This window comes from Phocoena sinus, chromosome 14 (genome assembly GCF_008692025.1).
Source record: "Phocoena sinus isolate mPhoSin1 chromosome 14, mPhoSin1.pri, whole genome shotgun sequence".
NCBI lineage: Eukaryota > Metazoa > Chordata > Mammalia > Artiodactyla > Phocoenidae > Phocoena > Phocoena sinus.
This window is the reverse complement of record NC_045776.1, coordinates 45,791,667-45,863,755: the sequence shown is the minus strand read 5'-3', so window position 1 is coordinate 45,863,755 and position 72,089 is coordinate 45,791,667.

Genomic DNA, 72,089 nt, shown 5'->3' with positions numbered 1-72,089 from the left:
AGCAATCAGAAGGAAAAATATAATGAAGATAAAAATAGAAATCAATAAAACTTAAAACAGAAGAATAACAGAGAAAATCTATGAAATAAATAGCTGGTTCTTTGAAAAGATGAATTGACAAACTTCCAACAAGACTGACAAAGAAAAAGGGAGAAAAGACACAACTACCAGGAATGAAATAGTGATATCACTACAGAAATGATAGATAATAAGGGGATGTTATGAGCAACTCCATAAATATAAATTTGACCACTTCGATGAAACGGACAATTTCTTTGACAATCACAAACTACCACAGCTCACACAATATGAAATAGGTCATTTAAATAGTAATATAATTTTTAAGGTGATTGAATTCATAATTTTAAAACTCCCAACTCCATAGTAAGGTCTAGATGGTTTCACTGTTAATTCTAAGGAATGTGTAAAAAAATGTAGCATCAATTTTACAGTTTCTCTCAGAAATTAGAAAAGGAGGGAACACTTCCCAATTTGTTTTATGAAGCTAGCATTACCTTGATACCAAACCAGACAAAGTTAGAGAGAGAGAGAACTACAGACCAATAACCATAATGAATATAGATGCAAAAATTCTTAACAAAATATTACTGAATAGAATTCAACAATTTATAAAATAATTATACACCATTACCAAGTGGGTTCTTTTCCAGGTATGCAAGACTGGTTAAATCAATGTAACCCACCATAATAGACTAAGGAAGAAAAAATACATGCTCATATTAATAGATGCAGAAAAGCATTTGTCAAAACTTGATACCACTTCATAATTAACAATAAGAATATAGAAGAATTTCAGTTTGATAAAGAGCATCTACAAAAAACTACAGGTGATGTTGTACATAATGATGAAAGACTGAATGTTTTGCCCAGGAGATCAGGAACAAGGTAAAGTTGTCATCTTGGACTTGAAAAATAGAACCCATAAGAGAAAAAATGATAAATTTAATCTCATTAAAATTAAAACATTTGCTCTGAGAAAGACACTGTTAAGAGGATGAAAAGATAAGCTACAGAGTTGGAGAAAATATTTTCAATCCACATATCCAGCAAAGGACTAGTATCTAGAATATATATAAAGAAATCTCAAAACTGAGAAGTAGAAAAACAAAGAATCCAATTAGAAAATGGGTGAAAAACACAAAGAATTTCATGAAAAAGGATCTAAGGGTGGCAAATAAACACATGAAAAGTGATTCAGTATCACTAGCTATCAAGAAATGCAAATTAAAACCACATTGAGATATTACAACTTACCTATCATTATGGCGAAAATTTTTTTAAAAAGTGACAACACCAAATGCTGATGATGATATGTGCTGCTTGTGGCAATGTAAGGTGGCACGACCACACTGGAAAACAGTTGACAGTTAAAAAAAAAAGCCAAACTAAACATGCAACCACTATCTGACCCATCAGTTGCATTCTTGGTGATTTATCCTAAGCAATGAAACCTTAAGTTTATTCAAAAATCTGTTTACAGTCATTTATAACAGCTTTCTTTGTAATAGCCCCAAACTTGAAACCAAATGTCAACTCCAAAAGATTAAGTACTTTAATTTATTACATAATATTAATTTATATATTAATGTAATTTACATAATATTCTTGAAATAACAGAATATAGAACTGACCAGTGCAAAGGGTTAAGGATTGGGTGCAGGTGGAAGGGAAGTTGTTGTTGCAGGTTGTGAGTATAAAAGGGCAACCTGAGGGATCCTTGTGGTGATGGAAAAGTTCTGTACTATGATTGTACCAGTGCTAATATCCTGGTTGTGATATTGTACTGTAGTTTTGAAAGACTTAACTGTTGAGGGAAATTGGGTGAAGCACGCACAGAATCTCTCATTATTTCTCACAATTGTATATTGAAGGGGAAAAACCCCCACAGTCTTTCTGTGAGTCTTTCTTTACTCTCACACAAAACACCTCAGTTTGACACTTCTGGGAACCAAATATCTGGGTTTTTTCTCCCACCAAGCAATACTCTTTGATACCAACCAGGTATCCTACATTTTAACTCTGTGATAATACTATCTGCCTGGAGATAGTGTCAGATCCCACTGGTTAATGGCTCAGTCCTCTGAGACTGCCCCGCCTCCAGTTTCAGATGCCAGGTTGTCACCTGTGCTTCTGATCAATTTCAGAGGCTCTAATGACCCCTTCCTTGGGTTTGATTCATTTGTTAGAGCTGCTCACAGAACTCAGGAAAACAATTTACTAATGTTTACCAGTTTATTCTAAATGGATATAATAAATGATACAGACACACATCCAGATGGAAGAGATGCATAGGGCAAGGTACATGAGAAGAGGCGTGGAGCTTCCCTGCACTCTCTGGGTGTGCCACTCTCCCAGCACCAACTCTCTGAACCCTGGACTTTTGGGAGGCTTCATCACATAGACATGATCAACCATTGACTCCATTTTCAGCCCTTCCCCAAGAGGATGGGGGAATTGGGATAAAATTTCCAAGCTTCTGGTCATGGCTTTGTCATTCTGGTGACTAGCCTTCATACAGGAGCGATCCAGGAGCTCACCCAGAGTCACCTCCTTAGGACAAAATACACTCCTGTCACCCAGGAAATTACAAAGGTTTAAGGAGCCCTGTGTTAGGAATGCGGGTCAAAGACCAAATATTAGAACAAAAGGTGTTCCTTGTGTTTTTATCACTTAGGAAATCACAAGGGTTTCAGGAGCTCTGTGCCAGAAGCCGTGGGCAGATATTAATATATTTTTTCCATCATCTCAAGCATATGATTCTATCATTCTCTCAAATAAACAGTTTAATTAAAATGATTTTAAGTGGCTTATATATGTATGTACCTCTAGATACATGTTATTAATATGATTTATATTATATCTTTGTTTACTAACATAGGTACTCCTTGTTTCCTGAAAGTTTTGTGTAACAATTAGTTTTAGGAAGGGGGAAAGTTAACATTAAAAAAAAGATCTGGGGCTTCCCTGGTGGCGCAGTGGTTGAGAGTCCGCTTGCCGATGCAGGGGACGTGGGTTCGTGCCCCGGTCCTGGAAGATCCCGCATGCCGCGGAGCGGCTGGGCCCGTGAGCCATGGCCGCTGAACCTGTGTGTCCGGAGCCTGTGCTCCACAGCGGGAGAGACCACAACAGTGAGAGGCCCGCGTACCACAAAAAAAAAAAAAAAAAAAAAAAGATCTAAGAATTCAAGATTCAAGTCAGTATTCAAATTCTAATGAATACAATCATGTAATTGTTACTATTTAAGATTTCAGACACAAGTGAAGCAGGTATCTTTAAGTCAAGCCAGAACTATGTAGGATTATGTGTCCTTAGGTAACTCCTTTTACATTTTGGTGGAACATTGTTAAGTATCTATAATAACACATTGCATTGTTATTCCAATTTGACAGGTTATAAGAGTCTCTCAATTCCATTCTCTTTTTATTTTCACAAGAATTACAGGTAGTTGGTAGGACATAAATTATTACCCTCAGTTTTTTTTCCAAGAAATAAAATGGTAAGAGTGTTTAAATGAACTTGCCCACGTAGCTGTGGTTAATAAGAACAGGAACTTGAATTTTATCTTTGAAGAAGTTCTTTCTGCATGACACTGCATCAAAATTTTAACTGCCTTTTGTTCTTATCTCCTGACACATAATAGTAATTTTTTTAGACTGGAAAAAGTGTGAATATGTTCTTTCCTGAGAGGTGCCACTTTTAATGTAGTAGCATTCTCCTTTCTTTAAGCATTATAAGGTCTGCTCTGACTACCTATAAATTTTCTTCAATCTTAGTTCATGAGATATGGTGAATCAGTTCTTCCCAACCAAGGGCATTTAAAACATCCAGTGAGTTCTATTAAAGAAATCAGAACCAGAGGAGTCATGTAGTCTTATTTAACACACTTTTTAGATAGCAGTTAGTATTTCTGAGGGAAAAAGTGAGTCTAATTTTGAACTAAATGGATTACATTGAAAGAAACATAACATTGCCCCTCACAAACAAGATGACCAATTTTACTCAAAACTTTGAACCAGAAGTCTTTTCCCCCATCATGGAAGGGGGAAATTTTATTTTTATTTTATTCCCCCATAAATAAAACAATAAAGAACTGTTGGTACCAACGGACACAACTGGACAAAATACCTACTAACTTAACTTGACCAAACTCAGATTAAGCTTCTCACCTTCCCGCAAGCCTCTTAACTTTCACTCACACTCAGCCTGAGCCAGAGCAGGAATGTGGAACAACTCCCACTTAACACTTTTAAATTGTTGCCAGGAAAGATATTTCCTGCTCGACTCTTTGGTCATACCACTGGCTCATCCCATGCCCCCATATCACGTTCTTTCAAGCCTAGTTTACCCCTTAGCATAAAAAACAACTTCCGGGCTTCCCTGGTGGCACAGTGGTTGAGAGTCCGCCTGCCAATGCAGGGGACACGGGTTCGATCCCTGGTCCGGGAGGGTCCCACATGCTGCAGAGCAACTGAGCCCGTGTGCCACAATTACTGAGCCTGTGCTCTAGAGACAGCGAACCACAACTACTGAGCCTGCGAGCCACAACTACTGAGCCCGCATGACACAACTGTTGAAGCCTACATGCCTAGAGCCCATGCTCTGCAACAGGAGAAGTCACTGCGATGAGAAGCCCACTTACCGCAATGAAGACCCAACGCAGCCAAAAATAAATAAATAAAATAAATAAATTTATTAAAAAACCCCAAAAAACAAACAAAAAACAACTTCCTTCTGCCTGACCTCGGGGATTCTTGCAGCTCCTACAATCAAAGCATTATCTTTATTGTAATAGTCTCCTTCCCCTATAGCAATAAACTTTTGTAATAAAGTCTCTCCTTATCTAAATCCAGATTTGTTTTTATTGTACAGTGGACAGTGGTAAGGGAAAAAACAAAGAATGTTGAGACACCCAGGGATGATGAAGGATGGGCAGCCATTAACATTCCTAGGCCGGAAGGGGCAGGGTGAGGAAACTGGAACCTGCTTGAGAGCTACTGATGTGGAAGGGGATGTGATGATGTGATTTCTTTTATGTTAGAAATCCTACTCATCTTGTGTGAAACTTACAGAATGTACGCTATGTTAAGTAGTTCAAAATGGAGTCACAGTGGCCAATATGAACTTCCATATTAGTTGTTTTGAGACACCTCCTGTAGGACTGTAAGAGTCTTAGAGGGATAAACTAAGAGTGTTACCTTAGATTTTAGGAATTTGATGGGCAGCTTTTATCACTGGAACAGAAAGAGCAACTGATAGAGCCAAGACCCCCTCCCTTGGGGTAACTGTTACTCCTTGAAAAGAGACCACTAAGCGGAGTGACTTAAAGACTCTTCGCTGGAGGAACCATCTCTGAGCTGCTAAGAGCTGGTCCAGATTGTTGCTGCTGGAGGCCCTGTAGGAGTAGGGGCCGACTTCCCACTCACGCTTGTTGGGAGACCAGTTGCTGAACTGAAGACCCCTGCCCTGCTGAGATGCCTCTTTCCCAGACTTCTCCTTGGAGTGGTTCATTACCCCCTTTCCCTACTTTGACTAATCTGTGTTGTGTGCTGACTGTGTACAGTAAACAGAGTGATTTGTGAATTGAATATAGGCTATGTTTTGTATTTCTCCAATCCCTTGATTCTTACCTACCCTTCCTGCTGGACCCTGCGACAAACAGGCAGCCACTCCACAAGGGTTTTGCTAGAGAAGGATGCAATTCTGTCAAATCCACAGAGTGGCACGGAGGGAGAGGAAGCAGTAAATACCTCATTCTCTTCCATCCTCCTACTTCTCGATGGTGCTCCCAGCCTAAAACAGGCAAAAGCTAAAGAACAATGGGCTGAATGACGTAGTTCTAGAGGTTAACTAGGACTATGGAAGGTGCTCTATTCTCTTTTTCAGTGTCTGTAAGAAATTTCAGGCAAGTTTATGTGAATATCCCTCTGGCAGAAATGATCAAAACTTGGAGGATGGATCTATATACCTCGTTCATGCTAAGTTGGTTATTTTTGTTTTGTTTTGTTTTGCTTGAAGAACACATCCATGTTATGAGTGATGAATAAAACATGAAAATATTTTGAATATAATGAGGAGAGACTTGAAATATTAGAGAGATGGTCTTCATAATTATTTTCTCCTAATCAAATCTCATAAGCATTTCTTCCAAATAAACCACTTTTCAGGTTAATAATATGGTTCATTTAGAACAAAAGCGTACATTAGGAAGAGTTTCAGATGGTTTCTTGAAAAAAACTTCCGTATGAAATCTGGTAAAGATAGTATGAGAAACAAAACCCATAGCTTGATCTGACTCGTAAAATAGATGCAAAAGTTGTAAATTAAATATTTGTGAGTAGAATCTAGCAGTGTATCAAAAGACCATGACCAAGTAGGATTTATTTTAGAAATTCAGTTATCGAGTAAAACATCAGTATACTTCATTTCAATAAAAATACTAGTAGAGAAAATTATATAATCATGACAGTTGTAATAAAGCATTTAATAGCAATCAGCAACCATTCTTAATGAAATCTCCAAGAAAAGTAGAAAGAGAAGTAAACTTGTAAAATAGAACATATATTATTATATTTTAGATATATAAGAAGATTCCTATAGTAAACATCACTCTTTTTTTTGGCCACGTGGCATGCGGGATTCTAGTTCCTCAACCAGAGATCAAACCCATGCCCCCTGCATTGGAAGCATGGAGTCCCAACCACTGGACCGCCAGGGAAGTCCTGCAAATATCATTCTTAAATGCTAAGGCCATTCCATTAAAATCTGAAAAAGGATATGGATGCTATCACTAATACCATTCAACACTGTTTGGGGTGTTTGAAACAGTTGATATAAACAAGGAGGAAGTGTTCCAATCGTTTTACTTTCTTTTTTGGTTGATATAATTGTACACTCAAAAAATCCAATAGAATCTAGCCAGAATTATCTAGAATTATCAAAGGAATTTGGGGAAACTGATGGACACACGATCAATATGAAAATCAAGAGCATTCTCTATATTATCAATAACCAATAACAGAAAGGGGACAGTTATTTCACCCACAATAACAATGACTGCTATAAGATACATATGAATAAATTTGAAAAGAATGGTACCATATAAATATGAAGAGAGTCTATGCATCCTATTGAAGTACACGAAGTAAAATAATAGTAGCAAACACAGAGAGCTTCTTATGAACCAGCTTTACCCTTATTTTTCAATACCCAGACTCCTATGAAGCAGATGATGTTATTATTCCTATTTTAAAGAAGAGAAAATAAAAATACAGAGAGGCAGCATATCTTGCTCAGGGTCACACAGCTAAGTGTCAGAGTCAGAAATTGAATCCAGAGGGACTGATCCAAGATTCATGCCCTTAATCATTAAACAACACTGCCTCTGTCTGGCTTAAGGGGACATATCATCTTGAATGGGAAGTCAACATTATCATGGTATCAAATCTTAAATTCACATGTACATAGAATATTTCTTGAATAGGGTGACTTAATAAGATAACAAATCAATTCTCAAAGTTTATGTGTAAATGTAAGGTATGGAATCTTTGGAGGGAGGCACGTTGGATAAAATGATTGTAAATTCATATGGAAAAAAAATCTAAGAGCCAATAAAAGGTTGTTTTGTTTTTAAGGAAGAGTGAAGATGCCTGAAAACAGATACTAAACTATGCTTGTAGGCGCTCACACAAGCTTCCTGCTAACCTTCAAGAACAGGCAAAGGGATTCTTCCTTAACTGGTGCAACACAGAGGGAATGGAGTTTTTTATGTGTTAGGTATTGGGCTGCTGGGCTTGTCAGATTCTTATTCCAAATTGTATCAAAGGTGAAAGTGCCACTATAATATTTCTGGAAAAATGTGTGTCTTGAAAAACACACCTCAGTGAAAAATATTTGAACATCTCTTGTGTTAATTGGCAAGACCTGTCTACATATACAGACAGAAAACGTGAAGTTTTGTTCTAAATTGCCTCTGGCCTTTGTAGTGTGGACTCATGATTAGGGTCTTGCAAATCCTTATTCATCGTCCCTTAGGTATGGATACTTGATTAGGGTACTTCAAATGTTAACTAAAAGCCCCTAGGGTGTAGATTAAATTAATACATATTTATATTATGCTGTCTACACTGAGGTATTTTAAAGTAAGTTACAGACAATGAGACTAGACAGCTATTATAAGAAATTGTAAGAAATAATCTATATGTTCACTTTATTTTATATATTTTTAAAATAAATTTATTTATTTTATTTATTTTGGGCTGTATTGGGTCTTCATTGCTGTACGTGGGATTTCCCTAGTTGCGGCACGCAGGCTTATTGTGGTGGCTTCTCTTATTGTGGAGCACGGGGTCTAGGCGCACAGGCTTCAGTAGTTGTGGCATGTGGGCTCCGTAGTTGTGGCTTGTGGGCTCTAGAGCGCAGGCTCAGTAGTTGTGGTGTACGGGCTTAGTTGCTCCACATCATGTGGGATATTCTCCAACCAGTGCTCGAACCCGTGTCCCCTTCATTGGCAGGCAGATTCTTAACCACTGCACCACCAGGGAAGCCCTGCATGTTCACTTTATATATGCCTTATAGTGAGTTCTTAGTTAAATAGCATTAATTAGTTAATTAAAATATTCAGGTATGTGTCTAAAATTCTAATATAAAGTAACGTTACAGTGTGATATGCTGTGAACTACCAATAGATCCTCTCTAGAGTATTGGTGAAAACATCTACCAACAAGTGAGATACCTTGGTCTTGGTTATACACTTAGTCCTTTGGTTCAGTCCTCCTGTGCCTCCAAATTATGTACTGATTGTCTTATTCTCCAGGTCACATTGTCACAGCTTAATCTTTCTGGAATACAGACTGAGACAGATTAATGTACAGGGCATTTATTAGAAAGAGCTCTTGGGATCAGTACTGGTGGAAGGGAAGAGAAGGATGCAGAATCTGTTAGAAAGAGAAGTGGAACCGTAGCTGAGTCAATGGGGAGCTTTGGAACTGAGATGGCCCAAGAGTTGTCTTGAGTTGATGTTAGGGGACTGGTGATTGGACGGAGCTGCCTCTGGAAGAAGAATAGACCTTGATCAAAGCATTTTTCTTCATCTGAAGCAGTCCCCAAAGAGGGCTGACAGCTGAGACATGCCTTCTGACAACAGTCCCAGCAGCTGGGGGACACACTGACCAACATGAACTGTTATTAATATTAGGGTTGAGTACTAATTCTAGACTACTATCAGTCTCTGTTTATAGTTCCCTACTGTTCAGACTTGAAGGTAGAAATTCAATGGGAAGCATAGTCATGAACTCTGTGTTCCTATGTGAAAGGGAAGAGATCCATCCTAGTTCTGGTACATAGGCCCATCATTTCTGAAAATTTGCCTTTGGATCCTTCCTGGGTCAGCCTAGGAATTGCTTCCCTATGGAAAGTTGAAGACAGTTCTTTGACAAATATAATAACTCTCAGTCTGTTTAGTCTCTGCTGCCCAGAAGCTCACTTCACTGCCCAGAAGCTCGCAATGATTATTTCCAATAGTAGGTACTTTTCAGAAAGAGTAGGTACTTTTCTTGCTATTTCTCTGGGATTTTGCTGTTAAATTATTTAAACCACACTAGATGTAGGCTCACTTTACAATTGTAACACTAATATGAGTATACAGTTTCAAAGTTTTGCTTTCAAATATTGGCCAGGAAGAATGTAAAAAAAAATTTCTTTTCTGAATTTCCAAGGCCATTAGTCAACTAGCCCAAAATAAATTTGCCAGATGACCTCTCTGCCAAATTATTTTGAAGTGGATTCACTTAAATCTCAGGACCAGTCATTTAAGTCACAATCTGTGTGTGTCCAAGTTGCGGGGCTGGAGGTGAATTGGGCCCAGGAGTAGAGTTGCCAGTTAAAATACAGGATGCCCAGTTAAATTTGAATTTCAGATAAACCACACTACAATTTTTTTTCTTTCTTTTTAGTTTAAGTATGCTTCACACAATATTTGGGGCATACTTATAGTAAAAAGAAAAGTCCTTTATCTGATATTTAAATTCAACAGTGCTTTCTGTATTTTTTACTTGTAAAATCTAGCGACACTACTCGGAAGTCTTCTACAAGGCAGTTCCTTGCTCTTGAACCTGGCTTCTGTCTTTGCAATGCTCTCTGAATTATACCTTGTTCTGTATTCATAAAGTACAGGGAAAGTGTCTCAACAAGATGTTGGCCTCTGTGATTCGGCTTTTGTCTAAATTTCCAGCCCATCTTTAGCAGCCTTTCAGCTGAGACCATAACCCTTTCCATGACCTTCCTTGCCAATTTTTTTTTTTTTTTTTTTTTTTTTGCGGTACACGGGCCTCTCACTGTTGTGGCCTCTCCCGTTGCGGAGCACAGGCTTTGGACACACAGGCTCAGCGGAGCACAGGCTTCGGACACACAGGCTCAGCGGCCATGGCTCACGGGCAGAGCCACTCCACGGCATGTGGGATCTTCCCGGACCGGGGCACGAACCCACATCCCCTGCATTGGCAGGCGGACTCTCAACCACTGCGCCACCAGGAAAGCCCCCTTGCCAATTTTTAAATAAAATATATAGTTATCAAAAATGCTTTGTATAATTGACTTTCTTTTGACAATAAGTAAAGACATAGGATTTTATGTTTGACCTAACCAGGTTAAACTGCAGACAGCCCTTGTGGGTACTGCAGTCAAAGGCACTAGGAAACCTGAGGATGTAAATCACGAGGTGGTCATGGAAAGTTTGGTGAGGATTTTGATTTCTCCAGTCAATTGACATCAGTTACTCTATAAACCAAAGCATAGGTAGGGCCTCCACTGACTTTCTGGTTAAATTTTAGCACAATACATAATCCATGAATGGACTCATACTAGTGAGTGTAATCTTGCCTGTGACCCCTAAATCCTCCATTACTATGTAGATTACTAATGAGATCAAGGCACCTCTTAATATTTTACCAGCAAGGAGGCCTGTGGAACTAAATAGCTCATTGTAAATGAAGTTGGAAAATTATCTACAGTGTGATGTAGTTGTCAAGCTATATTTTTAAACATTTTCCCTCAGATAAATAGTGAGAAAAATTCTAGACTGTGAAAATATTTCTACATTGCAAGTTATTTGAAGTATAAAATAAAAAGAAAGCTATTTGTAAATATTTTCAAATGAAATATGCATTTCCAAATGCTAACATGATGATCAAAAAAATCTCAGAATGTTTCACAGATATTTTGAAAATCCTTCATGTACAGAAAAAGGGTCTATTTGTGTCTATTTATGCATGGATAGATATATATGATTTATTTTTATCCCTATCTATCTATCTATCTACCTATCTATCTATCCATCCATCCATCCATCCATCATCTATCTCTATATAGTTACTTATCTTCACTTAGAAAAAAGCTAGAAAAAGATCAGACAAGAAGTATATTTCTGAAATTAGGGGAAATTCGTATTCTCTTCTTTACAATTGTGTCTATTTTCTACCTTTTCTAGAATAAACCTATTTTAGTTGTCTGGTTATAAAAAGATAATCAATATTCACCAGACTAAACTAGACTAAGAAGTATATTTTTATTAGGAGCATTTTATATTCTAACACTGTTCAATGTCATCAAAAATATTTGCTCAACTAACACTCATTCCTTCGTTTAGTCATCCAATAAAGATTTTTAATATGACAACTATATGCTAAGTATGTTGCTAGGTAAAGTTGATAAAAGATGGGTAAGATATCATTCCTACTTTCAAAGACATATCTAGAACAAGGGAGGTTAGTCATGCAAAGGGAAAAACTATCATACTACACACTGAGTGCCAACATTTGGACAGAATTAGATGAATATTAAAGAAGTTTCAACCAAGCCAACTGAGAGTAACTGGGAAGGTTTCTATGAGGAGGAGACACTCAAGTGAGGCCCGGAGAACATTCTAGGCCTCACATCTGGAGGACAGACATTTTAGGAAGAGAGATGTATGATTGTTAAGGCTTGGAATTAGTTGTTTATTCAGTGTCCTTTTGGACAATTAGGCATTTCTATACTTCACTACTTTAAATGTCATGATGAATATCTTCAAAGCTAAATCTTTGTGCACATCTATGCTTATTTCTTGGTAGAAGGAGAATTCTAGAAGTAAAATTGCACAATTAATTGTTTCTGAATATTCTTAAGGCCTCAAATACAATTTGCCAAATTACAGTTACAACGATTGTATTGATTCACACTCCCAGCTACAAGGAATGAAAAAATAACTAAGCATAAAATTCAAGGAGAGAGTAAAATAAAATAAGCCAAAAGAAATTAGTAGGATAAAATTCATAGCATAATATTAACTTAAGATAGATGAAAATCGTGAAGAAGAAAGTGGGAAAAGCAAATATATAAAAGTATTGAAGTGACGACAGATCTAGCCAAAAAAATAAAGAGGAAAATAATACACCAGTTTCGTAACATTTAGGTTTTATATAGGCTGTGGTGCTATCCACTTGTTCTCTTTTATGACCTAGCCCCTACATAGTTTTTACATTTAAGACTATTTTAGGGGCTTCCCTGGTGGCGCAGTGGTTGAGAGTCCGCCTGCCGATGCAGGGGACACGGGTTCGTGCCCCGGTCCGGGAGATCCCACATGCCGCGGAGCGGCTGGGCCCGTGAGCCATGGCCGCTGAGCCTGCGCATCCGGAGCCTGTGCTCCACAATGGGAGAGGCCACAGCAGTGAGAGGCCCACGTACCGCAAAAAAAAAAAAAAAAAAAAAAAAAAAAAAAAAAAGACTATTTTATTTTTTTAGGGCAGTTTTAAATTCACAGCAGAGTTAAAAAGGAAGGTACAGAAATTTCCCATCTACCCCTGCCCCACAGGTGTGCAGCCTGCCATTATCAACATCCCCCGCCAGGGTGGTACATTTGTTACAACTGATGACCCTACATTAACACAGTCACAATCATCACAAGTCTATAGCTTATGTCATGGTTCACTCTCAGTGTTGTACATACCATTGGTTTGAACAAATGTATAATGACATGCATCCATCTTTATAGTAGCATGCAGAGTATTTTTACTGCTCTGAAAATCCCCTGAGTTCTACCTATTCATCCTTCATAAACATGTTTTTTTGAGGTTGTCTTTTTGACTCTGAAATCCTTCAGAACTTAACTTGGGTCGTGAATGCTCAATGTCCCCAAAACATTTGTTGATTGATTCATATTGATGACATATTCATAAGTAATTTTACAGCTCGTCACCTTCCACTCAACTTCTTTTTCCCAATTGTGACTTCATATGTAAGATCTCCCACTTATCATACCTTCTATTAACCAGGACCCTCTGTGCTTGGTTTAATATAATAAGTAGCACAAGAGGGAGTGAAACAGGAGAGTGTAATTATTATGATGATGAAATCTGATGACAGAATTAGTTTGAGTCCAAGTTATGCCACTTACAAATAGTGTGGCTTGGCTAAGATACTGAAACTCTCAATTGTAAATAAGATCTAATTTTAATACCCACCACATTGCTTTGTTATGTGGAACATATTAGGTAATGTATGTTAAGCAGTGCTTCACATATATAACATGCTTAATGAATGTTAGCAATTACTCTTATCTACCAGATTCTCCAAAGCCATAATAGAACCTCTTTGCCTTCCCATCACTTTCCATTCCCATGTCAAGAATATTAGCCCCTTCTGGTCACTGTAATTAATGCATTATTGCTGTTACTGTATCTCAATTCCTTGAACAGCTGTTGCAAATAACCTCTGCCTCAAGCCTCCAAATTCTGTTTACTCAGGGGTTTAATTTTCTCCCCATTTTACAGAAAATCAGGGCTAGCTGGTGTGAATTTCCTTATTTATTCTGGTTTTCACCTTAACATATGTCAAGTGTGATATCTTAAGAAATGATCTTTCACCATCTTGTGACTCAGTTTTCATATACATACTTATTTTTATAAAGCAAGTGCAGCAGTGAGTTTTGTTTCGACTCAGTCAGTAAATGAGAGACAACCATGAGGAAAGATGTCTTCTCAAGGTGAGCCTTTAGAGTGACCACAAAAGATACAAAGAGATTTTTACCTTTGGCATTCAGTATAGTCAGGCTAGCTCCACACTAGAAGTGAAAAATGGTCTCATGCTGTTGTGTTTTTAGAGGCTGTAAAACATACCACTTTACTCAAAATAACTCCTATTCTGCACACGATGGTCTGAAATTCCTATCGTCCTAAAGGGGATTAAATCACAGTGTTGGGGATAATTTTTAATAGAGTCATCTCTAAAAGATAATTACATTGAATAGGCATCGGAAGCGTTAGTTTATTGGGTTTGCTAGCTGATTATTTCAATCCTTTATCAAGCTGAGTCTAAGAGTAAGAGAAAGGGGTAGATCACTCTTGGGGTAAATATGTACAATATTGAGAGACAAGCAGACATATGGAAAAAGAGACAGGTGGTCCCAAATTTTCATGGCTTTGCTACTTGCCTGTGCAATGTCTGGAATATAGATTTATAACAACCACAAACACAACATCAAAATTATCCAACACATTTAGAATTTAAAAGGTTTCTTTGAGAACCTCATCAATTTTGTTCATTGACTCTTCTTGAAAGACTGCAAGGACGATGTTTGTCTTGTTCAGTGCAATATTTCCACTAATTTTTGACATATAGAAAATCTCAATAGATATTTATTGACTAATAGGAGTGAGATGAAATGAGAAATGCTATTTTTCCTCCTTTTTCATTTGTGATAATTTTCCCATAATAACCTAACTTTGTGAACAAATCCAGTTATTTTCTGCCAGCTGATGTTCCCTATCTCCTTGATTATTGCTCCAGTGAACCCAAGGAAGCATTCACACTGACATAGTAGCTGTCTGATTTCCATGGTCACTCAGGGCTTCTCTCCTACTATAGTACTCACACTACACTGGTCTCTTGCTAGTCTGCTCTCTCTCCCATTCCAGATTCTCCTTGAAACTTCAAATCAGATCATTTTTATTCTCCTGATTAAAACAATTATTTGCTTTTAAGATTATTCACCATAATGTGAAAGCTGCTTAACTTGGCACTTAACAAATTTCATGTGTGTGATATCATGTAATCTTACATATATATTCTTTATTCCAGTTACATTGAACCCTAAACTTCACACAATCTGCTCATTTTCTGCGATTCCCACTTTCCTCCTGGATTTTACCCTACTTAATTCTATTCATTCTTTTAAACTCAGTTTGACTTATGTTGGTAATAATATATGTATTGTTATTTGGAATCTGTATCTATTGTAAAATAGAATAGAGCAAGTTATCTTGAACATTATTTTGGGGGACCAAGATTTTCAGTATAAGACCAAAGTCATACAAGTATAAAAAAAAAATCAAAGAATTTAAGTAAAAACTGCAATTTTAAATTAGAATTGGAAAGATTAGTATAAATTTATGATACATTTCCCTCCTTTGAAAAACATATATTTTCTAATTTTATCTAGTGAAAACATCTGGAAGCAATGACAACTCAGTAGCCATGAGTATTCATAAATAAAAGGAAACTAAGATCCTTGTATAAATGCCTGATTCTAGCTGAGATGGAATTTCAGTGAATCTAAAAAGCTTGAGCTGCAGTACTTTTCTCTTGCCTGAGCCCTTTTCAAGTCCTTGGAAGGCGCCCTTGTAATGAGCGCTCGTGGTCATACTTTGTTTTTAATTGCAAAATGCTCAAAAATAAGATACTTTAAATTGCAATTAGTTCCACTCTGATTTTCCGTTTGTCATAAGTTTTCTTGTGTTGGATTGGTGGCTTTGGATTGGCCGTGGGCATTTTGGAGATCATGCTAACAGAAATTTGAGTAGAGATATATTCAGTGGAAACTTACGTAGTTTATAGTCCCTTCCAAATATACTGACATTATTGTTAACTGTCTTGAGGCGGGATATACTTGTCCCCACCCCCAATATTCAGAGAAGGTGAAAGACTGAGGTCATGAGGATATGAGCATGTTCTAGTGCCCATGACACCATGTGAATAGTGAGGAGAAGCAAAATTGGAGATGGACAGAGTCAGAAACTAACTGTGGAAATTCCAAATATTACAGTGTAATTTTGAATGAAACTTGATGGTAGTTTCCCCCAATTTAATAGCAATCCTTAATCACCATCATCATCCTCATATTTTATTCAACCACTATAGAGGAAAGACGGGATTAACTTTCCATACTCATGTCAGAAAATTGTTGAAGAATTCAGGCAAAATGTAGGAAAAAGTATTACAGAGGTGTTGGGATAATTAATCAAAATATCTTTTTACTGGATTTTGCAACATGTGTAAGGTGTCTACTTTTAGAACATTGTAGTTTGCTGTGATTTGTTTTGTCATTCTAAACATTTATTTTTGTACTTCGTTTTGTATTAATAATTTTGCATTTTTTTCTTAAATTGCATATAATCTGCCTCTCAAAATCTGGGTCCACATGATAGCAGATCTGAAGCAGGAAATATACAAAGTAATCCCAGGACAGATTGTTGTGCTAGAGAACACGTAAGCAATCCAACACTGACACTGCAACCTGCTTGAAGAGCTCCTGCTGACCTAGGTGGGATCATAGTCAAAATGACTTCAGCTGATTAAAGCACGTTGTATACATATATATAAAATAATGATAGAAAATAAGAGAGACACACACAACACAACACTTATTGGACACTTACTGGACCAACTACTTACTAAGAAAATTGATGCTAAGAGGTGTAGGGAAGGAAAAAGTTTTCCTCAACTTTCTTGGGGTCCCTGGCTGAGTCTGAAAATTAAACTGACAGAACAGATCAACGCCAGAAAAGCATATAAATTTGTTTAATATGAGTTTTATGTGACATGGGAGCCTTCATAAGGAAATGAGGGGCAGAAGAAACAGACCTGAGGGTTTTAGATGCTGGATTTGGTGAAGAGTGGGCAGTCATGGAGGAATATGATAGGTTAAGGGTTATGAAGTAAGTGTAGTAAAATGGGGGGAAACTTAGCAAGTCCTGTTAATTAGGATTCCTTTTGGCATCCCTTTCTCTTTGGAGATAAGGATGCTCCTTTTCTCTGGGAATAGGGAGGAAACCTGTCACATGAGGCTTCTATGTCCTGTCTCAGGGGAGACAGGCAGGAGGAACGTCAAAGTGACCTTCCTGTTTCTGCCATTTTCTCAAACTCCTTCAGTGGAAAATGTTCAATATCCAAGATGCCATATTTGGGGTTAGTATGCCCTGAACCCCATCACAGGAAATCCTTAAGCGTTGATTTTGCCTTTCCTGTGTGAAAATTATTTCAGAGATAACGATAGTGTAAGGGAAAGTCCTACACAGAAAAATCGCATCTACTAACAGTAGAAGGAATAATAGGATGAGAAAAATTGCCATTTTGTATTTGTATTGAAATAAGTAATCCATTCAGTGGCGGTCATCATTTGATAATAAAGAAAATTGGTGAAAGTTGATGAGGGACTTTTCAATTTGGGAGATGTTAGCACCGTTGTGACACGGTGCCCTTTCCTCACATGTCAGCAATGTGCTTTTCTCAGAAAGGGGTTTTATTAAGCTCAGGCTTCCTTCAAGCTGTTCCCATTTCTACTGCATCTTGTATGACTGGATCAGAGTTTCTTAGTTTTCTGAGTCTATGAAGGGTTCCCTATTTTCTTTTCCTCTCTCTTTTTTTTGGTCATTTCAGTTGATAGGAACATGGATGAAAATAAGAGTTTTATAAATGTTTAAGTCAAAATCAGATGTGAAATTAAATTTAATATCTTTTCACTTTTAAAAACCTGTTAGCAGTGCTAATTTATCAGCTAGAAGTAGTCTTAAATACACTCTCTTTTAATTCGTAATTGCACATATATATCTATACTATTTTTTCTCTTACACGTATTTCCAGTTTTCTTTAAATCACATTTTATGATTCATAACCTGTGAATCAAAATAAAGAAGTTGTATTATGCTTACTATCCTATTACTTGAAACAAACAAACATAGATGTCTATAAGGAGACTATGTGTTTTTTTCAACATGACAGTATTTGTTAAAATATAACAGTTTTAAATGCTGTTCATTTCCTCCATTAATTTTCCACAATTAGTTGAGCTAACTTACCTTTGCCATGAAGAATCATGTGTTACTAGCTGGCTCAATTCCTTTAAGGAATTTCATAGAAGGTCCCTCTGAACATAACAATCTCAAGAGAATTGTTTAAGAATAGGAAGGCTCCATTTCCATACTGAGGGTCTCACTTAGCCTAGTCTAGCCGTGGCCTCATAGCAATGTTATTCCTTTTTCTCCCGAAGGACAGTCACTCCACTAACTTTGAATTCAGGCTTTTAGAGATAATTATAGCCTAGAGCAAATAAAAGTCTTTGAGAGAACTACTGGAATAACTGGGCAATCTCAGACACAACTTGTGGGTTCTTGCTAGGGAATAACCAAACATAAGGCAAAGGAAGTGGTCACGTATGGTTTATTGGTTTATGCTTTGGGAGTGGGTCTCAAGTTAACTACTTTTTGATAAAAACTAGAAACTTTTTGGTATTTGACAGAAAAGCAAAACAACACACACACACACACACACACACACACACACAACCTCATACAAACTTTAAAATCTACCATATATACCCCTGTAAAACAAATTTAATGAGTAAAAATCAAGCCATGCTGCCCCGGTTAAGAGTATACACTAAGGCATGAGATAAACTCAGTTTCAAGGCTCATTTCTACCACTAATATGGCAAGTTCTGTTTACTCATGTAAGCTCCGTTTCCTTATTTTTGAGATATGGATGATAATATTGATTACTCCATAGAGGTAGTGGGATGTGCCAATGAGATAATGCATACTTGGTTACATAGTCAGCACCCAATAAAGGGTAGCTATCATTTTTATTATTATTTTCATGGTAAAACAGCATAAGTCACTAGCAACTTCCTGCTAATAAGGGGAAGAACATTTTGGATGGGCTTCCACAGTATTTGCCAGTTTGCCTGATTATACAGTTGCTTGGGATGTTTATTCAAAGTACAGATTCCTGACCACACACTGGACCCCTTGAATCTAAGTAATTAGGAAACTGGCAAGAGTATTTTGAATATGTATTTAACAAACACATTGGGTGGTTCTTACTGTCAGAATGTCTTTGGAAGTAGTACTAGTGTATATAGACTGGAAATTGATTGACTAGTGATTATCTACTTCCTATACTTTGTTAAAAACAACTTTCGGCCTTAAAACAAATCACAGACCATGACCACATTCTATGAATTCCAACTTATTTCCGTTCCCACATTTTGGACACATATTTTCTTCAAAGTTTTATTTCTCAATTTGAGAGAAACTATTGGTAGAATTACAGGGGAGAAGGAAAGAAAAGTGAAGGGAATTCAGGAATCAAAGACAGAAAAATGCAGAGGGTCAGAAAAGTGACAGTTTTGACATAAAATATATTTATTATCCTTTATTCTCTAGTCCAATTCAAATTTCATGACTCCCTCCACATGGCTAACTATTTTTATGTGTTTAATTTGTCTTTATTACGTGTGTTCTTGCAAAATGTTCATTGTTTTATGTGCAAGCTTTGTGTAAGTAGTGTTGTGATACACATTTTCTTCTGTCTTACATTTTTCGCTAAAATAATGTGTTCTTAAGATTCATCTGCCTGCCACGTGTGCATCAACTTTTCTTATAATTGAAACGTAATGCATTCTGTTTGCTCATCCACTTAATGTTATACATCCAGGTTACTCCAGATTCCTTCCCAGCACAAACAGTGCTATGTATACCTCTGAGTGGCCTGTGGTGTAAATTTGGGATACGAATGTACCTTATGAATGTTAGGTCATAAGGATTGGTGTGTATTGTCTTAAACCATGTGCCAGCTTGCTGTCTGGCGTGACTGCCCCAGCCTACACTTCCAGCAGGGCAGGATACCTCCTATAACTGCAAACTCCAATCAACACTTATTTTCCATTTTTTTTGAATATTTGCCAGTGATATCTTGTTGTTGTCTTAATTTGCATTTTCCTGAGTATTACTGACTCCCTTTATGCGACGGTTAGTTTTTAGTAGTTTTGTTTCAGAAAGTGCATGTTGATATCCTTTTGCTGAGTAATTTACACTGGAATCTGATAGCAACGTCTTGCTTTCAAAGAAGGTGCGGTGGGCATTTCTTTTTGATAAATTTACTTATATTATTTATTTTTGGCTGTGTTGGGTCTTTGTTGCTGTGCGCTTGCTTTCTCTAGTTGCGGTGAGCAGGGGCTACTCTTCACTGTGGTGCGCAGGCTTCTCATTGCGGGGGCTTCTCTTGTTGTGGAGCATCGGCTCTAGGTGCGCGGGCTTCAACAGTTGTGGCACGTGGGCTCAGTAGTTGTGGCTCACAGGCTCTAGAGCGCAGGCTCAGTAGTTGTGGCGCATGGACTTAGTTGCTTTGCGGCACGTGGGATCTTCCCGGACCGGGGCTCAAACTCATGTCTCCTGCACTGGCAGACGGATTCTTAACCACTGCGCCACCAGGGAAGCCCACGGTGAACATTTTTAAAGACTGTTTTCACAAGGTGCAGTATCTCTTTTTCCTATTGACATTTACATCTGAGATAGTCTTATATAACCTAGTTTGTAAAAGTTCTTTCTCAGAGAGATGTAAAGTTGAATGAAGAGATTGTATGAGTATAGAAAGTGCTTCAGGCATATTTTCTCCTGGAAAAAATAATGAAGAATGGAAGGGAATGTATAAGTTAGGGTCCCATTAGAGATGGTAAAGCCAGGGGAGAGTAAAAGTTTTTTAACTACATTGGATCACCCCTAGGACGCCTAGCAGCGTGAATGACTTGTGCTATCACAGGAACAGGATTAAGTATGAAAGTGCAAGAAAAAAATGCACTCTTCCATGGTGACCCCACTCCTGTCAACTTTTAAAAGTGTTTTTGGAGTTTCCCGTTAAGTAAGAAATAACTTTTAAAATGATTGAAAAGGGCTTCAAAATGGTTTTGGGGGGATTATAAATAACTAAAATTGATCTCAGCATATCTTTCCAGCCTGTTCTGTAGTCTACTGACCAAGAAAGGACACTAATCCACTGTTTTGTCAACTTTCTTGCTTTCATCCATCTGTTGTCTTATATGGATTCCCTGTGCATATTTATTCATTTACCAAGCATTGCCGATTTTACAACCCTACACGTTTTCCAATTTGACTTCTCCTCTCTATTTGTGCCGCCGTTGCTCCCGTTCAGGACCTTATTTTATCCCTTGTCTGAAATAGCTTCTGCTTCAGGTTCCAAACCCTGTCTCCAGTCCCGTCTCCCTCACATATACTCCAGAATGTTGCCACTGGGTGGCAGCTAGAATGCAAGCATGTTGCTTTCTTCTCAAAACTTTTAAAATGGACGCTTGTTCTCAGCATATGGCACAGACACCCTCAAGTGAAAGATGGACCTTCCGAGTCGTCACCTCCTTCCTCCTCGCCACTGTACCTCTCACTGTACGCTGACATAGCTCAGCTGACTTCGGCTCCCTGGAAACACCAGACTGTCTCTTGCTCCTGAGTCTTTGCTCACCCTGTGCTCTCTGCCTTGCTGGCCCTCTTGCCTCCTCTTAATCTCAACTGAGACTCACTTGTGGTTGATTAGTTGTTGGTCCTTCTTCCCTCTCAGGCTGAGCTAAGTATTCTTCTATGGTATTCTCAAAACACCCATGAAAATTTCACTTACTCCACTGGTCAGATTAGGTTCAAACTAATCTATCTGATGCTCTGGTGTAAGTGTTCTTGAATAAGGGAAATATGATTATTTACCAGTAACCATATTTGGACATTTTTTTTTTTACCATCAACAAAATCTTTATTAACATTTTGAACAGGTTCAGCTATTACTGAAACTATCTTAAATTGGGGCAAATAGCTAGAGTGCAGAGTGATGCCATCATTGGACATATGATGCCCAAGTATTCTTGAGCAAGGGAAATATGATTTATTTCTCTTTAAGTAGGGAGTAAAAATACTATTTTAAGGACAGGTGGCAGAATTCCTCTGAGGAAGAGAGTGGTTTTGGATGAATAAAACACCTTGATGGTTGACAGGATGTGAAGAACAGGAATGCCTAGTATTCAGTTTTACATCTTTTATTGTACTGTCCAGCAATAATTGCCTTGTGTTGTTTTAGATCTTCAGTAAAGCATACTAATCACACAATCTTGAACTGGTAAACTTTGTGAAATAAATTTAGTAGAGGGCGTTCAGAGCAATATTATGTGGAAAGGAGGATGTGCCCGAGAGTGGCAAAATGCAGAGAACATATCAAGAATTCACTGGAAGCAGTAACTGGTTGTCCTGGAGAAAGATAAACTCTAAGAATTTCCAGAAATATAGAGAGCATTTGTTAGATTTCTTACTTGTAAGTAATTTGATGTCTGAGCCAATTTTAGCTTAAGAGGCAAGGAAAAGGATGGCCAACTGGGAGACTTGGACAAACTATATTTAATAATATGGGAAAGTAAAACATTAAATGGAAAATAGCAGAAAACAGAACAGAATAGGTAGGATGTCCTAAAAGTCTACATCTATGCATCAAGAAGGAATATAACAAAATATTAACCGCATGTGTCTCTGGTTGCTATATTTTATTTACTTTTTTATGCTTTTCTATAGTTGTCTCATTTAATAAAATGACTAAATACTGTTTTTCATTATGAGGGAAAATTTTTGAGTAAAAATTATACTGTCATTGATGGTTTGACATCCAAAAATCACATGTCAAGTACCAATTGTTGGTGTTTGTCTGCCCTATTTTTTTTTTGCACTTGGAAAAATGTTTTTGCTTAATCAAAATATTGGGCAAAGTTTAGGGAGCATTACCGTTCTACTTCTTCCAAATTGGCCTTTTGCCCTTGTCGAAATCTGACTTTAGGCAAGCTAGGAGAAGGATTTCTTAGGTGCTGTTCTCAATCCTCTTTTTGAAATCTGTCTCCTTCATTTCAAAATCCCGTCAAGTGCCTTGAGTCTCCATACTGGTTTCTCCGATTCCTCTCCTGTGGTGTCCAGTGGCATTTCTTATTCTCCGTTACAATGACTTTGCTCCTATTTGCCTCTAGGGAAAAAATTATTAGCCTCTCATTCCCTTAGCATTTTGTGCTGCTGGAGACAAAGTAATTTGGACAAATAAATCCTTGATAACCTGTTACTTCTCTTCTTTAAGTCATCTTTCAATGGAGTCCTCTTCTATCTCACCATCTCCGCGTGAGATTATCTCTCAAACCTGTGGCCTGTGCTCTAGGCACTGCATTCAGGGTCTTATTATCGTTTCCTTTAGCTCTTCCAAAGCCTGCTAGCTGGTCTCCTTGTCTTGAAATGTTTTCCTTCTATTTTCATTATCCAAGTAGCCCCTAGAATTATCTTTATGCAGTACAGATAAGATTATCACATCCCCTTTCTCTAAAAAAAAATAAACTTTGATGATGGCAATGGTATGTTCAGAAATATTGTTCTTGAATATAGTTCAAACCTCTTAGCATGTCACATAAGACTTTTTTGATTTGTTCCAGGTGTACTTCCCTGGTATCAGCTTTTGCCATTCTCTCTTACTCTCTATGACTCCCCAGACATTTTGTTTTCCCCATCCACCGTATGTGCTATCCATCTGCTTGTCCTTCTGCCAGGTATGACTCACCGCTGCACCTTCCTGCATAATTCCTGTTCATTCTTCAAAACCCAGGCCGTCTAGTGTGTTGCCTGTGTGCAGTTCTCTCTCGCCCACCGCTCTGTCTGCCATGTGAACACAGCACTTTCCCCTTAATCTCTGACTGTACCCAGAGCATGGCATCGCAATTGTTTACTAATGTATCTGTCTCACCATTTCCTGAGGTCATGGAAGATCTACGTCTTGTCACCTTGTGAGTTACAGAGCCAACGTAGAGTAGTTTCCAAATAAATGGTTGAGGCATGAGATAACATAAACGAAATCGAGTTAAAGTGCAGAATTCTTTAGGAAGATTCTTCTCAGACTAATCGAATGCGGCAATACTGTTCTTTTTTCCCGAGAATTTAAGACTATGACAGCAGGGAAGACTCTCTGGTACCTAAGCCCTCCTTTGGGGATGGTTGCCCATTCTATTAACGTGTTAAGTTTTTCCTCCTTATGCCCTGATCCTGAGTTTCCCCTGAAGCTTTAGCCTAGAGGGTGAGCAAACTTTTTCTGTAAAATACCGAACAGTAAATACCTTAGGCTTTGCAGGCTACCGCAGCAACTTGACTCTGCTGTGGTAGCCAGGAAGCAGCCATAGACAACATGGAAGTGAACGTGTATATGTTCCGATAATACTTTACGAAAACAGGCAGTAGTCCAAATGTGGGCTATAGGCTGTAGTTTACTGATCTGTGGTCCAGATTGAGGTTTAGGTTAACACATCTAGACCCCTGGACCAGATTATGGTGGGTTCAGTTTTAATACATCTGAGAAGGGTTGAAGTAGTTCTGAGCTGTGATATTTCAGGCTTTTTATGATAAATGGTCAATATGTACAGTCAAATCCAAGATCCTTGCTACCATCTGTTTACCGATAGAACTCCTTAGGAGGTCTTACCACGGTTAAGCTCATTAGGGTTCAGGTGATCAATCATCTAAGTAAAGTTTCCAGGGTGGTCACAAACCAGAGATGGTGCCCTGAAATCTTCTGTATCATATCGTCACCTCTGGAGCAAGTCCTCAACTGCTCCACTGTCTCCAGCAAGAAAGGCCCAGCCTCTCAGAAGCCACGCTTGCAAAAGCTCGTCCCAAGGGTCCTGGGACTTAGGATAGCCTAGATTCCCTGACAATACTTTTGAATCCTTGCTTGGAGAAGTAGACTGTCGTTAGTTACCTCCACAGTCAGGACAGCACAGCAGGCGGCAGCAGCAGTTTTGCTCATGTGTTCCAAGCTCTTGTGACAGTGCTTTTCTCCCAATTCCACTCATCTCAAGGTTTAAAAACCAGTTTACAGAAAGTCTGCACAATTTCTGGAATAATATGTAGAGAGGATTCCAAAAAAAAGAGGAAACAAAAACTGACATATATTAAGTACCTCAGAGGCATGAACTATTTCATATTACATTAAAACATGTGTTTTGTTTGATGAAATGCAGACCATCCCTTCCTTCTGTGATGCCTTGCTTATAGCATGCTCTTTGTACTGTAATGATGTGACCCAAACAACTAGTTATTTTGAGAATAATAATGACTCCACTGAGTAAGTGGCAAAAAACAGCCTACTGTTAAAGAAGAGCATTTTTCTTTAATAGGAGACGGTGCCCTTAAATAATCAAAAGGAATATTCTTGAATTTTCACAAGAAATTTTGAAAAATATTTTAAGATAGGGGTATGGGATTAAGATACAAACTACTATGTATTGATATAAAATAGATAAGCAACAAAGATATACAGTATACCACATGGAAATATAGTTATTATTTTGTAATAACTTTAAATGGTGTATAACCTATAAAAATATTGGATCACTGTATTGTATACCTGAAACTAATATAATATTATAAATCAACTATACTTCAGTTTTTAAAAATGTAGGGAAAAATAAAAAAATGAAGATAGGAACCCAGCTTTGTTCAATAATTCTATGTGCTCGCCTATGTATGATCAAGGTATAATATCTTGCTTAAATTAACAACTCATTAATCTTAACGTCAGAGTGGCAATAGAATACATTTAATACTTTGTTGATTCTTCACTCTGTAAACACTGGATGTTTTTTAGTTTTCTGCAGTGTATGTGTTCACTTGCACAATTATATAATAAAGATTTAGACTTTTTTTTTTTTTTTTTTTGCGGTACGTGGGCCTCTCACTGTTGTGGCCTCTCCCGTTGCGGAGCACAGGCTCCGGACGCGCAGGCTCAGCGGCCATGGCTCACGGGCCATGTGGGATCCTCCCGGAGAGGGGCACGAACCCGTGTCCCCTGCATCGGCAGGCGGACTCCCAACCACTGCGCCACCAGGGAAGCCCCTAGACATATTTTTTAAATAATTAAAAAATATCTTTTCCTAAAAAACTTTGAGAGTAGAGTGGAACAATGCCTGTGTCAAGTTCACACATGAGGAAACTGAAGTAAGAAAAACTCAAGCAACTCATGGAAGCCCACGCATGTAATTTGTGTCTAAGAACCAGAAACCGGTGCTACTGACTTCTGATCCAGAGGACAATAATCTACTTTCTTTTAGTCAGCAATAGGAGTTTGAGTTGCTGAAACAGTTTGTCAGTATGGATGTAATCTTGTAGTAATGTTTCATTTCCATCAACAGAAAAAAGGAATAGAAAATATTATTTTTTCATGGAAATTTACGTCTCTCTTGTTGCTTTTCGTTGTCATCCTTCCTTAGCAGACATGTGGTTACTCTGGTGGGTTTTTGTCTTGAGTGTCTGAGTCCGCTGGGGTATTGACTGAGTCCTTCCTGTCTTTGATTTGTACGATTTGAGGAACAAGAGATCAACTTAATGCTCTGAAATCAAAGCCGCTAAGAAAATCAGAAATTAAGCCAAATTCTTCTGGGAATAATTGAAAATGATTGACTTTCCAATATTTCTATTCAAATTATAAAGGTTTTTCTCAAGGAGAGCAGAGCAGGTATTGTATGTACATATATATTAAAGGATATGAGGAAAAGAAAAATGAATAGAGTTCACATTCTAAGATTTTTTACCCCTTGTTTTAAAAAATTGTTGTTGCATTTTCTTTCTATAAGATGTTTCTCCAGATGGCCAGTAAAGCCCATTATCAAAATTATAATGGTAGAAAATGAAAACATAATGATGATTTTGATCTAATCATAAATGAAAACTGAAGCATAGAGAATTCCCCAAAATTTGAGGTTCACCAAAGCTGTCAGTAAGAAATCTGGGAAAAACCTCGGGATTTCTGACTTCTAATTCACTCTTACGCAGAGGGCAAAATGTATTTCCTGACATGTTAACAAGAATTCTCACTGGGTCCTAAATATCAACCTTACAAGCAAAAAAAGAGAGCAATTTGCAGGCAGATATAAAAAATTAATTTTGCTTAGAAAAGTTCTTCTGAAATAAACCGATCCGAAGGGAAAATGATGCCTTAGTTTGGGAGGTAGATAGCAGAGGGGGGAATGGTGTTGTATTACCTGGAGTGCCAGGGAGGTCTCTGCATGAACAAAATGATGACATTTGGGTTTGATTTTAAGAGTCTATTGTCTGGGGACTTCCCTGGTGGCCCAGTGGTTGAGACTCCCCCTTCCCAATGCAGGAAGCCCGGCTTTGATCCCTGGTCAGGGTACTAGATCCCACAGGCCACAACTAAAGATCCCGCATGCTGCAACTAAATATCCCTTATGCCACAACTAAGACCCAGAGCAGCCAAATAATAAATAAATAATTTTTTTTTTTAAAAGAGCGTATTGTCTGATGAGGACATTGGGCTCTGTGTTTGATTCCCCTGCAAAAAAGCCTTTGTCCTGACATTCTGGAGACGCTGGTTTTTTTTAACATTTCCTCCTAGAGCTGCTCTGATAAGGGGTCAGCCTCAGCTTTGTTGCCTTATATTTCTCTTTGCAACCAAGATCACAGTCATTAAGAAATATAAGAGGATTAAGGGCATTGCATTTAGACTGCAAAGCTAGTTTCCAGATCTACTTTTTAAAAAAATTTTATTTATTTAATTTATTTATTTTTGGCCGCATTGGGTCTTCGTTGCTCCACTTGGGCTTTCTCTAGTTGCAGCAAGTGGGGCCTACTCTTCATTGCAGTGCGTGTGCTTCCCATCGTGGTGGCTTCGCTTGTTGCGGAGCACGGGCTCTAGGTGCACGGGCTTCAGTAGTTGCAGTATGTGGCCTCAGTAGTTGTGGCGCACGGGCTTAGTTGCTCCACGGCATGTGGGATCTTCGCGGACCAGGGATCGAACCTGTGTCCCCTGCCTTGGCAGGTGGATTCTTAACCACTGCGCCACCAGGGAAGTCCCTTCAGATCTAATTTTAACATTTTCAATTACTCAGAACATTGTTTACTTCTAAGTAGCAAAGTAAAAGTGCCACTGGAGGAAATAGGACATGCTAAGAGCTCCTTCAGTGTGACTGGAAGTCGCTGACAATCCTTACAAAGCACTGGTTTTGCTTGAGAATGACTTAGCCATCTTTAGCTGTTTCTGCTCTTTGGTGGGGTGGGTGAGGTACCCTCCTCTTTCTAGTCATGTGCCGGGGCAGCTCAGAGTTCAGGCGAGTCTGTTTTAGCCGATTCGCTGCCAGGGATGCAGTTGGACAAGTTCTGAGCTTTCCAGCCCTTTGGGCCTATTACTGAAGAAAAAGATCCTGCTTTCTGTTTTTTTTTTTTTTTTTTTTGCTTCAAAGTCTTACGGATGCCCTTGGATAGACTTCAGATAAGCAGGAATCAAATCTGAGGAACTTTTGAAGTTTGCTCGTTAGTCCACTCAAAGAAAAAAAGCAATCTCCATATGAAATTGGGTGTCATTTTGCAGCCATGTTATACTGAAAATCTTGTGTCTAGCAAATTTCAAGCTGTCAGTCTTTGTAACTCCCTGAGAAGAGCTTAGTAGTGGTGCCCCAGAAATGAGTGGAGTTGGGGACTTTACCCCGAGTAATGAAAGCCCATTGTAGGAGGACTTTCATAACAGAATTTAAAAGCCTTTTAAAGCCCAGCACCTCCACCGCTAATTGCTAGGCAAGGCATTACCATCAGAGGCTCAGGCTGCGCTTTAAAAGGTTTTTAAATGATAGTGTGAGGAAATAAAGCCCTGTCATCTGAAAGCTTTTTTCAAGTGTGTTCTTCCTTATGCTAGAAGCAGCAGTCTGAACTTAGCACATAATGACACTGTGAATAGTTGGTGAGTGTCTGATGCTGGAGGGAGGAAGGAGGAGTAAGGGCGAAAGTGAATGGGGCTTTCTTTGCATTGTGTGTAGCTTGCATTAAAGTGAAAAGGAAGACTTCTGTAGAGAGTACTAAGACTAGAAACCAGAGGTCAGCTTTCTCCTTACTTCTTTGCTCAAGGGAAGACAGTAAGGAAAATATGAAATATAACTCTAGAAAAGAGAGCCCTCAATAATAAGGGAAAATATTTGCGCATCTATTCTAGAATAATCATTTGAATGATATACCATTATGAATGTTTATAAAGTAATTTTTATGGCACAGTTTTTTTTGTTTTATTTTTTTAAATTAAATATTCAAATAACAGCTAAAGGATTGGGGTCCTGGATTAGTTGCCACACTAAATTATCCATCCAAAGATTCCAATAGATCCAAATATTTTTCATTATCATTTACTTATGATAATTGTCATCATGAAGACAAACTCTTCCTTTTAATAAACATTATTTCCCAGTATACTCAAAGTTTTGTTCTTTAGCCTGGCACCACCTTTAATCTTGTGATTTGGTTTGTATCCTCAACCTAGAAAACCGAAGGGTGGTCCACACGGCAGAAAGTGACAATGTTTTGAAATACGTCTTATTCTAAGGCAGATGCAGACAATGATACAGACACTGACGGGCATGCTATTCAAAGTGGCATTAATTATTTAATCTATTCTTAATGATGCACTATTTCTTGTAAATTACAGTTTCTATTTTATGCAGAGTATTAAATATTGCTAATGATATTTCCTTTTGGAAACTATAACATACTAAGACATTTATTGTATTTATTCCTTATAACCCAACTGTCTAAAAAATATCTTTGAAGTGACATAATAGAAAATACAAATACAATAATGCAATTTAAATAAAAATAAGAATATTATTGAAATATAAAATTGGAGAGGATCAATGTAATGCTGTAGGCTATTAGTTTCTGCAGTTAAGTATTAAATTTAGCTATGTGATTCCCAGCCATTAGAGGCAAAAAGGGAATTTAGAGTTTTCTTCTGATGTATGATAAAGATTTCTTTTCAAGCAACTAAAAAATAACGATTAAGTGATGTATGGGTAGGCCCTATGACCTTTCACTCCATTAGAATTCCAGACTAGGATCAGAAATGCAAAGAAAATGTCTGATTTCTCTGTAACAAAGAAATTTTTGAAAAATCAGTTTGTTTTTTTCTTAGCCACATCTGCTGTTTTAGAGGCATGAAGGCCATTTGAGTTAGGAATTCTGTTCAGGGAATATTGAGATTTGGGGCTACTGTCTTTAAGCTATTGAAAACGACAACATACCTCAACAAAATAAAGCACACAAAATAAACAAGGAAATGCTGTAGACTGAAATTTTTTCTTCTTAGTATGTTGCATTTTTTAAAAAAGTGTATATTAATTGAGCACTATAGACACAAGGGAACTCTGGTTTTGCTAATCTCCAGGGTGAGGTTTAATCTGAAATCTAAATACATTCGCTCTGGTAAATAGAATAACTTGAATCTTCTTAATATGAACTTTCTACAAGTGCCCAGTGGACTCCTCTAAGCAATTGTCACTGTGTAAATTACATTAGCCCAATCAGTCTAATACCATCTACTAAAAATCAGAATATATTGTTCTTGGTGAAAAGAGCACACACTCCTATACAGTGAAGTACAGAGAAGTGCTCAGTGGAGACCAGACGTAAAGTGTACTCACTTTGGGGCACTGTTTGAATAGAGTGAACACTGTTGTTTCAAGTCTTAGTCAAATAATTTCTCCAATTAGGAAATTCAAGATTACTCTGCTGTAGATAAGTCAGACTTTTGAAGACTAAAAAGATCCTGCTATACTAGTCTGGTTGGTGACTTCATTTTAAAAAACAAAAACAGATCTGCTTCCATTTCATACCAAAGTCTGACTATTCTGACTCTCCTGGATCATCATTTCTAGTTTTCAAAGAGAAGGTCAGAATCTCCTGTCATGCAGGAAGGAATGATAGAGATCTGGGGAATCACAGTGTAATCAATTTGGTTCAAGCCTTTTGTATTTTCTCATTGACTAAGATACCATCTTCTCAGTTAAATGACCATGATTAATTCTTTAGCCACCTCTGGTTGAGTGGAAAGTGCCTCTACATTTTCTTTTGTCTATTGGAGATTATAAAACAGAACTGATTTCTTCTATCCATATATATCCTGTCTTATTTTATTTTGTCACTGTAGACTCATAAAGAAGTCAGATTTGTAGACAATGTCCACTGTGTATCCACCTGTTCATGTTGCAGAAAACTATGCCCAACAAAATCGATCTGCAGAAAAAACACAGTAAACGCCTTTAAAGGCATTTCTAGACGTCGGACTGTTGCGTGAGTGGAATAAAACATTCTTTGTCCTGTGCACCCTTCATTCTCATTTTTGTTTTTAATAAGACAGGACAAGCTCTTAGTAACGAGCTCCTCACCCTAGCATGCCCTTCAGATTATTGGGGGGCAGTTCAGCAATGAGTTTATTTTTGTAATTAAAAAATTTTTATTGAAGTCTGGTTGATCTGCAAGCATAGAGTTTAGAATCAGAAAGTTTCTTTTCTTTTTTTTTTTTTAGAATCAGACAATTTTGATTCTGTTATTTACTAGCTTGTGTGGCCAGAGGAAATATACTTGAGCTCCTTCTCAATCTTTGCATATCTAAAGTGGAATAACAATTTGCACCTTGAAGTTTTGCTGTATTAAATAAGATAATGTGTGTAAAATATTTAGTATCTGTAGCAAGTATTCAAAATACAATAGGTTCCTTCGAGTTTTTTCCCTAGCTTTCCATAAAATTAATCAAGTTGACATAATAACATAAGAATAAAACCTTGGAATATGTGTTAATATCTGGACGAGTAAACAGCAAACTGAAAACAGTGATTTCCTCTGAGAAGTGGCCTTGAGGAGTATGTTTGGAGGGGAGAGGGTATTTGCTTTGTCTCATGTTCCAGTTTTCTACAATGAGAATTCAGGTTGGTATAATTTGTGCATAAAAGTGTACAATAAAAAAGTAATCACAGAAATATATCATATAATTTTAATGCCAAAATAATAGATGCATTAGAAAAGTCTAGATCTGGTGTATGTTTTTATTTGCTAAAAGGTGAGCAGCTGGGAATGCATGGGCCAAACGCACAAGTGTTTCTTAGACTACTGATTTTCTTTATTATGCATTGCAAAGTTCCATTACTTCCTAAGCTGAGGATGGTGTCATAATGCACATGTAACTACCTGTCATTTGCCATAGAAGAGAAGTAAAAAGTAAATGCTTTTGGAGTGACATTACATTTCAGTGACATTATTTGTTAAAATATAGTTTCTGATGGTAAGCCTATCACAAGAACGTTTTAAGGAAATAAGCATGTGAAAGTATGAAACATTGACTTTTTTATATTGGTTTTTAATTTATTTTTAAACTATGGTAAAATATATAACAAAATTTACCATATTAATCATTTTAAAATGTAGAATCAAGTGGCAATCATTATTTTCATAATGTTGTATAACCATCACCACTATTTCTAAAGTCTTGTAACGATTAAGCAGTAACTTCCCATTTACCCTCCTCTCAGGTTCTGAAAATCTCTCATCTTTCTGTCATTACGAATTTGGCTATTTTAGTTACTTCATCTAAGTGGAATCATGCAATATTTGTCCTGTTGTATATGCCACAGACCAGACATCTTAAATACACATTTAAAATTTTTTTTCCACAGCTCTGGAAGCTGGAAGTCCAAGATCAGGGTGCCAGCAGGGTTGATTTCTGGTGAGACCTCTCTCCCCAGCTTTGTAGAGGTCACATTTTCGTTGGGCCGTCTCATGGCCTTTTTTCTGTGCATATACGTGGAGAGAGACAGAAAGAGAGAGAGAGAGAGAGCACTCTGGAGCCTCTTCCTCTTCTTATGAGAACTTAGTTTTGTCAAATTAAAGCCTCATTCTTATGATCTCACTTAACCTAATTACCTCCTTAAAGACTCTGTCTTCAAATATAGTCAAATTGCAGTTTGGACTTCAACATATGAATTTGTGGGGTGGGGGGAGATATAATTTAGTCCAGAACAGGGAAATGAGAAAAAATGATATCTGACCAGATTGATACTTTTTAGCTATTTTGTTGGAAATCTATCAACATGACCATTGAAATTAAGACACTATTCTTTTATTGACAGTAATATGCAAAATGGACACTCATAATGATCGCTCTATTTTTGACTTTAGTTCTCTTATCCAATTCTTGTCTCTCACCTCTGTCTTCTGAGGCAAATCTGACTCCAGGCCCTCTGAGTTGTGCACCAGCAGTTTTGGATATCATCATTTGAGATTATATTTTCTTTATTTTTTATGTTAAAAAAGATTGACAGGGCTTCCTTGGTGGCGCAGTGGTTGAGAGTCCGCCTGCCGATGCAGGGGACACGGGTTCGTGCCCTGGTCCGGGAAGATCCCACATGCCGTGGAGCGGCTGGGCCCCTGAGCCATGGCCGCTGAGACTGCGCGTCCGGAGCCTGTGCTCCACAACGGGAGAGGCCACAACAGTGAGAGGCCCTCGTACCGCAAAAAAAAAAGATTGACAAATTTGTGTCACTTTTTTCTCCTTTTTATGTATTTCTTAAAGTCCCTCCCCTTTAAAGTATACATATTTGTACATCTTCTATTTGTCTATTTATCATCTATCCAGCTACTCATGTGTACATGTGTCCATCCATCCATTCATCAGGCACTGCCATGTAGGGTTGTGTGTTGCAAAAAAAAACCCCAAAACCAAAATTCTCCCTGGTGAGGGCCTGAGGGATGCTGTAACCCAGACCAAATGCCATGCCAAGCTGTCAGCCCATGTCCACCAAGATCTTTTTCTTTGCACAATGTCACTGCGTGTTTAAATTTTCCTCTAAGGGAGGGCCTAGGAAAATAGAGTTCTAGAGGGAAAATTCTTAAGAGAGAAAGAAACAGAAATGAAAAGGTTTTTTTTGGTTCTTTTGAGGGGGAGTTCATTTGTTTGTTTGTTTATTTACTTTTTCAACCTACAAGAAAATTTTTGAGATTTTTAAAGGATAATATCAAACTGTACACCTTAGAATTTTATGTCCAAAAACAGCATTAATTTGTAATAGGATTTTCCTACTTTACTAGTGTTTTTTTTTTTTTTTTAAGTTGCTAATCCTTTATCTGTAGGTACTCCTTGAGTTAAGCGGTCACTCTACCCACATTATTATAGGAAGCTTTTCCCCTCCTGTGTTATGTCTATTGACCTGACTGCTTACTACGTGGACAGAATATATGCAGGATCAGAATTAGGACTCTATCTTCTTGGAACCTCAGTTCCAGGAGTCAATCTTAAGAACAGAAAGCAAGTTGAACAGTAGGAGCTCAGTACAGCGACAGCAGTGTGAAGACCATAGCGCCATACCAGGAGGAGGGCGTGGTCTCTCTTCTTCAATTATGGGCTATGGGTCCTTAAGATATGGGAGCTATTTCCATCCAGAAAGTTTTGTATTATGTTCATATTTTTGAAACAATTCCTCATTTCATGTTTTCTCTTATTGTTTTATTTGGCAAACATGGTATCCCACTAGTGTGAAGCTTCATTGTCACGTAAAAGAAAAATGCTCCCTTTGAGTATCATCCACAAATTCAAAAGTCACGTTGGATAAGCTCCTGAAATAAACATCTCTTTTCGAGGTACTTGATAGGATTTTAAATGAAAACTATGTGTTTGATTTGCCATTTCTAATTAAGCAGAATATTTTCCTGTGTGACACCATTAAAGGAGTAATACAGATTTTGCTGCCTTCTAAGTGACCTTGAGTCAATGTGGTCTGAGCGATCCATGCACAGAGATGATCCTTTCCAGCAATTTCCTTATAAAAGGGGAAAGGACGTGTACATTGACTCATTACATATAATCTGTTGAATTCAGGCAAGTGAATTTCTTCCAGTTTGTTTCAGAGCTGATTCATCTTTATCTGCATGGCTTTAGTGCCATATGTGAACGTTAGGCCTCTTTAAAAAATGATGGGGGATAATAAACGCTTTAGGAGCTTGTTTTGGCGAAGTGAACTAACGGCAGAGGAACATATGGTGAAATATAGTTTTAATTACTTTTCAACATGTTAAATGTTTTTCCTTGTTTTCATATTTAATGTTCTTGATCAAGCTTACTGAAGAGTCTTCTCAGAAAGAACAAAGCATTTTGCATAATAACACGTGACTAATTTTATGGGCAATATATATATATCATTATGTGTAAGCATCATTTTTACTGTAGGAGTCTTAGAACTTTTTTTTTATGATTCTTTACATCTTCAAATGGAGAATACTTTTCTTTCCCTCCCTTAAATTAAGAGAGTGCCATCATTAAAATTTCCCATTCTGTTGTGATTTTTTTTAATCAGCAAGGACTTGGAGTTGATTTGGCTGTTTCAGGTTAAGGCTAGCTTAGACACAAAGAGGATATTGGATGCCCAAGCTTAAAGATTTAATTGCTGAACCACAGGCAGCTCAGAGAAGCTATGGCTTGTAGAACATATGTCGATGGGCTGGCACACTTGGAACTCTCAATTTTAGTGAGTTGAAGTGGTTAATATCTCTGCGTACGTTCATGTCACGAAATAAATCAACTTTTATTGTATGTAAATAGTTATGTACACATTAGAGATTAAGGTGAGACTAGCTTTTCCATTACCATAGATAATCTCCCACAGGCCATCTTTGTTTTTTCTGGAGACCGCTAGATTATGCCTGCACACCTGCCTTTGCCATTTCCATTATTAAAGAAAATGAAACATAGCACAGTATGCCCGATGCTTCTTTGTTTGTCCTTCTGTTTATTGCTGCTTTGGAGTGTCACTTAGTTTCCAGGAATTGAAAATTGCTTGTTATCAGAAATGATGAAGAAAAAAGATGTCATCTATAATTGTTAGCTCAGGGTATTTGCTGTCTCTTTTAATGAAAAATAGGTACACACAGAAAAAAGGATAAAGTAACACTTTTCTGGAATTCAGACTCTATGGGAGATGATATTTTCACATCTGGATGACCCAAATGAGAGAAACTTATGGAGGAGGAGTCCCGACATATGATTGAAAGACACTCAAAGCATCTGAATCAACAGCAAACTGACTTATAAAAATAAAAGAAAATCTACTGCTGGCATCTGTATTAAAAGCATGGTACGGTGTAATTCACAAGATGCCACCTGGGGCACAGACCCATACTTAGTTTTCTTTCTCTTGACCAATCACATGAGGTAATCTCTTCTGGTTGAGAAGATTTGCATTCCCTCTCTTTGCCTGGCGCACGCAGCTCTGCAAACAGCTGCCGAACAGGGTCAGCCTCCTGATCTAGAAATCAAAACTGTGTAGACCTTAGTCATACCGCGACCTTGACAGTCAGCCAACTAGGTATGATAAGTTGGATAAAGTTTCCCGTCCTATTTTCTACTGAGAGAAGCATCCAAACGTGGAAACAGTGCTTGAGATTCCTGTAGCAGAATACTAAAACCATTCAACTAGAAGGAGATTTTCCTCACAAAATTCTAACGTTTGCACCTCATGGCTTGGAAAACCAGATTACATTCAACCCCACTGTGAACATCAGGTGTCCTGAGGTGTTTCCCACTGGCTACAGTTGGCCTTCTGAGTTGACTCTCGGAATGGTCTGCCAGCCCATTAAAGCACTGCTGAAAGCACAAAAAGCTGAAAAAGCATCTCACACTCGGAAAATGTTGAGACCATTTTTTTTAGCAATAAATAAAATGTAAAAAAGTAAACCAGAGCTATATTAAGGTGTTTTAAGTTTTTTTTTTTTTTCCCTCCCTCTTGTCTCTGCAGGGATCCCAATCCCAAGCTGAGATACACAGATGTTTTGGTATTCTGGCTTCACTGCCACCTTGGGCACTCCACTGACGAGGCTCCATTGCATTTCCTATTTCCTTGGGTGTGAGTGTGTGTGTGTGTGAGTGTGTGCCCTGCGAAGCTTCACCAGCTTCCTCACCTGAGGTTCTGGGGTGTCTGCTGCTTTCACACTTAAAGGCAACTAGCTTCTCTCTTGCTGGAGGGAGACAATAGCTTCCCCCATTACCATGTGAGAACATTGAGTTTAGACTTGCAGGGGAACTTGAAAGTAGGAAATCAACCCTCTCTTCAAATATCTTCTATTTCTTAATGGGTTTCTTTGACATACAACTTGAAAGGGAAGTTGAATAGTTGCCATGGGCCTTTTATTCCTTCATTCCTCTTAGGGTTCCAAGCTTGGCTAGGAGCTTTTGATTAGGGTACTTTTCAAACGGTTTTGAGTGCGCTGTCTGAAGGCCCCCGCTCATTTTCCAGCTGTTGTGTGCGGCTTCCTTTGGCACTTCCTCTCTCTAATCATTTCTGGCACTGCCTGCCTCTTGTTCCGTGCTGCTACCAGAAATAGCCCACTTAACAGCTGGTCTCTGAGGAACAAGACTTCTGATGATCTTGCCATATGACATCTATCCTGCAGGTAGGAGACATCGTTCTGGCAGCTTTGAGTCAGGCAGGAATGGGTTATGTGACACCACGAACCTGTACTTGCTCTAAAGCCCAACCAACTGAAACTGGCCCTCAGAACATTCTAAAGAACAATTTCTGAGCTCTTTTTGGCTCCAGGAAGTGGTGATGAACATCACAATTCACCTGTAAAAATTGCTGTGGACTCCGGTGTAGATGAAATCAGAGAAATTAATTTTGCTCATCTCCAGACAAGCAATAGAGAGTCTTCAAAATGAATGTTTATATATTGGGAAGCGAAGGTGAGAATATGTTTTTAAAATCTTTTGACTCTTCACTATGGTCCCATGTAAATCTATGGATCTGCTAAATTGAACTGCATTTCCAAGGGAATTTAGGCAATGGGATTTCCCCAAGATACCAAAGCCTTTTGGTTTACCAGCTTTAAAACACACCGGCCACTTTTCATTCTCATCTGTCTCAGACTATGCTTTCTGTAAGATATTAGATCTATAAGTTATTTTGCAAGATGCTGCACAGCTACCATGGAAAGTGACTAATGGAAACTTTCTAATTCAAAATGGGCTGTCTTACAGGCAGTAGAACATGTTGTTTCTTTTTGGAAGTCATATATAGAGGGAATTCTGACCAAATGTCAAAGAGACCTGCTCTTTGCTTAACTGCCACCTCTATAAAAAAAAAAAACAATAAACACTTCAGCCACCATCATCACCATCACACCCTCCATCACCACACTCATCTCACAAATTACCCACAATGCTGCACTGGAAGGATCTTCGGCCACATCTCTGGGTACCGTCTGCTGGAAGTCTGACTTTTGTTGTCTGGGCTTTGTCTCTAATTAAATTAATTGCTAAGAAGTCTTAGAAATGGCCTGTTTTAAAAAACTCATTGGAAAATGAGAAACAAAGTTCCATTCAGATTTCATTTCCAGTTCAGAAGTAGGAGAAAATGTCCCATTATTCCAGTGTGCTGCATTTTCTGGTCTAAAAACAGAGTCTCCAGCAATGCCCATGGCTGGATAGTACAGAGTGTGAATTTTAAATGTTGCTATCCACTCGGATACCCAGAGGACCCAGTCAAGGCCCAGCAGGAGTTGGCTTGGCACTAAATGTTGGACAGTAAAATGTACACAGTGGCAACTGAACCTTGGGCAGTTTTGAGGTCACTGGGAAGTGTCCTGGTTGTTTTTAAGGTTTATAATTTGCAGTAAGAGGAATTCTAGTGTTTTCTGGCTCAGTTTAATTACCAAATTGATGTGGGAAATACAAATGAGGATACTAGGATTAGGAGAGAAATGTCTTTCAGAGTAACACTGGCAATGAATTGAAGTCTGCAACTTTTGATTTTTAACAGTAGATGTTTGTTCAGGATAGTAGTATTGCCAGAGGGAGAATATACATGAAACTCCCATCATGAGAAAACCACTCACCAGAACAAGTACAAAATAAAGAGCTACTGACATGGGATGTCAGGACGGAGTGGAGAAGGCACAGCAGGCAATGTGGAAAGCTATTTGTTTTTTAAGTTATTTTCTGATGTCTTCTTCCTAGTGTGCCCTCTACATGGTTTAACCATGAAAATAACTTTAGACCACATGGACATGGCACAGCACTCAGAAAACAGAACTAAAATAGAAATCTGATATTAAATGTGAACTGTATCTATATGACACCACAGCAAATTATCATTTCCATGAAAATCTGTATAAAATCAGTTACATTTCACACGTAGCACAAAGTGAAAAAATGTTTAAAAGATGGCTATTTTTAATACCACCATCATACAGTACTGAGGGAAATGTAACCTCCTCTGAGACAGCTTTCTACTGTCCTTCATTCTGATCTTGATGGAAATTTATGTTGGTGAGAAAAATATCATTATCTGGTACAGAAAAATGGTTGCCAGGCCTAAACTTAATGATATGGAGGGCTCTAAGAGTGGGTGAAAATGATCGGGGAGTGGTTTTAATAAGTATGAGTGCAGTTAAGAAAACTATTGTAGGCTGAATAAAATTTCCAAACGCTTAATGATTTTAGCAAGCTCTTTACAAGGTTGACATAGACAGCTGCAATTATCTGTCCCTTACCACATTGTGGCCTGAGAGTGAATGCACTTTCTTAATTGGATGAACGTTTATATTCAGAGCTTTTTTAAAGGACTTGCTTCAATTTTTTAATTTTAATTCAAAACCAGAGTGCTCTCTGCTATCAGTTATTATGTGAGCTGCAAAATCAAGGCGTATCTATTTCAAGGGCATGTGAAGCTGTCTATGCTTGCTTTCTCTTTCCTCTTGCATGTCACCATCCCAAGTAGATGTTTTAAAAGCCAAGGAAATACAATGAAATGAACGTCTTAAGTATAGAATACAGATAGAATCTCTCCCCAAACACCCAACCCCTCCCCCCCCCACCTTTTCTCTAGTCTAGAAATCTTTCACCAGTCAACCCCAGATTAAGGTGAGTAGCTATTTATACTGTCACTCATGAATTTTTAGGTGAGGGAAACACCCTCTTAGTGTGAAAAGGGATGACAAAGGTGCAAAGAAGAGATATCTCCTAATTAGATATATTCAGAAATATATCTCGCTGTGAATAACATTTCTAGGGAAAATAAAGACCCATTAAGAACAATCTGTGGTGAAATGAAATAATAGATGTTTAAGAACAAGATTTTAGATTTCTTCAGTGAAATCTGTATTGAACCCAGCTATTGAAACAACTTGATTAACCACAAAAAGAATATTTCTCCTCTAATATTATCCTTTCATATACGTGTTCTCAGAAGAGTAATTTCAGACCATTTTTCTGGGGAACTGTGCTGTCTTGGAGAAATACTTCCTGCAAGGATTCTTCTGCAAAGTATTTTCTTTCTAAATGCCAAAGCACAGGTGGAATAGAGAGATGGTTTACATAAAATTTAAAGTGAGCCAAGAAGAGGCATTTTAGAGAAAACATCTAATTTGGAAACGTATGGGTATAAACATTAAAGTTATTCTAATAAGACTGGGAAATGAAAAAAAAACAGGAAAAAAAAGAAATGATATAGTAGCATTTTGGTTCTCCTCTTACTTATGATTTGCAACTGGTTTCCTGGAGGAATAATCACAATTACCATAAAATACTTATGAATGTACCTAAAATGCAATTGACTGTGTCACACTTTATTATTATTTTGGGTATCTACACAAAATTTTGCTTTATTGATGTACCACAACTTATTTACCCAATTCCCTATTCCTGGACAAAGAGTTGCTTCCAATTTCTCATAATTATAAGCGCTACTGTGAAAAACACAGCAAAGAACACTGCCCTAGAATTCATAATTTTTTTTTAGTGGGCTTATTTTATTTTTATTTTATTTATTTTTGACCATGCCATGTGGCTTGAGGGATCTTAGCTCCCCGACCAGGGATCGAACCCATGCCCCCTGCAGTGGAAGCGCAGAATCCTAACCACTGGACCGCCAGGGAATTCCCTAGAACTCATAATTTTTGATTCAAATTATTTTATGGAAATGTGACATTGGACAACTCACTTAATCCCCTTAATCATTTCACTTTTAAATAACAACAATGATCCTTCCTTTACCAGAGTTGTGAAGATCCAATAAGTAGCTATATATGACTACCCTTTACAAATTATGATTTAGTGAAATAAATATATTTGTCTCTAGAATAAATCTCTAGGATGACCCGTCTAGGATAAGGTTTATTGTATGAGAATAGGATATTGTGGGCATGAGCTTTTAAGTTTTAATGAGTTGTAGGGTTCTCTGCTCACTCAAAATTAGAATTACTCAAGAACAGTAACTGACTAAGTTTAGAACTCATTGGCAGGTAAAGCCAGGTTGCTTACCACTGATTATGGTTTTATCCTAGAGCCACCAGTAGTTTGGAGGATAAGACCTCACAGAATGATAAGACCTTACAGGTACATATCACTTTGTTATTGCATTTTTTACTTGCATTATCTCAGTCATTTTTATGACCTTGTGCAGAAATTTTGGATATTATGCTAATTTCACATAAAACAAAGGAACTAAGGCTCAGAATAACTTTTGTATATAAAGTCACAGAGTTAAGGAGTGGTACAGATGAAGCTTGAACTCAAGACTTAATTTTTTATTCCAGGCTACCACATGGAAGAAAGAGAATCCAAAGTGATGGTGTAATAAGTAAATTTTGACATTTTTCTAAGTTATTTTTATGAGACAGAGTGCACTGATATTACAACACAGACAATCCCCAACACAAATGCACATACAGTCCTGTTCCCTTTAGAAATTTAGTAAATCATCATTTTCACTTTTTATATCTTTAGAACACACATGCAGAGACATTCTGAAAACACAAATGCTCACTATTTCTTTTAAGAACCTAGTGAATAAAAAAATTTCAATTTTTCTATTTAATTTAAGGTGCAAAAGTGGTCATTGCTGTTTTAATTGAGTTCCTAATGATGCTGAACATATTTTCATAAATCATTGATGAGTTATATTTTTTGCTAAATCACCTCACCACTAATATCCTTTGTTAGTTATCTACTGTCATGTAGCAAATTACTCCCAAATTTAGCAGCTAAAAGCAAGACAATGATCTCAGAGAGTCTCTGGATCAAAATTATAGGCACAGGTTGTATGAATACTTTAGGTCAAGGCCTTTCATAAGGTTAGCAGTCAAGTCTTCAGTTACAGTCTAATCTGAAGACTCACCTGGATCTGCACCCAAGTTCTGTCAGGCCTCAGCCCCTTACCGTGTGTGCTCTTTGCAGAGTTGTCTCATGACGTGCTGGTTGGCTTCCTCAGGGGTGAGCGAGTCTGAGACTAAAAGTGACCAAGTTTCAGAAATTGAGACACAGATGTAGAGAACAAATGTATGGATACCAATGAGGGAAAGCGGGGCAGGGTTGGTGGTGGTGGGATGAATTGGGAGATTGGGATTGACATATATACACTAATATGTATAAAATAGAAAACTAATAAGAACCTGCTGTATAAATAAATAAATAAAATAAAATTCAAAAACAAAAATAGACCACACATATAAAAAAATAAATAATAAATAAATAAATAAAAGTACCCAAGGTGGAAGCCACTGTCTCTTTCTAATTTATCTTGGAAATGAGATCTATCACTTTTGCTATATTTCATTCTTGAGAAAGGAGTCATTACGTACAGTCCCTCCTCAGGGAGAGGATTGCCAAGGGCATGAATAACAGAAAGTGGCATTATTGAGAGCCTTCTTAGAGGCAGCTCACCGCATATCCTTTGACCATTTTTCTATTTTTTATTGGCATGGAAGAAGTATTCATGTACTAAAGTCCTTATATATTATGTCTACCTACTTTTATAATATATATTGCATAGCATTCCCATTTTGCAATATACCTTTTAGATTATCCTTCTTCCTTCTTCTTTCCTTTTCTCCTGCCCTCCTACCCTTACTTCCTTTTTTCTTTCCTTTTATCTTCCCTTCCCTTCTTCCTCCCTCCCACCTTCCTTTCTCTCCCGTCCTTTATCCTTCCTTCCGTCTTTCTTTCTTGGAAGAAAGAAGAAAGAAATTGTGTGGTCAACTATTTTGAATGATCCCTCATAGATTCAAGTTGTAAATCATGCGTCAATCTTGCAGTATAGGTTGAATTTTTTTTTTTTTTTTTTTGCGGTACGCGGGCCTCTCACTGTTGTGGCCTCTCCCGTCGTGCAGCACAGGCTCCGGACGCGCAGGCTCAGCGGCCATGGCTCACAGGCCCAGCCGCTCCGCGGCACGTGGGATCCTCCCGGACCAGGGCACGAACTCGTGTCCCCCGCATTGGCAGGCGGACTCTCAACCACTGCGCCACCAGCGAAGCCCAGGTTGATCTTTATTAAAAAAAAAAAAATCTTATTGAAATTGTCTCCACTAACAAAATATTTTGATAACTCTTATGGTTTATTACTGAAACATAATATATAATATAGACCCAGTGGTAATTACAATTATTAAGATTTCCACAACTCTATTTGTTAAATTTATCAAAATTGTTAAATTCTGTTCCAGTTTATTTTCAGTAATTAACATATCCTTGGAATGAAATAGGGACACATTTGGAAGCTTCTATCACATGAAGGAAAAAACTGTCAGGTGAAAAGAAAGAACAAGCTTGTATTTTCTCTGTAAAAATTAAATTGAGGTCAATGGCATTAAAACTTTTCAGTTAACTCTTAAAATAGCTTTATAAATACATAAGTAATTTAAAAATGGAATAGTCTCCCTGTTATGAAAGAAAAATGTTTTCTCAATATAGGTATTCAAGTAACAATGAGAATTATTTATCAGTGAAGGTATAGAAACAGAATCTTGATTGGGGCAGAAGATTGAACAAGGTGATTACCATACTCTCTTAATGAGCTAACACATGTCTGATAACATCTAACATTTGAAGTCTTGGCTGGTTGTTGGCAAACTTCACAAGGCAAAGTCATTCATGTTTTTCTTCGCTTCATAATTGGAAAATCATTTTTACCGAGAATGAGACGAATATCACTTTAAACATATTAGTTCAAATTTTCATTTTCTTCTTCTGCAAAATGAAGGAAATAATGTTTACTTAAAATATTTGTTGAAGATTAAATGAATTCAAATTTTCTCAAATTTCTTATAAATTTCCAGGACCAAAATAAACCTGTGTGGGTTTTCCCAGGTTTGGGGTTGGACCAGATGAAGTACATGCCTAGAGCAGCCAGAAACATGCAGCCAAAAGGAAGAATCTTATATATGTGTTTTCTCCATAAGACATATCGTGGCCTTCTTGTGCTTAGGAATACTAGACCACGCTTCAGCCCTGTGCTTGGGGGGCATCTGAAATAGTGAACTCACTAACAAAAAGCACAGAAATGCAAAAAGCATGACACTAAATCGACGGCCAGAACGACATTTGTTTACAGTAGGAGAACCGAAACAAGAAGGTGAGTGTCACTTTGTTCAACCTCACAACCTGGGAGGGTGCACATCAGGTGACAAGTTTTTCACCACTGTTGATTATTTTCCATCATCAAATGATAGTGTGCTGTCATGATTGACTTTAGGGTTATGAATAAATTTTATCATGTAGGCAAATTTGCAAGTATGAAATCCATGAAGAATGACAATAGACTGTACCTTCTAAGAGTTACACAGGAAAAGTTACCTGAGGAAGGGCATGTTTCAGCATTGATGAGGCTGGCTTATTTTACAAGGATGTTGGCAAAGGAACTTATATAACACAAATGACATTTTGGTTGACCAAAAAAAAAAAAAAATGTGATCAGGGACTTCCCTGGCGGTCCAGTCGTTAAAACTCTGCGCTTCCACTTCAAGGAGCACGAGTTCCATACCTGGTCAGGGAACTAAGATCCCACATATCGCAAGGCGCGGCCAAAAAAAATAAATGTGACCAGAGGCTTTCAACAACATAACCTTGGTATTTCCCATGGAGCAATAATCAGCATTCACTCATCCAGTGTTTGGGGTGACTTCATCGAACACAACCATGGTGAATAATGAGAGTCGACTACATAGTCACTAAGACAACAACAGCAATGATGATATTGGATTCTTTAAGTGCTTTCTTTGTAATAAGCACAGGACCAAGCATTTCACAAATATTATTTACAACAATCAACTGAGGAATCTTATTATTCATATATTATAGAGGGTGAGATTGTAATTCAGTAACTTTAAGGATGTAAACAAAGAGCCAGGTTTTGATTACCGGGCTTTGTGACTCTGAAGCTAGTGATCTTTCTGCTATTCCACGCCACCCGACTTTAATAGTAAAGTTGGTTGACCACATATTATTATCAGGCTTACTTGTAAAGTCAATCAAACCATCAGATTCTGACTGTCATAATTCTTAATGATAAATGTAGCAATTAGGGCGGAAGTTTCTCATGTGTCAATAAGTCCATGCCTGTGACAATTGCTACCAAAGAGGTGAATCCAGTACACTCCCCTCTCCCCTTTTCTACACTCATCCTCTTCCTCATTCCATCCTTGTTGTCTGAGCTATACTGTGGCTACTATTAAATTACTTTCCAGAGCATTTCGTTTATTTGGACATATAAGGTCTGTTGATTTAGATTTTTCTAATTTACGTAGATGATTATATTCATGAAAAATGCAATAGCGTTTTGGTTTTTTAAATTTTTTATTTATTTATTTATTGGCTGCATTGGGTCTTTGCTGCTGCGCACGGGCTTTCTCTAGTTGCGGTGAGCAGGGGCTACTCTTCATTGCAGTTCACGGGCTTCTAATTGCGGTGGCTTTTCTTGTTGCAGAGCACAGGCTCTAGGCGTGTGGCACACGGGCTCAGTAGTTGTGGCTCGCGGGCTCTAGAGGGCAGGCTTAGTAGTTGTGGTGCACAGGCTTAGTTCCTCCGTGGCCTGTGGGATCTTCCTGGGACCAGGGCTCGAACCCGTGTCCCCTGCATTGGTAGGCGGATTCTTAACCACTGCACCACCAGGCAAGTCCCGCGATGGCATTTTAACTGTAATACTGATTTGACAGTTGCATAATCATGAAATGGAAGTTTTCAGAACAAAAGTTGACTTGCTCTACTATTTCTAACCCCTTTGCTGTTTCTATTACTGTTAATAGCATAATATTTAAAAGCGTGAAATTTACAGAAAAAACAAAGCACATTCTTTGTTTTTTGGTTTTTCCCTTGAGAAATTCAAAGGGTACAGATATATGATTTTAGAAAAAATGTTGCATAAGGATAATGATGTGTATCACACTTGAAAGTAGATGACCTTTCCTTGGGTCTTATGCAGGGGAAGGAAGGAGTAGGGTAAGAGATAACTTAGGAAAACAGTTCATGGAAATGAAGGGGAGATATGGCCCTCCCCCATCATAGAATGATCCTTTCCGTAATATGCAATCTGGGGATGGTATCAGTGAGTCCTCTGCCATTGATTTCCTTCTTAGGAAATCACCAGAATATTATGTAATTTTTATTTGTGATGAAGAAACTAATTGTCATCCTATAGTCTAACGTTGTGAAAATATTTGTAAAGATAGCAAGACGCTTACCATTGTTGTTCTACAACATATCACAGCAAATACATCTTGGGTATAAATGAGTGAAGATTTTTATCGCTTGATGGAAATGTCTAAGACTGTATGGGACACAGTATGAGTGAATGAGAATAAAAGAGTGTGTCTTGAACAAAGAGCAACTGCCTCCCCTACGTTCTTGCCTGAACTTGCCCTGCTTGCCAAGAAATATAGAACATAAATCTGTTTTTACAGCATCCCTTTATATCTTCCAGATGTATTTCCAATCACTGTTACATAGATATTCATTGTAGATGTAAGATGTTATAACTTAATGTAAGCTGTTACTTACAGATTCATAAAATATTATGGTTATAAATGACTAGAATAATTACAAAATTCTCCAGCCTCATCTGGAATAGTGCTCTCTGTTTTTCATTCACCTAAGTATATGCTACAATTCACTACAATTTTTTTTTTTTTTTTTTTTTTTTTGGCTGAACCGTGCAGCTTGCAGGGTCTCAGTTCCCCGACCAGGGATTTAACCTGGGCCTTGGCAATGAAAGTGCCGAGTCCTAACCACTGGACCACCAGGGAATTCCCAAATAATTCTTTTTCTTTTTCTTTTTTTTTTTGCGCAGCACAGGCTCTGGACGCGCAGGCTCAGCGGCCATGGCTCACGGGCCTAGCCGCTCTGCGGCATGTGGGATCTTCCCAGACCGGGACACGAACCCGTGTCCCCTGCATCGGCAGGCGGACTCTCAACCACTGCGCCACCAGGGAAACCCCCAAATAATTCTTGATACTTAAAAGTACTTTCTGTTTGTATTTAATTAAACAAAATTTATATGAGCTCTTCCATGAAGAAAACTACTTTTTGAAATTTCCCACTACTACTGTTGCAATATTCAGAAGCTATCACCTTGGGGTTTTGATGTATTGAGGAAATATTAGAATAAAATTCTAAGAGAAATGACATTTTTTAAAAACTACGTCTTCATTATAAAAATGCAAGAATTATAAAAAGTATTAAAAAGTTCAGCTGAATGTAAAGAAATCACCAAAATTTAACTATCCAGATAAAAGCAAAAGTAATATTTATTACAAATATCTCTCTTTCTCCACTGTGTGTTTATATTGTGTAGTATACTCCATTCATATGCATATTCTAGGAAATAGCTGATCTAGTTGACTTTGTTTTGGCATCCTTTTATGTTAAAAAATATAGTTGAGGGCTTCCCTGGTGGCGCAGTGGTTGAGAGTCTGCCTGCCGATGCAGGGGACACGGGTTCCTGCCCCCGTCTGGGAAGATCCCACATGCCGTGGAGCGGCTGGGCCCGTGAGCCATGGCTGCTGAGCCTGTGCGTCCGGAGCCTGTGCTCCGCAACGGGAGAGGCCACAACAGTGAGAAGTCCGAATACCGCAAAAAAAAAAAACATATATAGTTGATGTGAAAGATGAATTGGAATAAAGATATCACTTGTTTAGTGAATGAAATAATACTTTATAATTTTGATTAAGAGGTAAAGGAATAGAGAACAATTGAATTTGAGATATTCGAGAGAATATAATAATTTGGAAATTAATCTTTCAGTGTTTACTTTTCATGTTCATACAATGAAACTAGGCTTCTATTCAGCCTCACTATATATGATATGATGCATCACATAGCTTTGTATAAGTTGCCACAAATACAGGATACCTAATATACAATGAATGAAAGAAATTTTGTCAGCAAGATTGCCCTCATAGCTCCATTTCAGTTTATATTTGTTTTTCATTTTTCGTAGATTTTCAGTGTATTTATACACAAACTCATTTTGTCTATAGCATTGAAATAGTAAAAAACAAAAACAAAAAAACAAACCCCCAAAATCAAACTTTTTTATAAGAATATCAAAATGTCATCTTAAATCATTTTTTATATTGTACAAACACTCTGGCAATATTTTCAAGGTTGATTAAATCATCTGGACTCCTTTGAGGTATTTTTTTAAACATATTATGGCCAGAAAAGTCCTAGACTGTATTTCATATGGATCCTGAATTGTATTTATAATTGTTAAGTATTATCACAATTTAAAAGGAGGCAGCACGTCTCTATCTGAATAGATATAATTATAACAATTCTCTTAAATGTCAAGAGGCAAAATAGAGAATTATGCATTATGTCAAACACGTATTTATTATTTTTCTACAAGATGAAGTTAACATTTATGGGGCTACAAGATTTTATCATTCTAAACACAGAGCAGAAGGAGCATTCATGAAGAGCGCTGGAAATACTAGATAAGCTTTTAGTGACTAGCAGGGCCAAAGGGAGCTGTACTTAACTTATCTTGTATGCGTCCTTATTATTTTTGCCTTGTTGTTACTAAAGGGGAAATCTATTAACTGAGAGAAAAATTCAGACCAAAGAATCAATTACTTCCCTTTGTATATTCATCATGATAAATCTACCTCTTTATGTTTAGCGTGAGGACATAGGTTGCAGTATAAATCACTTGAACCTTCAAAGATGCTTTACCTTAAATAAAATTAGATATTGGTGACTGGCAGTCATAAATATGTGAAGTAAAGCACATATGCTAAAATCACTTCCCTCTTACCAAATGCATTCTTCGTTCTGCCACCACTGTGCTAGCCCCGAGTTATTCCGGAGATTGGCTCACCAGCTGGGCTTTATTACACCAATTAAAAAGGTGACCTTTTACAGTAACCGGTGGCTTTATTTTTTTTTTTGAATGCAAAAATTATAAGCTGCATGTGTAGAACATTTGACATGAACACAGAAGTCAAATAAATACCATTTTAGGAAGTAAATCTACAAAGTTTTACAACATATTTCCATTTCATCATACATAAGTTGGCTTGATTTCATGGAAATAGACACAAAGTAATAGTTATACCACATTCCAGTGTCAGTACTGTTTATTTTTCTTATTGCTTTGATGTTTTGAAAAATATAAAACAATGCGATCAATCACTTGACAAGAACCAGTATCGTGCACACAGAGTCATTTCCTCATTCAAAAATACGTGAACTCCTCTAGCATTATGTTTTTTAAACAAAATATTTAAATATTATTCCTTAATGATATCATTTAGGATTTTATGATTTAGAAATGTAGATATTTGAACATCTTTTGCTATTCTCTAGAGATCTATTATTTTTCAAGTCCATGGGCCTGAAAATAATTGTTAAAATGTAAGAAAATATATTTGTAGTATACAGCCTGTTGGATCAGAAATAAGCTTTGGAGTTAATTCTTCCCCTTAAAAAATGTGTAACCTTGATTAAATTATTTGATCTCCTTACCTCCATTTTCATTATCTTAAAATAGAGTTAATAATACCAATATCATAGAGCTGCTATTGAAATTAGCATGAGATAACTTATGAAAAATACATAACCCTAACTGGGACATAGTGAGTTCTCAAAAAATATTTGTTGAATGGATATATCTCTTTGTCAGACTGCATCATTAAATCACTTTTCATTACAAGGAAAAAGGAAAATGACATTTTTTTTCCCTCTCAGGTCACTTTTATTAATTCGGTTATATCCCCTTCTTGGCTGAAAAGCTTTTAGTCAATCATCAACTTTATTAAATGTAATTTACAATTCTAAGCTCTAGTTATATACCCTCAATCTCCAAACTGCAGATAAATACAAAATTTAAGGGACAGAACAATATGTATAAGGGTGTACCTCTGAAGATGTACAGTCTTCATATTTCTCTAACTGCTTACCATAGAAGAATGGATAGTCAATGGATAGTCAAGAATCCCTTACTAATTATACGTGTGTGTGTGTGTGTGTGTGTGTGTGTGTGAGTGTTTGTCTACATGTGGGATCAAATTTATACTCCCACCAGCTGTATCATTTATCTGTATCTGTATAATTTATGGGCAAACATCTGATTTAGAAGTAAGTTCCAGAAGAAGGAAAATGTAAGCACTTCTATGAAGGATGAGTTTAGAGTTCAAAGCCTTGTGTTTTCATTTCAATTGAATTATACCTTAGTTCCATGATTTTGGACAAGTTGAATTTTTCTGAGACTCATTTCTCTCATCAGTTGAGTATATAGAATGATAAATTAAATAATAACTTAAATGTGCTTGGTGAACCAAAAAGCATTGGTCCCTCTATAGTGTCGTGGGGCTGTCATCTAGTATTGCCAGGAGGGCATGCAAACATGTTCACTGTGATTGCATGGGGAACTTATAACAAGCTGTCATGGTCAGCTTCCTCTTCCCACTTTACCCTCCTTCTACAGTCTGGTCCCAGGAACTTTGCTCATATAACTTTGACAAAATGGGTATTTCGTGAGGCTTTTGTGGGGAAGGAAGTCAACCTGTCCACTCCAGTTTATTCTGACACTGTTTCTTATAATAAATCGTTAATGTCCGTTCACCTTCAGATGATCCCACCATTATTCCACATTTTACTGTTTGTATATTACTATTTTTTTCCAGTCATGTTAACCTAGATCCTAATCTGAAGCCTACAGCCTCCTCAAAGTTAATATGAGCTCATCCATTATATCTCCAAAAGGACTCCTCTGGAATTGCCTCTTTTAGTATTAATAAATCCTGGTTCTCTGCTTCTTCTATATTCTCAGTCAGTTTTTATGGTTACCAAACAATATCTGTCTGCCTGACTAGACCACAAGCTCTTTGAAGGCAAGGACTATACCTTTTTTTAAAATTATTTTTTGCCTTTGTCTATAGCAATCAACACAATGCTAAAACAAATGCTTATTGAATTAAAAGGAAAATACTAAAAGAAGAAAAAAGTATTTATAAAATTTTATATAATTTTTCACAGTAAATACATGCTTACTAAAGAAAAGTTAGAAGATAAGTAAAAGAAAGAAGTAAAGAAGAATAATGTAGTAATAATATCACCGTCAAAAACACAATCACTAACAATAATGAAATATTTTAAAACCACTATATTGATAAAAGTTAAAAAGACTATTAACTATTGGTAAAGATAAATCATACAACTGGTGGGAGTATAAATTTGATCTATTATCTGTTGAGAGTATCTAGAAAATATGTGTACTTTATGACCCAACAATTCTTTACTTAGGTATATAACGTAGAAATCTCTAGCACAATGTATTCAAGAAGGCACATGAAAGTATGTTCATTGCAGTATTGTTTACAAGAGAAGAAGATGGAAAACAATCCATATGTTCTATCAGAAAGAGAATGGATAATGGAGGGAATTCTATATAGCAGAGAAATGAATGAATGGACTAAATGCACGATGAAGGATACATCTTAATATTATTTGAGTGCAAAGAACAAGTTACAGAACATTTGCAACGTTCATATCATATATATGTATTCAAATCCACACTCATACTATACCATCCTGTATACAGTTTATGGATTTATACAAATATAGTAAAATTGCAAAGCCATAGGAAAAATGTACAGTCTGTGATGTACTCCTAGAGAATGTGGAAATGAGGAAATATAGGGAGGAAGAAAGATGGGACCACGGAGGGGAAGAGTGCTACTTCTCTGTAACGTTACAATAAAGACAAAAATAGCATATTGGTGTATTCCTTCTAGTTTAAGCTTTAAAACAGTTGTTATTTATTCAAGTCTTAACACATACATCTTTTTTTGATCTGTGTTGCATGCATTTTGAAAAGGTTTCCAATGGCAATTATTTTGTGTGGCATTTAGAATGTATTGGAAATGTTTACTAGACACCTACTTGATACTGGATAATTTTAAAAATTCTGCACAGAAATGAGAACCAGTGTGTCTCGTTTTGAGTAATCAAAAAAGAGTAGGAATCAAGGCAATGCCTATTGACCACCAGCTAGAAAATTTCTCAGAGCGATTATTACCAAATAATTGAATTCTCTGCATATTTTCCGTGCAATCTTTCATAGCAACATCTTTAAAAAACATACATTATCCAAGAAAGAAACAGGTGAATGATATAGATGCAAACCATATAAATAAGAAAGTGTGCACATAATCATTTAATATTATCCTCTCAAGACACTGCTATCTAGATTGGACCCAGGAGAGCCAGCAGTACAATTCATATTCTCTAACAGAATCTCTCCCTTTTTACTTGGCTCTGCTGTTCCAAAGCCTTTCAATAAATGCATATATATGAAATGATCCATTCACTTTCTACTTAACTGCAAAACAGTGAATCAATTTCTTCAGGGTTTTGGGTATTTACTGATGTTTCTGAAGTTAACTGAGCACTAGGTACATCTCCTACAGTGCATTTTCCTTGTGGAAAATTATAGTCCGTGTTTATAATAAGCTCTGGAAGAAAGCTATAGATTATGATTGTAGGTATTCACATAGAGTTTACAACCAGTAGCTGAGGCAGAAAGGAGGATAAATGCCAATTCTACCATCTTTTATGATAATTAAAGAATGTTGGATGAAGCAAGTTCATATCTTCTAGTTTTGGAATATGCATATTTTTTAATCATACAAAAAGACAATTCCTTAAAATTTTAAATTGAATATACTTTCTCGTCATACCTTGTCAACTCAAATGCAAAGATGAGACTGGGGATTTTGTATGACATGGTCAGTATGGCTTTTCAGTTTTACATGTAGATAAGAATACCTCAGAAGTGAATGTATTTGGATTCTGGAGGGAGCTGGCTTCCCTCTTGCACTGGCCTCTGAGAGAAAGAGGCAGGATACAGGTCCGGGGGGGAGGCTGATCGAGTACAAGAAAAAAATAAAACCATGAGACATATGTTTTCCATATCTGAACTTACATTATTCAAGGATTTTCAAGGATTTTTTGGACACGGACAATGAAAAACAACATGTAAAAAGATGAACACTGAAAAGAATTACGAAAGAGTAAAAACGAAGTCATTCAAACTCTGGGTTCCTGCCAAATCTGACAGGAGAGCCATTGGCAGAGACCTGGAGGGAACTCAGACAGTAAGAGAAGTAGTTGTGGCGAGGGCCGCCTGCTTCTTTTGAGAGATTAACCATCGTGAGGCCTTTGGCACTCTGCAGCGGAACCTTGTATTCACAGGCAGGAGGCAGAGCGAGTTGGGGTGTTAGTTTTGGGAATTCACGCCTAAGTCAGAGAGAATCATCCCTGCTTTCCACTGAGGGAGGAGAGAGCAGGCAGCCAAACAACTGAGGTGCCACGTCTGCTCTCATGAGAGTTTGTTAGAGGCTGAACTTACCTTCAGGCAAACTTTCCTTTTCATAAATATAAATGTATATATATAAACATATACATATATAAATATATTTATGTATATATAACTATATGTATGTATATATACACATATATACATTTGTTCTGTTGCACACAGAGGATTTTTCAAGGTGTAGGGGCCAACCCTCTCAAAATAAGCCCAGAGATAATAAAGCAGGCAGAGGAGATTTTAGATACAAATCATTATTATTATCTCTAGGAAAATAGCTGTTTGCACATGTATCAGTCACAACGTTGGGCAAAGAGTCATTAGATGTTAACGTCCCCTAGCAGCTTCGGAGGAGATATTTCATGGTATAAAACAGGAATTGTCAGAGAGTTCTCATTTCTACAACGGCATATCCTTTTCAGCTCAGATTAGAACCCAGAAGTGACTTCCATGCCTAAAGTTGCTTAAAATATCTGTCTGATCGTCACAGCAGCACCATGTGCTGGTCTCTCCTCTGAAAGAGTGCAGATAAAGAGGGCTCAGATTAGAGGAAGTGTCCTGGAGAACCACACAAAGCTTTGGGATATAAGAAAATCAGGTAGGGCTTCCCTGGTGGCGCAGTGGTTGAGAGTCCGCCTGCCGATGCAGGGGACACGGGTTCGTGCCCCGGTCTGGGAAGATCCCACATGCCGCGGAGTGGCTGGGCCCGTGAGCCATGGCCGCTGAACCTGCGCGTCCGGAGCCTGTGCTCCGCAACGGGAGAGGCCACAACAGTGAGAGGCCTGCTTACTGCAAAAAACAAACAAACAGACCCAACAAACAAACAAAAACAAACAAACAAAAAAGCAAAAGTATAAAAATGTTAGAAGACCCTATAGGAATATAATTCTGTTATCTCAGGCCAAGAACATTTCTTAAGAGACAAAAAAGTGAAAAGTATAAAGGAAATAAACATACGTAGTCTACTACGTGATTTGTTCACCAAGGGACACAAAACTGGGAGTAAAAGAGATAAACCAGAGAGTGAAAAAAATATATCCATTTATTTCTTTTTTAAAAAGCCTAAATATTACATGTTGACCAAAATAACAAGAAGGCATAAGTGGATAAATTAGATGGTAACTAAGCTATTATTACCTAGCAGGAGTCACCAAACTTTTCTTGTAAATGGCCAGATAGTAAATAATTTAGCATTTTGTGGACCACATATGATCTCTGTAACATATTTTAAATGTGTGTATATATATACAGTTTTTTAAAAATGTAAAAACCATTCTTAGCTCACAAGCAGTACAAAAACAGACCATAGGCCAGCTTTGTCCCATGGGCTATAGTTTGCCCATCACATGGAACTGCTGTAATAACCACAGGAGTACGTGTAAAAATACTGAAACCTGAAAAAGTACTGTATTCACGTGAACACGTAATCATAATTTAGTATGACAAGTGTCTCCAAACTATCAATACTTCTCATCCAGAAACATACTTTACCAGTGAGGAAACTGAGACTCAGAAGGGTGCAGAGCTGGTGGTCAAAAGGGGCAGGGGGGCAGTCTCTAATCTTTCCCTGCTCAGTGCTTTGGACAGCATCGAGATGCTCCATTTGGTGTAACAGCTCCTGTTGGGCCTGACATGACTTCACAGTCAATAAGGTGAAGTCCCGTTGTTGTGAGACCTGACATGGCTTGTTTGCTAGCCTCTTGTAATAGAGAAGAGAGGAGCTCATCAGAGATATAATAACATTCCTTTCTACCTAACCAATTTTTCAAAAAAGCTCATAAAATAAGCAAGTTTATCAACAGCCTGTTCCAAAATGGACCACTTTGAAAGGCAATAGGAACCAGTCGGCAGCTGATTTATCCTGGAAAGTTGCACTGGGAGCAAATAGCCTCATCAGCACCTTCTTTCTAAATTAAAGCCAGAGACATTGTGAGGGGAAACTGCTGGCTTTCTGTATGTGCTTGGTCTCCTTATATAAAATTCTCCCAGGAACTCTTTCCTAAACTCCTAACCTCAAATCAGACTTTCTAGAAACTTTTAGTTTGAGCGAAATTCAGTATTATAGAACTTCTATTTATTCTCAATAGATATGGGACAGGTTAGTAGGTATTATTGACCTGAAGTATAATAATGTCCCTCAAGGCTAACCTTTAAATCTTTATGTGCTCAGTAATTTTAGGTATTCAGAGCATCCTTATCTGTCTTTAGGAATATTATAATATCCCATAAAGCTATAATAAAAAGAATAGTGGAAAAGGGCAAAGGGAAATCACCCCTTCTTCAATGGTGGCTCTGTAGGGTATTCACATACTCAGTGTACTCAAACAAGGTCCTTTTGCAACCTGCAGAGAGTCTCCTAAAAGAAATACTGCAGAATGATATGAACCCAAAATATCAAATCCCTTTATTAATCCAAGGAATCAAATTACCCCTTTATTAATAAAATATAAATTAACATCTTAGCTTGACTGACATAAAAGACTCCTGTACTATTACTCTTGTTTATGAGAAGATGCGGGATAATTCCATAATGACAGCTTACTGGTATGTTGCTTTCACCAGTTTTTTTCATAAGGGCATTAATTATATTCTTTGAGTTACTTACATAATAAATTATAGTTATTGAGTGATGCTAAGTTGCTAATTCTAAGTCCTTCTAGTGACTGAGATGCCTACAAAAATTTCCCTAATGAATTAAGTTGTAAGCCATTATTGCTTCAATACTTTCTAACTTGAATATGAAATCTAAGCTGGAAAAAAATATTCGCTTATTCTTCACAGAAACTCCTACATAAGCAACAGAATGTTTCTGGAAGCAAAATATATCACAAAACTGTATTGCTAATACTGAAGATAAATAATAATAAATATCATATTCCTTTAAGTCTTCTGATGATCAGGCACTTTCCTTAGGTCAGTTAGCAGGATTCTCATGATTGTGGTAGGTAATGAATAACTAGGGTTAGACCTCTTCTTATTATCTTCCCAGTAGTAATTATAGTTCCCGGGAGTGGTGCCTTCATAGATAATATCAGGATTGAGCTGATGTCCCGGCTCACTTAATGCAACATTTAATGACAGAATGAGGGCATAACATAGATAGATACATGTGTAGATGCAACAGACGTTTCAAAAACAGATTAAGACTTAGAAAACTAGGAAAGAAGACATCTTCCATAATCTGATAAAGAGTATATATTTTTAGAAATATTAGGCACACATAAAATTCATGAAGAAACATTAGAAGGCTTCTCATTAAATTCAGGAAAAAGACAAGGACGCTCTCTGGTACTAATCCCATTCAGTGTTGTTCCAGACATCTTAGGCAGCAAAATAAGATAAGAAAAAAGAGTAGAGTTCTATGAATTAAAAGAAAAAGGACAAAATTGTCTTTACACGTAGATGATTGTCTATGGATGATCCAAGGAAATTAGTATGATAATTAGTACATATGACAGTGCAACAAAAGTGACCATAGCAACAAATACTCTAAGATAGCCAGGAATAAATCTGTAATAAATGTGCAAACCTCTAATGTAAAAAAATTACAAAGCTCTTTTATAAAACATTCAGGAAGCTCTAAATTAAAAATGAGGTAGATAATGTTCATGGATAAGAAGGCTCAATATTGTAAATATATCAAGCTTCCAAAGTAAATTTATAAATTAAAAAACTTCCCAACCAACATTGCAACTAGTTATTTTGTAAATTCTACAATCTGATTCTAAATTTCCTATGTAAAACTAAAGGGACAGCTACTAAACAAATTGAAGAGTAAGGCTAGGAGACTCACTCTACCAAATGTTAGGACACATTAAAAAGTAAATCTAATTAAGACAAGATGGCATTGATGCAGAGACACTTACAGATTAACCAAACAGATTAGAGAGATCAGAAAATAACAACATACCAAAGTTATGAAAACTTGAAATGTAAGAGGGACACTTAAATATTGGTGGGAATAAATGGAATACTTCATAAATCATGCTGGGTCAGCATTCTTTGCAAAAAAAAAAATTCTAAGAGCATTAAAAATCCACATGTGAGGGCTTCCCTGGTGGCGCCGTGGTTGAGAGTCCGCCTGCCGATGCAGGGGAAATGGGTTCGTGCCCCGGTCCGGGAAGATCCCACATGCCGCGGAGCGGCTGGGCCCGTGAGCCATGGCCGGTGAGCCTGCGCGTCCGGAGCCTGTGCTTCGCAACGGGAGAGGCCACAACAGTGAGAGGCCCGCGTACCGCAAAAAAAAAAAAAAAAAAAAAAAATCCACATGTGAAAATTGAAATATTAACATCTTTAAAAGAAAATTTAGGCTCATTTATTAATAAGCTCCAGGTATGGTTGGATATATTAAACAACTTCAAGGAACAGAAAGAAAAAGGTTGATAAATTGACTAAATTAATATTAAATTTTGTACTCAACAAAAGACATCATAAACAGAGCTAGTAGATAAGTATCAAATAGAGAGAAGGTATTTTCCACATGTGTTATCCACAAAGCAATCATATTCAAAGTATGTAAAGAGCTCTTAAAATCAGTAATAAAAGCAAAGTCAAAAGCACATCTAAAGAAAATGGCAAAGAAGTCACAGAGGAATTTCAGACAAAGAAAACTGAATAGGCAATTATATATTTTAATGTGTAATCTATGCTTATCATTGCTAATAACAAGGACAATACAAGTTAACACAGTAATTAGGTACCATTTTCAATCATCAGGCAAATACTCGCAAGGTTAGCAAATTTTTCTGAGAAATGCTCATACGCTACCTTTGTAGCATAAATTCTTACATCTACTCAGGAGAGCAAATCGGCAGGGTCTATTAGCTTTCAAGGTGTATGTATTCTTCATTTCAGAGACTCCGATTCGATGGGTATAATTTCTCAAGTACATGTGTGCAAGGAGTAATGTAATAAATAAAAGAATCTTCTTTGTAGCATTATTTATAACAAAACTTCGGAAATGACTTAATCGTTTATCAACAGAAGAATATGTAAATGGTCATATATTCACATAGTAGCAAACTATGCCAGCAATCAAGATCATTGAACAGGAGGAGTATGTACTGACACTCATTGATCTCAAAAACATAATGCTGAATGAAAAAAAAGAGAGGTACAGAATCATATGTCTACAATATTAAGAAAAAAATTATATTTTCATGGGTGGTTATATGTTTAGGACCTAAAAGCATCATTCCATAAGCCCTCAGCAAATATTTTTTGCATGATTTTTTAAACAGTAAGAATGGAACAAAAGCAAAGGTATAGTTTCCATAAAATTTTAGGAGAATGGTTTTCATGGGAGGGAGGACATAGCATGAGATCAGGGAGGGTAATCCAGGGGCTTGAATTATGCCAGTAATATTTTCATAACTTAAAAATCTGAAGCACATTTGACAAAACTGTTAAGATTTGATGAACCCAAGGTTCTGGTTTTTGTTGTTGTTTTTTTTAGACATCTTTATTGGAGTATAATTGCTTTACAATGGTGTGTTAGTTTCTGCTCTATAACAAAGTGAATCACTTATACATATACATATGTCCCCATATCTCTTCCCTCTTGCATCTCCCTTCCTCCCACCCTCCTTATCCCACCCCTCTAGGTGGTCACAAAGCACCGAGCTGATCTCCCTGTGCTATGCAGCTGCTTCCCACTAGCTATCTGTTTTACATTTGGTAGTGTATATATGTCCATGCCACTCTCTCACTTTGTCCCAGCTTACCCTTCCCCCTCCCCATATCCTCAAGTCCATTCTCTAGTAGGTCTGCATCTTTATTCCTGTCTTGCCCCTAGGTTCTTCATGACCTTTTTTTTTTTTTAGATTCCATATATATGTGTTAGCATACGGTATTTGTTTTTCTCTTTCTGACTTACTTCACTCTGTATGACAGTCTCTAGGTCCATCCACCTCACTACAAATAACTCAGTTTCATTCCTTTTTATGGTTGAGTAATATTCCATTGTATATATGTGCCACACCTTCTTTATCCATTCATCTGTTGATGGACACTTAGGTTGCTTCCATGTCCTGGCTATTGTAAATAGAGCTGTAATGAACATTTTGGTACATTACTCTTTTTGAATTATGGTTTCTTCAGGGTATATGCCCAGTAGTGGGATTGCTGGGTCTTATGGTAGTTCTATTTTGAGTTTTTTAATGAATCTCCATACTGTTCTCCATAGTGGCTGTATCAATTTACATTCCCACCAACAGTGCAAGAGGGTTCCCTTTTTTCCACATCCTCTCCAGCATTTATTGTTTGTAGATTTTTTGATGATGGCCATTCTGACCACTGTGAGATGATATCTAATTGTAGTTTTGATTTGCATTTCTCTAATGATTAATGATGTTGAGCATTCTTTCATGTGTTTGTTGGCAATCTATATATCTTCTTTGGAGAAATGTCTATTTAGGTCTTCTATCCATTTTTGGATTGGGTTGTTTGTTTTTTTGATATTGAGCTGCATGAGCTGCTTGTAAATTTTGGAGATTAATCCTTTGTCAGTTGCTTCATTTGCAAATATTTTCTCCCATTCTGAGGGTTGTCTTTTGGTCTTGTTTATGGTTTCCTTTGCTGTGCAAAAGCTGTTAAGTTTCATTAGGTCCCATTTGTTTATTTTTGTTTTTATTTCCATTTCTCTAAGAGGTGGGTCAAAAAGGATCCAGTTGTGATTTATGTCATAGAGTGTTCTGCCTATGTTTTCCTCTAAGAGTTTGATAGTATCTGGCTTTACATTTAGGTCTTTAATCCATTTTGAGTTTATTTTTGTGTATGGTGTTAGGGAGTGTTCTAATAAGAAAATTGAAATCATATCAAGTATCTTTTCCGACCACAATGAGATGAGACCAGATATCAAATACAGGAAAAAAATCTGTAGAAAATACAAACACCTGGAGGCTAAACAATACACTACTTAATAACCAAGAGATCAGTGAAGAAATCAAAGAGGAAATCAAAAAATACCTAGAAACAAATGATAATGAAAACATGACAACCCAAAATGTATGGGATGCAGCAAAAGCAGTTCTAAGAGGGAAGTTTATAGCAATACAATCCTACATTAAGAAACAAGAAACATCTCAAATAAACAACCTACCCTTACACCTAAAGCAATTAGAGAAAGAAGAACAAAAAAAACCCAAAGTTAGCAGAAGGAAAGAAATCATAAAGATCAGATCAGAAATAAACGAAAAAGAAATGAAGGAAACGATAGCAAAGATCAATAAAACTAAAAGCTGATTCTTTGAGAAGATAAACAAAATTGATAAACCATTAGCCAGACTCATCAAGAAAAAAAGGAAGACTCAAATCAATAGAATTAGAAATGAAAAAGGAGAAGTAACAAATGACACTGCAGAAATACAAAGGATCATGAGAGATTACTACAAGCAACTCTATGCCAATAAAATGGACAACCTGGAAGAAATGGACAAATTCTTAGAAATGCACAACTTCTGAGACTGAACCAGGAAGAAATAGAAAATGTGAACAGACCAATCACAAGCACTGAAATTGAGACTGTGATTAAAAATCTTCCAACAAACAAAAGCCCAGGACCAGATGACTTCACAGGCGAATTCTATCAAACATTTAGAGAAGAGCTAACACCTATCCTTCTCAAACTCTTCCAAAATATAGCAGAGGGAGGAACACTCCCAAACTCATTCTATGAGGCCGCCATCACCCTGGTACTGAGGGTCTGATTAAAGATTTTTTATTCTATATAAATTTTCTGAATATTTGAAATCTTTAAGAATTAAAAATGTAAATGTCCAGGCTCAGAGATAAAAATATTGTATTTAGATTACCTAAATATTTTAACCATACCCTCCACATTTTTTATTCCTCTTCCTTCTTGGTGGGAATTCAGTGGTCTCACTCATTTTATTTAATAGTCCTGTTATATTCAGAATCATGATGGATTTGAAACTTAGGGGATATTTAAAGATATTATGAAATATCTAATCCCAATTTTACCAAAGATTTGAAGATGGGAGGATACTTTTAAATAGTATTTTGACAGATTTTTCCATCCCCAAAGATGTCTCTTAGATTTAAGTAAAAATATTAAAATTTTCTTTATTGCCTTGATTCTATGGCATTTTGAATTAGCTCCTGGAGGAAGGGAGACTAAGGTGATAATCCACAGCACCGAAGCAATAATTGAATGAAAAACTAAAATGAAAATGCAGCTATCAGTGGTGTTAGAGCCATAGAGATTCTGTTTGGTGAATGTCAATTGTACGTTAAATCTGTTGTGCAGAGGGTCCTTTCAGGGCTTGAAAGTTTGCATTTCACCATTAGTGCTAGATGTGAAATGTCTGTATGGAGAAAAGGTAATGTCTTGGGAAAATAAGGTTAACATATACAATGGAATTTTAGTCCATGAGTACTTTAAATAGAAGCCTACACTGTTAGTCAAAAGAACACATATATATTATAGCATTTCATTAAGAAAAAGAATGCAATACGGTTTATGAAACATAAGGAACAAAACACATATAGAGAATGAGAGATAGATCTGTACCATAAATATTTATGTTATGAACTTTAACTGTATTCAGCATTCGGCAAAAGAGCAAATAGCGAGAACATTGTAAAATTAAAGAAAGACATTGGTTATTATCTTAGGAGTATGACTTACAGAATTCTCTTGGTTGTGTCTAAGGCCTGGCAATCCCCTTTAGGTAAGTAACTTTATCTCAAAGTATTAGGGCTTTGATCATTTAAATAATCTAACCTAACGCTTCACTTGTATGTCACTTGCAAACAGATAAGGTGTTTTCCTTACCATGTAGCCCATCAACAGCTATATTAAGACACTGGGAAAACTGTAATACAAACTTGGTTGTGGCTTTTCAGAATGTGTACAACCATTTACTCTGAATAAACAGAGATTTGGCTTCTCAGTCTTTGGAGATTTTTCCATGAGTTTCTTTCTGTAGTTTGCTTAATCATATTAGTTAAGGCCATTTTGCACAGCTCTAAGGAATAACTTCTTAGAAAACTATGCATGCCAGTCCAAGTCAAGTATCCTTCCTACCATGATAAATTCCTCAACTCTTCTAGAAGAGGGAACCTTTTCCCATCCTATAAACTACATTAGGTTTTTTCCCCACTATATTGTTTTGTTTGTTCATTCCTGTTCATTCTTTCTTTAATTTATTTTAAACAAATATAAAACATTGAGTTTCCCCATCAATACCAAACAGTGTGCCAGTTATTTGAGATTAGGTAAATAATTAATTCATTTATTCAACACATGCATTTGGGGGGTTCACTCTTGTGCAGGACACAAGGCAGAAAATGGTCCATGGAAGGGACATGTTCTGAGCTGACATGAGACTTGTCCAAAGGGAGGGTCACCACTGATTAAATGCTGCTTTCCCTTTAGGCATGTATCGTTGAAAGGCTTCTCACTTTCAGGTAACAAGATCATCTATAAAATAATTAGACTTTTTCTGAAGTTGTGGAGAGATGATACACTGAAACCATCGTAGAGTTGTAGATATCTTAGGAGCATATTATTTCTAGTTTATCAACATTTCTTAGACATCAAAATTTTCACATACATTTGTTCCATATGGGAGTCCCCCAAAAATCATGGAGCGCCAGCTCTAGGGGAAATAAGGGAGTCCTGGGGTGATCATGTTGACATGAGGACTAATATAATGTGTCTCTGAGTTATGTTAATTTGCTCCTCTTTGTCCCCAAAGCACTTTCTGTTATATGCATTTGATTTCTGCAAAACTTGTGCATTTTGGGGAAATCAACAGAAAATATATGAAAGAATTCTGGGTTGTCAGCTGGGAAAGCTAGGAAGTAATTCCTTTTAATCAGGGTGTACCTCAAGGGTTGTTTTGTAGTAAGCAAGAAAATTTGACTCTGCCTCTGTAGCCAGAAAAGTTTATTGCAGAAGGAGAATGGATAACAGAGTAAAAAGAATAGTTGAAGAACATTTTCGACAGGTCAGAAATGTTACCAAAAGTTAGCGGCTTAAAACAATAATCATTTTGTTTGTGTATGATTCGATGGGTCAGTAATTTGGACTACACTCCAATTACTGAAATTCCTAGCTAGTTATATGCCAAAATTCATGGTAATAGTCTATCAGCCACAGATATTTGATAATCTTGCAGATGACAATTTGCTTCGGTTCTTTTTTCATTTAGTTGAGAGTGAGAATTGGAAACAACCCGACTTGGAAGTGGATTTATTAGCTGTTCATTAGGATCATTCACGTTTTTAAAACTTGTCTTGTCTGAGGTCACTTATGTGGCTGTAGTTAATTCCTGGGTGTGTTGAGTAAAAAGTGGCCTCAGTCACGTCTGGTGCTGGCGGTGGCTTTCAGCTGGGCCTCCCTTTCCATGTAGTTTCTCCTCCTGAAGGAGAACAACCTTCATTTCTTCACATGACAACAGCATTCCAAAATGGTGAGAGTGGAAGATGCCAAGTTCTGTGGTGACTAGGTTTGTAAGTTGTACCTCATCATTTCAGCCACATTCTGTGGGTCAGAATAAGTCACAAGGACAGCCCAGATTCAGAGGGTGAAGAAATAGCCAATTTTTATTGGGAAGGGTTGCAAATAATTAATGGTTATTCTTAGTCTATCATACCTGGGTATCAAGAACAATAGAGAGCTTCTTTAGGAAAACTGTTGAGAGGAGTTACCTTCAATTATTGCCAGTTATGGGAAGAGGTTGCTTGTCTTGGCTTGGGGTGCCTACATGTGCTTGGCTGAGAAGGGCAGTTTTCCTTGATTGGCCACAAAATTACAGTCAGTGTGCAAGGACTAATTCCTCAGAGTAAAATAAGGGTGTCATTACCAAATAAAGGAGCAATGAATCCTGGGTAGGCAAAAGCAATGGAGGCTATTTTCCTCAGGGTCCTTGGGGAAATCCTTTACCTTTCTTGGGTCTGAGCTGGGAACTTTCATTTGTAAACAGAATAATAAGTACAATGCTCACAAAGCTTCCTCAAGCTGCTATGATTTTATTACTCTGATTGTCTTTTGTATCCATTCTGCTTCTCCATTTTGCATCACCAGTTGCTTCAGACAAGCAGAGACCATATATTCCCCTTGAATTTCATGGTAAAGTAGAAAATCCATGTTAAAAAATCAACATCTGCTATCAGACTATAAGTTCTATGAATGCAAGAGGTGTATCTTGTTCATCTCAGAATTCTCATCTCTTGAATGTATAGGGGATTCACTAATGATTATTTTCATGTTGAAAGAATCAAGTAGCTATGGAATCTTTAGAAGTATATTACCATTTATGGACCTGAGTTTTTGTTTTAAATCCCAGGGCATGGGATTTAACTCAGCAGTATAGCAATAGTATCCTTTCCTAAATTAATATTATCCTATTCTTTCACCCTTGTTACAATTACCCTTCCCAAACTTACCAAATAAAAGCATATCTTTCACCTATTCTGCACTTTCTATGGTGCATTTATTGCTTGTAGTACCAAATCCTCTGCAATAACAAACAAAGGAAAAAATTGTAGTATTAGTGAAGAAGTTAAGAAAGTGAATGACTCTGATGAACAGCTAACCCATACATTTCCAAGTTAGATTGTTTCTAATTCTTCACTTTTAACTAATAGAAAAAGAACCTAAACAATTTATCATCTGATAGATTATGAGATAATTATGGCTGATAGAACATTGGTATGATTTTTGACATATAACTAGCAAGGAATTAAAATAATTTACTAAAATTGCCGTAATAAAAATCTTTCAATTCCTAAACACTTATCTGTGTTGATTAAGTTTCTTATTTCTTATTAAAATGAAGGAATTACATGATACTGTATCTGGAACGAGGATGGAGGCAACCGTCATCTACCCCAGTTCTTAGCAATCTTCAGAAATTATAGAAAATGATCTGATTATTTCCAGTGGCTAATGCAAAGGAGAATTCCTGGGGTTAGTAGCCTCATGGCTATCTAGGTCAAGAGATGGGAAGCCCAACTCAGACTGTGGTTAATGGGCTATTATGGCTGGCATAGGAAAAGGGAGAGGGTTTCCCCTCTGAGGGGGATTCTTAATAAAGCATTGTGCCCAATGGAGTTGAATAGCATTCAGAGAAAAGCAAGGCCATCACCTCTACAGAGACCAGAACCTGCTGCATAATGCAGGGGGCCCAGTGCAAAGTGAAACTACGGGGGCCCCTGTTCAAAAATTGAGAGTTTCAAGATTGTAACAGCAAACCTTTTAATCAAGTGCAAAGTCCTTCTGACTATGAGGCCTTGTGCATCTGCACAGATCACATTTCCATGAAGCTATCCTGCCACAGACGTGCACATCAGCAGAAACCACCTGTATGAGATTGAATTTGTCAGAAGCAGAGTTAGGCCACGGACATATCTCCTTCAGTAAGCACTCATGGTCAAGTAAGGACATGTCTGCGACCCCTCTTTATACATTCCCCTAGTCTCCAATATTGGAATGATTACTGCCCAGGAGAGGAAAGGAGGAGGAATTTTCTTAGAGCCAAACCACTCCCATCCCTTCCTCTTCACCAGGAAGTTGGGGGTCAGTGCATTAGCCTGATATATTAAGGAGGAAATGAGCTTGACCATTGCTTGAGATAGAGGCTTTTATTAAATAAATAGATGGAACTGAGTCTTAAATATCAAAATGCACCTATGCTAGCAATTATAGTCACTGAAAAGGTATGGCAGCTGGCAAAAACTGAATTAACTGACCCACTAATTAATGGGAAAGGGGAATTTAATAGAAAAAAGTTGAGGTGAACTTCAGGAAGAAATAATACAGTTTCATGTATATGAACCCAAAGATTGAACCTCCTCAATAAATATAATTACCTAAGTACACTTATTGCTATGCTGAAAGTAGAGTAAGAAAACTCAAAGCACAAAAGAAAAGCAGAGGGAAGAGAGGTGACCTGGTTTGGGGGTTAGCAATAGGACCGTAGAGAAGACTGTTGACATTGGGAGGATTTCATCAGGCAGGGTCATTGTGATCAGCTATATAAATCAGATTTCACTTAAATTCAAGCATAAAATGGTAATTAGTCAAGAGGATTTTATTTTTTTGAAACCAACATCTAAAGTCACAAGTGTGGATGGAGAAAAAGAAAGTTATCTTTAGAATGTAATCTAGAGCTTGAATATTTTGTGATTCTTCAGAAAAAGCAGACTGAAGGTAAGCACAGCATGTTTCTTTGGAGCTTCAGGCTAGCCTGTGATGTCACAACCAGCTAGGAGACTGAAGATCGGAGACCAGTTCAAAAAGGCTTTCAGACTGACCTTCCTGAATACAGGAACACAACCCAATACGCAATTAGGGAATGGAAGACAGGCGCAGAAAAGGCAAAGTTTGGAAATGAAAATACTGGTGCCTTTGGGGAAGAGCAATTGATTATAACTGTGGAAATGACACAATGGAATTATGCTGGTAATTTCCCCCTGCTGCACATATAAATTATGCAGAAAACCTGAAAGCCAGACTTAGAAGAGATACGCATTTCATTTACCCTGGGATTGGAGCTACCGTGTTGGCAGGTAGAATAAGAAGCTTCTTAAATAATTACCAGTTTCAGCTAATTGCTTGGTGTACAGCAAAGTTGATGACTCTTAGTTGATGTTTTCTTTGCAAGCACTGAAAAGGCTTACTTATATCCTCTATTTTCTTTCTTGCAAACATTTTCCAGCAGTCCATCAGACTGGCAGTAATGTACAGCGCATTGGCAAATAAATATCTTCAAGACTTACATGGCCCCTCGACAGTAGCTGTGACATATACTTTTCATGTTTTAGAATGATAAATGCAATATCTTCTTGGAGCATAATTTGCAAAACAAAACAAAAAAAGATGAAGAATGAAAATAAAATGTCTTGTCTGAGGTTACTGCTGGGTTCTTTATGTTTTTACAAAAATGTTTCGTTCATGCTCTCCAATTGCTCTTCGTTAGTGGAGTAGAGGTATATGTTAAATATTGATATATAGTGTAATATCGTTACATTATAAATACTTCACAGGAGAGACTATTCTTTGCTGAAAGTGATCATTTATTTAAAAACATTTATTAAGCTCCTATTTGTAAGCAATGTTCTATATCCAACAGTAATATGACAAGAGCCATCAATGCAAGACATTTGTTTGGTAGGGCTTAAGTCTGCTACAGGCCTCACTGGGCTAAAATCTAGGTGTTGGCAGGTCTTCATTCCTTCCTGGAGGCTCTAGGGGAGAATCCCTGCTCTTGACTTTCCAGCTTCTGGAGACCATCAGCATTCCTCTGCTCATGGCTCCCTCTCATCTTCAAAGCCAGCTATGACGGGCTGTCTTCTTCACACTGAGTCACTCCAACCATCTCTTCTCTCTCCCCCTTATACTTTTCAAGGACCCTTGTAGTTACATTGGGTCCACCCAGATAATCCAGAATAATCTCCCTATTTTAAGATCAGCTGATTAGCAAGTTTAGTTCCATCTGCAATATTAATTCCCCCTTGCTGTGTAATGTAACATATTTACAAGTTCCAGGAATTAGAACAGGAACATCTTTGCAGAGGCATTATTCTGTGTACCACAAATAGTATATATTTCATAGCATTGCTGTGAGGATTAAAAGAAGCGTATGTAAAGCACTTTGAAGAGTATCTGCACATGATAATACTGGTAGTATTATGATGAGTAGAGGGGATGAATACTGAACGGAGGAGAATGAGATGAAACACTGCAGCTATCCAAGCTAGGAAATTTAAGACGCATTTAGTGTGAGTGTCTAAGCTAGGAAATAATAATGCTTTGCATTCTGAGAACAGCAGATCTAGAGTATTATGTTCAATTCCAGTTGTTATACTGCAAAGGGACATTTACAAACAGGAAGTAACCTAGACAAGAAAGACGAGAATGATGGCGCAACCTGAAACCACCTCATGAGGGATGCAGTATAGAGTGGTGGTTAAGGTTGGGTAGGGCTGACCTCATGGGTATGTGACCTGTGGTGCCATTATACAGAAGGGCTCAGAGGGCCTATGCTTGGTTTAATGCTCTGCTCTGGCCATCTTGAAATTTTGCATAATTTCATCTTTACACTGGTGCTCTGTGGAGGTCCTGTTGGATAATAGAGCATCTGTGTGAGTAGAGAAGTTACACAAGATATACATGTCCGTTGTTCCTTTCCACCCTTTACCCACAAAACGTTGTGAAGCACCGTGAGCACAGAATCCTGGTGGGCCCACGATGTGTGACAGTTCAGCCAGATTCCAAGTGAGTAAGAGGCAAACATGTTACTTATCTCTGCGACTGAGTATATCCGGATGCTGACAGCCAAGAGAGGACTTCTCTCCATTTGAACCAGAATTTTTCGAACATGGAAAGAAGGTAATGACTCTAAGACGTGAATGACAAAGGAACCCGTCATATCCTTTCTTATTTGTACTACTTGCCTTGTATTTGCCAACCACTTACACCGAAGATAACAACATAGTAGGAGAGGAAAAAAAGGGCAACCCATAGTTTTTTTTCTTTCAGTCCTTCATTACTCATCCCTAAGTCAAAGGTAAAGAGTGTTGGTAGAATATGTGTATCGATCAGGAAGTAAAATAAAAACAGTTGAGTTGGTTTCCTGCAACATTTCTGCTGTTCTGGCAAGAATATATAAGCTATGAAATACAAATTGTGTAATTTCAGTGATCCTGCATATGAGTTAAGTGCTCTTATATTTGCATTTAAAACTGGCACTGTGCAACATCAAGGTGAATGGTAACAGTCATGTAATCATTTATAATTTAATTTTGTCTTTCTTAGAATGATATTATATAGCAAATAAAAAGAAAATCACAAGTTGCAAGAGAGGCCATGGAAGAAAGGAAAACACTTTATATTTTAGTACCTTTAACATCAGTGTTTCTTGCATTTTTAAACAAGTGGCCGGCCCTGCATTTTAATTTTACACTGGGTCCTGCAAATTATGTAGCCAGCCACGCATGAGAGAGATCACATTTGAGAATTCCAGGTCCCCCTTCTGTTAGTTATATAACCTTAGATTAATTATTTAAACTCTTTGTGCCTTCGTTTTGCTCATATGGGAAATGAAGACTTGATAGGGTTTTAGTAAGAAGAATTTAGTTAATCCACGTATTGCACTTAGAATAGCATCTGTCTCACGCCACCAGGATCTAAGCTACACAATAATAGGTCCTTTGTCTATTTTGTCCAGGCATCTAAAACCATGTATGATGCATATTAGGAAGTCAATAAATAATTTCTGAGAGGATGAATGTATCCAACAAACTAGATCATTGGTCTCAAAAGCTGGCCAGACTAGCAGTACCATTTCTATTAAATATGGATTTTGGGACCCCACCTTTCTAAGCTCTTGATTCACTGTTTTTTGAGTAGAGCCCAGAAATAGGAATTTTAAAAATCTCCCTGGGAAGTTTTAACGGATTCCAGGTTCTGGGGCCATGGCACTTTCAATGCACTTCAGATCCATGCTTTTCCTTATCCTGTTCTCTCTGCCTGTTTTTCTCATTTACTTTCTCCTTAAAATGAAATTGTAGATATTCTCCTGTGCCATGCTCTAGGACAGTGGAATGCATAATTCACTTTCATATTTCATTATGGTTGCTTGCTGTGAATACTAAATATTGTAAACTATTAGAGGACCATAATACTGTGGGCATTTTTTTTTTTTTTGCGGTACGCGGGCCTCTCACTGTTGTGGCCTCTCCCATTGCGGAGCACAGGCTCCGGACGCGCAGGCTCAGTGGCCATGGCTCACGGGTCCAGCCGCTCCGCGGCATGTGGGATCTTCCCGAACCGGGGCACGAACCCGTGTCCCCTGCATCGGCAGGTGGACAGACTCTCAACCACTGCGCCACCAGGGAAACCCCTGTGTGCACATTTTATACTCAAAGGAACTTACATACAGAAGTACCTCAAATGGTTACTGAAAAAATGGTTAAATGCTGGATTCACTGCCCTGGAGAAGATACAATGGAAAGAGATTGAAGGCAAGACTCAACAACCAAGATGAAGACAAGCAAATCTTCTCATTTGAAAGGGAAGCTCAGGCTGCATCTATACAACGGTAACATGTAAACCTGAGGAGAGCAAACCTGTCGTAGGGGTCCTGTAGGGTGTAGGCATGTAATATGCTTTAGTAGTCATAGAATATGTTAAAGGCATTTGATTGCCATAGCTGCCTCCTTTCAAAGGAGACTTACCCTAATTATTAGGCAAGAGAAGTAAAGTAGAGGTAGGAAAATAGAGGGTGGGTTAATTTTGCCAAATTTTGAAGCCAAAAATATCCATTTCAGAAAAAGTAAATTAGGAAGTAGATCTAAAACTTTGAAGAAAGTTTCATCAAGGGATATAATAGTTTCTATAACATTTTCAGAGCAGCACTCAGCTAGGCCATATGTGTTGCTCTCCCATGCCATGAGAATCTTTTGTTTTTAAAACAATATAGAATTTTAATATGATTCATCACAGGGGCATTAAGGATTTTATGTGAGGGATGAAATTCCAACTGTGCCCCAACATATGTGCCATCTCCATGACAGATTACTAAGCATTCTATCACCCCAAATCATATCTTAGGATAAGGCTCCAAATAATACTTCACTGGAGATGTCATTAACACTTCAGTGAGAATTAGTTAAATTAGCAGACTCTAATAAATCCCTTTGAAAGTCTCCCATCTGCCATAATATATTAGCAGGAATCCGAAGGCATTGGTTGCCAGGGAAGCCTGCTTAAGCAGAGTAGAGGATCCAGAAAAGGTAAAGTACTGCAGATAAACTCACGGTCATGGCTGTCCTGGGACCTGTTGTAGATCTGCTAACATAAAGTTAACCTTCAGCACATTTCTGCCACACCAGTCTGAATAGATTTAATTATGAAGACACATGCGGGATATGACTGCATTTATGACCACTTGCAGCTATTCTATTTGAGATGTTTCAACAGTAAAAAGGGAGCTTGGAAGAGAGCATAAATCCCAGTTTGGCTTCCCTTGTGTATACGCAGCTGTACTGACAGAGCAAACGGTGGTCAAAGGGATGGCTCTTCTTTCAACCAAATGTCACTATTACTTAAACAGACCATGAAAGTACGGCACAATCAGAGAGACAGAGTTTCCCAGTGAGTGAGCCATGTAATAAGAAGCAAGTCCCTGCAGAACTGTCCAAATTAACTAAACAAAGATTTCATAGACACTACTTTGTACAATACCGGGTAGACTTCCTGTAGCCAAAAGGCAGGCGTGGTACTAGAAAAACATAAGTTTTCCAATCTGACATAAAGCTTCTGGGACCAGGTGAGATTGTATGTGAACACAGAAGGAAAAAGGAGTACTGATTGGTGATTTCAGAGTATATACTCCTCCCCCTCCCCCCCCCCCCCCCCAAATGCCCAGCCTCTTGCTGTATAGCAAATAAATCAGTGTGATATTTCTGGAAAAGGAATGGGCAGGAATCAAGCCCGGGTGCTTGTCCTAGTTCTGCCATGCTGACCTTGGGTAGACCATATGAC